A 72,089-nucleotide genomic window follows, 5' to 3' on the forward strand; every position below is an offset into this window, starting at 1 on the left:
AGTTCATCTGCTTCTTGTTGTCATGCCTCAAACTAGTTTGAAAATTTGTGGTCAGTTAAGGACTTTTTTTTTTTATGGTTGGTCTCTAGTGTTCACATCTGTGTCAAGAGGGTCTTTATTTTTGTTTTGGCGAGCTTTCATTCAACTGTGTGTTAAGATGGAGCAGGGAAAATCTGACAGGGTTGTTGTACAGAAGTATCAGTAGAACAGCTCCTGTACAACCTCCCTTGCCCATACATGGATCAAAATTCAGCCGGTCCTTGCTGAACCAGCCGAATTTCAATCCATGTATGGCCGGCTTTAAAGTGTCCGGTCCCCACACAGACACTGGCTATATCTCATTAACATACATTGGAGGAGGGTGTTTTTTGAATTGTTAACCCTTTGTTAGAACAGACAGTGTTTGAATCTAGTTTAGAGCTGATAATGAAGAACACAGTACAGACAGGGACAAACATTACAAACCAGGGAGTACATACAGTTGTGGCCAAAATTATTCAACCCCCACTGAAATTGAGTGTTTTGGCCAGTTTGACATTGCTTTTGATCATTCAGTCATCTTGCTTACATTTACATTAAAGAGGCACTTGTAGGTCAGACAAATATAACATAACAGTTATAATGAAATAACCACAAATGTCTTTTCTGTGCTCACAGCATTATCAGTTTTATTCAACCCCCAAGTGACATTCAATCTTAGTACTTAGTACAGCATCCTTTTACAGTTATAACAGCTTTTAAACGTGAAGCATAGCTTGACACAAGTGTCTTGCAGCGATCTACGGGTATCTTCGCCCATTCTTCATGGGCAAAGGCCTCCAGTTCAGTCACATTCTTAGGCTTGCGCACTGCAACTGCTTTCTTTAAGTCCCACCAGAGGTTCTCAATCGGATTTAAGTCTGGTGACTGCGATGGCCACTCCAAAATGTTCCAGCCTTTCCTCTGCAACCATGCTCTAGTGGACTTGGAGGTATGCTTGGGATCATTGTCCTGTTGAAAGGTCCAACGTCTCCCAAGCCTCAGGTGTGTGACGGACTGCATCACGTTTCCATCCAATATCTCCTGGTACTGAAGAGAATTCATGGTACCTTGCACACGCTGAAGCTTCCCTGTACCTGCAGAAGCAAAACAGCCCCAAAGCATGATTGACCCTCCACCATGCTTCACAGTAGGCAAGGTGTTCTTTTCATCATAGGCCTTGTTCTTCCTCCTCCAAACATAGCGTTGATCCATGGGCCCAAACAGTTCTAATTTTGTTTCATCAGTCCACAGAACACTATCCCACAACTTTTGTGGTTTGTCCACATGGCTTTTGGCATACTGCAGTCGACTCTTCTTATTCTTTGGAGACAGCAAGGGGGTACGCCTGGGAGTTCTGGCACGGAGGCCTTCATTACGCAGTGTGCGTCTTATTGTCTGGGCTGAAACTTCTGTACCCACATCTGACAAATCTTTTCTCAGTTCCTCAGCAGTCACACGGGGACTTCTCTCCACTCTACGCTTCAGGTAGCGCACAGCAGTCGAAGTCAGCATCTTCTTTCTGCCACGACCAGGTAGCGTTTCAACAGTGCCCTTTGCCTTGAATTTGCGAATGATGCTTCCTAAGGTGTCTCTTGGTATGTTTAACATCTTTGCAATCTTCTTATAGCCATTGCCCTTCCTGTGAAGAGAAATCACCTCTTCTCTTGTCTTCCTGGACCATTCTCTTGCCTTCACCATGTTTGTAACCACACCAGTAAATGTCTAGAAGGAGCTGAGTATCACAGTCATTTTAAAGCTGCCTAATTGGTGCTTATTATGCTTGATTGCTGCTCGGTGACATCCACAGGTGTTTTCAATACCTGATGGAAAGCACCTGTATGAACCTCTGTTCTTCAGAGTGGTAGTCTTTAAGGGGTTGAATAATTGTGGCAATGAAGAAACCACATAAGAACCATTTACTACTGTATTACATAAACAATTGATGTCATTTTAGTTGCATTTGGGTAGTTACAACGTCCTTGTAGGATTTGATTCTGAATACAATTCCAAATGTACACTATAGTCCCTAAACCCCTTTACAGCATTGGGGGTTGAATAATTTTGGCCACAACTGTATAAGGATTTTTTTTAGCAAGTACAAAAAAAAAACACTTAAAAATGCAACCATCAATTTTTAAATATATTTTTTATAATGTTAATGGGAGGTCCTTCGGTGGATATATCTGACCTGGAGACATTTTTGCTTTGTGATTTTTGTGTATGAATTCATTGTGAAAATCAGATGCATCCATATTAAAAATTCCATGACATCAGTTTTAGTTCAAGCAAGATTTAACATTTATTTTAGTGGTGTATTTACTGTATATTAGGTATTTACAACATGCTGAGTTGTTCCTGGCTGTCATTGGTGATTGAGTGTAATATACTCCTTCCTGTACGTGACACACACTCCTACAACGCAATGTTGCGTACAATCACCTCTGAGGGCTTTAGTGCAGTGTGTTAACAAATCGTGTTTGATACATCCATAGCAGTTACCAGTAACACATGTAAAACCCAGCAGTGTAAATGTACCCTTAAGATAAAAGGAAGGAAATACATGACAACTATCCAACATCTAGTAACACCAATTCATACAGGAATCCAGTTCCAGCTCATTGGCATAAATGTAGTTTATGTTACAGAAAGCACAAATAGCAGATTGTATTGACTCTTATTCGATGCAGGAAAAAAAATGTATTGATTATGTCAAAATATTTAGCAGCAAAGTGGTTAATTTCATTATATTTGCACACTTCTCTGGAATTTAGCCAATTCACCAACATTTGTATACTGAATTATAGCAGTTTAAGGATTAAAAAAAAACCCACTGTTTACTGTGCGTTTGAAGGACCACAAGACTCTGTCTTAGGTTTCTTCTTCCTCTCACGTCTCCCCTTTCGTTCCTGCTTGTTTTTCCTTTGGGGTTTCCTTGTGCAAGGTCTAGATACTAGTGGAGGTGATGTCACCTTAGCTTTCAGTTCTTCCTTTTTGTAGGTAGGTGTTATTGATGTAGATGTTTTAGCATCATTGTTTCTGATGGGCTCATCATTTAGGACATCATTGAATGCATCCTGCTTAGGTTCTACATCCAAGACGTCAAGTGGCTGGTTCACTGGCACAGGCTTCTCATCCTTGACCGTGTTCTCACCTAGTATGTCTTTGGCTGGAGAGTCAATGTTCTCCTTTTTAGACTGATTCTTTTTACCTTTAAGACCCTTTCCCTTTTTGGTCTTCCTTTCTTTCTTCTTTCTTTGATCTTTCTTCTTCTTGTCGGTGGTGCTGTCATCCACTTTGGACTGGTTGGGTGAGGTGCCTGGACTTATTGTCATCATGATCTTCAGCAGGTCTTCAGTAGCTTTCATGACTTGTCCCAGAGTTGGTGGCTCAAGTGACAGGTCTGATGGTGGTGTAGTAGAATGTATTTCCTTCGTTAGAGCTGGTTTGTCGATAAGATTTCCTCCATAATCATACAGTCCTGAGTCTTTAGGAACAGCCACTGTTATATTGACATACTTCTCACACCTAAAAAAAACAACCATATGTATAGATGATGTACATTATAGTGTCTTAAAACGTTTGTTATAAACAATGTACTTTGATTACATTTTTTTACAGTTATCATTCTTAGCATCATTCAGATTGCTGTGCTATAAACATTGGGGTTGATTTACTAAATGTAAATATACTGTGCACTGCAACTGTAGTTGCTTTAGATCCGAGGGGAAGCTCTGAAATGAGGCGAAACTCTGCTTATTTCTTTCATCCAATTATGTACAAGCAAAAATGCTATTGTTTTCATTTTCCTTGCATGTTCCCCCCAGATCTAGAGCAACTGCATTTTCAGTGCACTTACAGTGCACAGCCCATTTGCTTTGTAATGTGTTGTAATGTCTTTCCCATGATTTGGTGAAAAGAGAAGTATAGGCAGATTAAAAAAAAACAAAAACAATAAACTTTGGTTACAAAGTCATTCAAAAAGTCCTTCAACATATTTTTAAAATGATTCTAAATTCAAAATGTTTTTTTGATTTGGTGCCGATACCGAGTATTTTCATGAGAGCTTTCATGAAAAGCTCCCGATACCGGAAACCGATACTTTGCAGTGCAATTTGCATCAATACAAAATGAATAATAAATTATATGGTGCCGCGCTCTGTTAAATATCTTAATCTATATATTAGACAAAACTCTGTACATGATTCCAAGTATATGGTAGTCTGATATCTACATAAACTTCCACCATAAACGTGCATATATGTAAATTATTCATGTAATCCAAATGAATGCAAAATAAATAAATAATAATGGTGTAAGCATAAAAGTGAAAATTAAATGAATCAACATAAACATAAAAGTGAGAAAGTCCAATCGTGATCTTTATCTATATAAAAAATATATCAATATGTAAATCCAATGTGCACTTGTGCAAAATCAAACTGGGTAAAAGTTCAGCAGATAGCTGGTTTCAGCATACTCTCCTTGTGAACAGCCTGTGGTTGTATAGCTGGAGTTGTGTAGAGAGGAAGCTGCACTGTGAGCCTGTGTGGATACAGGGATCTCTCCCTCCTCAAAGTACTCCTCAATGCAGTTCTCTATATTTCCTCCTTGCTGCTCTTGTTTCCTTCACATGTGTGTTTGTCTGTGCTCACCTGTCACATAAAACATTCACATATGACAGGTGAGCACAGACAACACCACTGTAAATTGTGAACAAGGCACAAGAAATCAGCTTCTCAGGAGACTCCTCATCTCATCCTGTCTTGGGCTTTATGTTCCCACCCTGTCCAATGTCTGCATTCCAGACATGGAAAATTGTCAGATGGATTTTCTCAGTCGTCAACAGCTGACTCGGGGAAAGGGGGGGGGGGGGTTGGAGCAAGCTCCTCATCCAGAGGTGTTTAATCTCTTCAGGGAAGCCTACCCCACCCCCTGCTAACTTGCTGACCTCCTCCACTCTTCCTACCACTCCATCCCCCACAGCTATCTCCTCCTGTGCCACCACCCCCTCCCTCCTAGATTGTAAGCTCCAAAGAGCAGGGCCCTCAATCCCCTCATGTTTTGCATTGTATTGGTATTGTTCTGTCACATGTTCTGTCCCCCTTTGTAATGCACAGCGCTGAGCGAACTATTGGCGCTTTATAAATACTGTATAATAATAATAATAATAATGTACACTGATGACAGTGGGGAACCCTGGATGTGGATCTTCTGGTACTCTGGTTCAGTTTGAAGTTGGTCAGATTCACCTCCAGAACGAGGGATCCCCCAGCATTCCCTGTGCATGCTATGGTGACACCATGGAACTGTTTCCCAATAATTTTTGTGCTTTCCCACCATTACAGCTTTTGCTTGCTTTGTAGAATTCAGATGGAAGGCATCCTAGTGATTCTGATTGCACCAGCCTGGCTCAGGAGAACAATCTATTCTGACATGGTAAACTTGTCAGTGGGCACACAATCAACCTGACCTCCTGTCACAAGGTTTAAAGGCCAATACTTCAGCACAGAGAGTATTGGAATTCGCTGCCCATTCTTATAAGGAACCATTCCTAGTGGCGCATCATGACATAGTGGTGCTATGACCTCAGCTGTTCTTTCTACTTATGGAGTTTTTTTCATTCCATCTCAGCCAAGACATTGTGTTGCCTTTTTTCTGTCGCAAGCCTCAGTCACCAGGGGGTAAGACTCTTCATTCTTTTTTTTTTTATACCAGTAAAGGCTCTTTATTCTTTGTGTATGGTTTATGCTATGTGTTACCTGAAGTCAACTGCTGCAGTTCCTCAGTCTGACTCCCTCTTTGTTCTTCCTGAAGCCCCAAGTAAGGGTCACACAGTTTCCAGTTCTACCATTTCTCCATGGATTTATCAGCTTGCGGTCTGACAGACAAAGTTCCACCATGAGCATTTGTGCTTCATGGGTTAATCATTATCAGGTTTTGGTAGCTCAAGTTTGAAAAGCTGCTGCATGGTCTTCAGTTCATATGTTTACTAGGTGGATGTTTGAACCCTTGAAGACACTATCTTTGGTTGGCGAGTATTGCAGGCAACTGCATGAGGTTCTAACCTGTTCAGGTTTAGTTGTTTGGGGCCTGTTGGCTTGCTCCTGTGTTGTCCTCCCCTAATGTTCTTTGCTTTAGGACATCCCTATTGTAATGGATATGAAGATATCCTGTGTCCTGGGATGTACGATATAAAAAATGGGAGTTTTCAAATAATCACATATAAAATCCAACATGATGGCTGCACACAAGTCGTACAACAATTGAACTGTGTACAATCAGCTTGCCCATAGAGGTTCAAATCTCATCCAGTCCCTGCTAAACTGGCTAAAGATTAAAACCATCTATGGCCAGCTTAAATCTCATCACTGCCTCTACAAGGCACTTCTCAAGATTTGCAAAGTCTCTACAATTAAGATCTTCCATTGTCAGCCAACAACCAATTAACTCCCATGTTGATGCTGAAGCCTCTAAAATTCAGGCAGCCTTTGCCTACAAGAAAGGAGAGATGGAGTCAGAAGCCTGCATACATGAAAGCAGAGATGGAAGCAGAGACTGCACGCAAGAGAGCAGAGATGGAAGCAGAAACTGCACGCAAGAGAGCAGAGATGGAAGTAGAAACTGCACGCAAAAGAGCAGAGATGGAAGAAGAAGTTGCAAGCAAGTGCGCAGAGATGGAAGCTTTGGAGAAATAATGTGAGCATGCAACAGCCATGGCGAGGTTAAAAGTTTTAGTGCAAGTTACTAGCCAAAGTGAAAGACGACACAGCAGAAGACACACAAATGCATCATATGCATGATATTTCTTGCACGGTCTCCCAAAACTTCAGCTCCCAGTCACAGCAGCTGAATCTTTTAACCAAATTCAGTACACTGCACATACTAACTCTCAAGACAATCTGCCTATTCTTTCCCCAGTACACCAGGCTTTTGCACTTCAGCAAACTGCAGACCCTGGTATGCAGATAATAGACATAACGCCAATTTTGCACCTCAGCAAACTGTGGACACTGGTATACAGATAATAGACAACATGCCTTACCATGGCGATAGTCAATTACCTCCGACCAAGTACGATGCTCCACAGCTGCAGGTATGAATACCTTTGCTCCACCATACCTCCCAAAGTCACTCAAATTTAGTGCACCAGCCAATGTAACTTTCTTCAGCATGCAGTTGTGCATCCAAAGATTGAAAACACACTTGTCACAGTTTGTTAAATACATGCTTTGCAAAGAACTCATCACGATGGGTCTCACAAAGCTTGATGACAAACCTGAAAACTAGTGAGGATGGAAATCTATCTTCAAAGCCATAATCAGTCAACTAACTGGCTAGGTCCATCTGAATGTGACTCAAAGCTGTTTACATTGACAGTCCTGCTGCAGGTCTTAACTCTGCTGTGGACAGACCTAAGCATAGTTTCTACAGCACAGAATCCATTGAGGAAGCTTTATTTAAAAGGTTGCAAAGCTTCCCAAAAATATCTGGCAGAGACAATCTAAAGTTTCAAGAGCTCAATGATCTTCTCTTGGAGCCTAAATATGCCAAAGCTGATACCCACCTACCCGGCCTCAGTTACCTAGATACCACTCATTGTATTAATCCAATAGTGGGACAATAATGTTGGCACCCCAGTGCTCAATGCAACAACTAAAGATAATGAGCTGGCAGACACCATGGAGAATAAGGAATTCTATCAGGACAACAGATGTCACTACTATTTTAAGCCAAATAATAGTCAGCTTGCAGAAGCAAGATTTACTTCTTTAGAATGTACCTGAGTAGAAGCCTGAGATGAAAAAGCACTTTGACTACAGTATATGCAGAAGGTGTTGGTGCAGGCTCAGCATGATCTCTCACAAACTCTTAAGGAAGGGGAATGTTGGTACCTCCCATGCTTTGGCATGTATCATCCTCACAAGCCAGACCACATTAGGGTGGTCTTCCACTCAAGTGCTTGATATGAAGGTTTTTCCGTCAGCAAAGTCCTTCTCACCAGGCCTTATCTGAACAACAACCTTATAGGAGTTTTGCTTCACTTCAGACAAGAACTAGTTGCTGTCATAACTGACAACCAGCAAATGTTCCACTTTCACTGAGTAGACAAAAGAAACTTCCTCAGGTTGCAATGGTATCTCAACAATGATATCAGTGATGAAATCATAGACTACTAACTGAAAGTATAAGTTTTCAGTAACAGCTCTCTTCCTGCTGTAGCTAATTATGGGCTGAGAAGGACAACTCAGGAAGGTCAAAGAATTCTGATCTGATGCATGTGAATTGTGAAAAAGAATGTCTACATAGAGGATGGGTGCAGATCTCAGCCTACAAAAGAAGATGCAATTGGTCTTCTCAGAAGAACTTGCCACTACCAACCTCAGGCTTCACAAAAGTTTCTCTAACAGTGAAAGCCTTACCTTCTAATAACTATGCAGTTAGTGTAAAGGGATTCAAGCTAGAAATGGATCTTCTCCTTATGCAATGTAGCCTCAAATTAATTTGAGATGTCGAACAAGACACGTTCACATTTGCAAGTTACTTGTGACAAGCTGTTCATGAAATGAGAAGTTTTGTCTGCTGTGAACAGCATTTATGGTCTATTGGGTTTCATAACACTCTTTACCATTCTAAGTAAGACACGTCGTAGACAGCTTACTTATGAAAACACAGATTGGTATATCCTATTACCCAGAGAGAAACATAATGGTGGGAATCATGTAAAGAGTCCCTGAAAGCACTACCTTGCATCCCTACAGAATGTTACCAGGAAAGAGATTCATGTTTTCTCTGATGCTTCTATTGAAACATTAGCTGGAGTAGCCTACTTCAAAGTTGTTAGTTTACCAGGATCTTCATAGATTATGAAATAAAGCTTTTCTATGATCTACAAAGTATCATATAGATCGAGTCACTGCCTGTCAACATTGCTGTGATTGTGAGTTATAGTTAATTTGCCAGAACTGGATAGGTTATAAGGATCACACTTTCACAGTTTAGACTGGGAAGGCAGAACACCACCCCTGTTTCATTGTAGTTCATGGCTTGTTACAAAAAATGAAGCCTTGCCTAGCTGGCTGGGGTTGTGCCTTGGAGAGTATGTCCTGCCATTTTTTTGCTAGTGTCCAATCAACGGAAGGTGGCAGCATAATCCTGTCCTGTAATATACCCCAAGAAAAAGATTTTACAGGTAAACCAAAAATTTGATTTTTGCAGTGCAGCCATACTGCTGATTTTTGAGCCCCTATGTACTAGAAGTCTACCCAAAAACTCCATTCAATTTGTATTTAGTCAGAAAGGCTCCTGTCCTACATTCAGTAAATTTTTAGTAGATCTAAGATCGTTCAGATTACAAGGTGTATGGTCAGTGTAACACTTTAAATAATGTTGCACATAGTGAGGTTGGTTTACTAAAGGAGTTGAGAATCTTCACTCCAGTTTAGTGAATATTAATTTCAATTATCCTCCCATGTAAAAAGCAAATTGTTTTTCACTTATTTGTCTGCGTGACTGGTATTTAAAGTGAATAGGAATTAGATATTGGACTATACTAGAAATTTGAATTGTATGTTGACACAATTTATTCAGTGAAGATTCTCAGCTATAGTATATTATCCCAACTGTTTTTTGCTTCAGCTCACAATGTCTGGCTTGCTAACGTCTGTTCTAAATTTTGGTGTTACAGGATTGACACTATAGCAGTCAATCAAAATTGTTCTTTCTGTATTAGTAATATCAAAATGCTATCCTAAAAAGTAATTACTGGACACAGGCTGAATATTCAGTGACCCTAGACAATACCAAGCTTTTGAAGATATACCCCTTGGGCATCCCCACTAAAACCCTACCCCACGCTGAAAGTTTTTGCTAGTGTCCTAAGGTGACGGCCTGTAATCTTGCACTGGGTCCTGTGTGGGTGCTCACCTCCGCACTTTGTGTAATGCATGCAGTTAGCCACAGGGTGCTATATAGGTCCAGAGCCATAGTACATCCTTAAAGAACCCAGACCTTGAAGACCCTTCAGAAGGATGTCTGTCATGACGTCCCAATCTTAGACCCTCTATAGGGACCAGCAACACGGACAGACAAGACAGGGTCACCCTGTTTATTACACCTTTACTGTAGCCCTACAATCCTGAATAGTATGTGTTCCTCTTTTACAGTATATATCAAGGACGATCAGGAAACTAGGACTGTGTTAGAAATGTGTCAATTTTTTCAGTGTTTGTTTTTAAATTCAGCCATTCATAGCTTAGCCTTGGGTGGATGACTAAGTGTTACATCACACAAAAGGTTGTACACTTTACCGCCACTTCCTCCTACAGCCTTTTAGGTACTCAAGTGCTTTGTCCTTTCATTTTGCCACATGGACTTCGCTACAGAACGGTCACCACACAGGTTTTCCTTTTCTGACATGCTTACCCCCATTTCTGCACCCTATTCTATAAGTACCCCACAGGAGCAAAAACCCATAGCAATGGCAGAAACCAGGCAAAAAAGGAGACACGGCAAAAGCTCAGGCAAACATTTGCTCTGTTGAAGGGTCCCACTACTCAATTCTCATAGTAACAACACTTCCCTTGCACCAGAACGGAACCTGATTTTAGCACAGGTCTCTGTATCGGACTCCAGCTATCTCAAGCATGCAACAATCACCTTACCTCACTAAGGCAGTCTTTTTTGCAAAGTCACAAGTCCTAGGATGAATAACAGCTTAAATACAGCCATCACTGTCCAATTCTCAAAGACGCCAGGCTCCTTCTCCAACTCCATTGTCTCTACCTCTGTCAGATCCCAAAATGCCTGTCCTGAAATAGGCAGATGTAGAAGGGAATGAAGGGGATGCAGAGGCAATGTTAGAGAAGGCCATAAAATATTTTTCACCACCAGGCTCCTATGCACCTGATGTTATGGTTTCATGCAACATGCTCGCCAATGTTGATATGCTTACTTTTGCAGTGCGCAAAAGCCTTGGCATCATCGCACTTGAATCTCCTCCATCTAGCCATGCCCCTTTGGGTACAAAGAGACCTGCTTAAGATTTTTCCTATTCATAAACAAATAGAATGGGCAAATTATGAAGATTGGGTCATTCCAGAAGAGATAATCACCTGCCTAAAATGATTGCGGAACTCTATCAGGTGGAAAAAGACATGGACTGTTCTGATAGTAGACCTTGTCTTAACCTAACATCTCATTAGACTAATTCCTCCATGTCACAGAAAGGAGGATTCTTCTTCCACAGCAGAAAGTTCCAAAACCCATCCTCAGGAGCTTCTACCTGTTCATAAGGCAGAGCACCTCAGTGATCTACCCAGATTTCAACCTTTAAGTTCAGTCCTTCCTATCCCAACGGGTCCTCCCCAAAGCCCTCTTCCCAGTGAAAGGGTGCCCTCACTCCCAAGAATGGGGGGACATCTTTTTATTTGCCTATCTCCCAGACATCCTAGACCTATGGGTTTGAATGTGATGTCACTTCCGGTTTCAGCTTCCATGCTGAACATACAGCAGTATGAAGCGACGGTGTTTCCTCTACAGGAATAAGCTTTTATCTCTTAGCCTGGAATGTGTGACACTGAATTATGTGAGTGCAATTGTTCTACATCTTTATTTTAATAAATGTTCTTGGCCACTTCTTTGCGATCCCTACATGGTCCTGACATTTAAGGGAGAAATCATCTCAAGCGTTGAATATGGATATATGATATATGGATGTGCAGGTTTCTCTGTTGGCTTGAAAATACTCACTGTAAAGATCTAATAGACCATTCTTTTACTAGAAGGTCATTTGTTTCTGGGCAATTATCCAAACCATTGCGGTGTGAGCACATGAGCACTTTGTTACTGGCTGAAGCCCTGTGGCACTTTGTGGAAGAGGAATTCACAGAAGATAAAAGAAAAAGACTCAAATTATTTTAAGAGCACTTTTATTCTTGGCACAATGTTAAGGTTTCCAAGCACATTGATTGCTATAGAGACGTGTTTGGAAAGATATGCAGTTTTTAGCACATTAATTGACACAAAGATGTGATTTTTTTTTTTATATTGTACTTTCATTTGTTTTCTTATGATGTTATCAGGGGTTAAAATTTCGAGTCCAGACCTACTAGCCGATCACAAAACTTACTTTCCACCAGTTGTCCCCCAACCCCCCCCTGGCCCGCCCCAAACCCCCCCCCCCCAGCCCGCTCCCAACCCTGCCCCCAACCACACCCCCTTAAAGCTTATGAAATTACATTTTTCTTTAGAATAAAGAGTCCACAATATAAAACTGTACACAGTAATGTATATCCCAGCTCCCCTGTACTTCATTATAGTGATATGACATGTATACAGTACAGGGGCGGACTGACCATTTGGAAACTCAGGCACTGCCCGAGGGCCCGGGGTCAGTAGGGGGCCCCATGAGTTGTCAGTCCGCCCCTGATACAGTATGTATATCCCAGCTCCCCTGTACTCCATTATAGTGATATGACATGTATATAGTATGTATATCCCAGCTCCCCTGTACTCCATTATAGTGATATGACATGTATACAGTAATGTATATCCCAGCTCCCCTGTACTCCATTATAGTGATATGACATGTATATAGTATGTATATCCCCCTCCCCTGTACTCCATTATAGTGATATGACATGTATACAGTAATGTATATCCCAGCTCCCCTGTACTCCATTATAGTGATATGACATGTATACAATATGTATATCCCAGCTCCCCTGTACTCCATTATAGTGATATGACATGTATACAGTAATGTATATCCCAGCTCCCCTGTACTCCATTATAGTGATATGACATGTATACAGTAATGTATATCCCAGCTCCCCTGTACTCCATTATAGCGATATATGACATGTATACAGTAATGTATATCCCAGCTCCCCTGTACTCCATTATAGTGATATGACATGTATACAGTAATGTATATCCCAGCTCCCCTGTACCCCATTATAGTGATATGACATGTATACAGTAATGTATATCCCCCTCCCCTGTACTCCATTATAGTGATATGACATGTATACAGTATGTATATCCCAGCTCCCCTGTACTCCATTATAGTGATATGACATGTATACAGTATGTATATCCCAGCTCCCCTGTACTCCATTATAGTGATATGACATGTAGACAGTAATGTATATCCCAGCTTCCCTGTAGTCCATTATAGTGATATGACATGTATACAGTAGTATTTATTGGTAAAAATCACAATACCAAGAGGCTGCTCACAATAATAACAAGGGTCACAGACCCATCAGGCATGTACTGTGTAACCCACAGTCAGGTGTACATACAAGGAGTCCCAAGATGGCGACTGCCATCCATACATTGTGTCAGACTAGAGCGTGGTGATATCATTACGTATGGATGGCAGTCACCATCTTGGGACTCCTTGTATGTACACCTGACTGTGGGTTACACAGTACATGCCTGATGGGCCTGTGACCCTCGTTTTTATTGTGAGTAACCTGTTGGCATTGTGATTTTTACCAATAAATACTAATTTACTACACTATGGAAGTTCTCTTTCTGACTTCTCTTTGAGCCATTGAAGATCCCCTAAAGGTGTTTTTGACCGTTTTTTTTTTATCTCTGTGGGAGCTGTCCCTGTGTCCAGTCAGAGGGAGAGATCTATCCTGCCTGGGATCATCCGGTGATATTAATTGCTTTATGACTCCTTGAGGGTCAAAATTTTAAGGTGAGCGCACACGCCAGAAGGTGATGGATAGATTGGCACCATCTTTATAAGCACGCAATATAAAGTTGAAGAATTGAAATCTGGATTTTTATTTATTATTTTTTATTGTTTTAATTACACTTGGGACTTTTTGCAATTTATTATTGTCACGATGTATAATTTGGTCACTTTGATTGCAATTATCATCATTTCTAAAATCACTTTTTGAATCATGTTACACTTTATACATCTGTAATTAAGTATATTGATTATACATAGTGTCACATTATTATTTATATTTATTCACAATTTCTAATATTATTGCTTGGCATTATTTAATTTAATATATCACAGCACACACAGCGCTACACCATTTTTTATTAATTTGCTTTACATGGTAGTTAATCAGCTTCTAACTTCAGTGTGTTCATTTAAACTTTGGCAAAAAAACCCTGGAAGCTGATTGGTTTCTATGCAGAGCTGCAGCAGATTTTGCACTCACCAGTTTTAGTAAATCTCCCCCAATGTGTTTTTATGGGTAAACCTGTTTCTGAGTAATGTCTCAAAAGTCCTACTATTCTCCATATTTGTTAAATACGTCTAAAGGACTCATCTCCCTGTCAGCTAACTGTAAACGTCCGCAGGACAATTCAGGCTGATTCAGGACATAAAACTCTGTTGACCTTTGTGGTTGGGCCTGTTGGCACGTTGTTTGCCCATTCATCTCATTCTTTAAGTCAACATCCCAGGGTGAATTAATATTCAGCCTGTGTCCTGTACTTTACAATCAAGAGAAAACGAATCTGGGCTAGCTGTACCCATAAAGCCCATATTTTGAAGTACAGTACAAGCCCCGTACCACCTTCCCTTCTATTCCTGTGTTCCTCTGTATTGCTTTCTACAAAACCGAGGACTCGGAGTGGGGTATGGGTACAGGGTGGATGTTCAGGGGGCATGTTCTCAAATGTTTGTCAGTGTCCAGTCACCTAAAGGTACCAGTTTATAATGGGTCTATGAATGTTCAGCCTGTTTCTTGTACTGTACTACAAATGTGGAATTGGAATATGGAATTTACAATCAAAATTCGTTTTATTACAGCTTATCAGTCCTTAGATGCAGGGGTGGACTGACAACTCATGGGGCCCCCGGGCAATAGGGGATCATGGGGCCCCTGTGTCCTTGCCCAAACTCAAAAAAGCCTATGAAAAAGGTACCAGGGGCATCTCATGGGGCCCCCTACTGACCCCGGGCCATTGGGCAGTGCCCGAGTTTCCAAATGGGCAGTCCGCGCCTGCTTAGATGTGTTTATTTTTTTGTTCAGGCTTTTAAAAAAAATGTTTATCTGCTGATCCTGCCAGTATACTCAATTCCTGTCCTAGGGTGGCCCACCCTGCTGTATCATTGGGGGAGCAGCATTGTCAATCCAGGACAGGAAGTGTATTAGGACTGCAGAACACCTCTCTTTCCCATCCCCATAGTGTAAGAGGGGGGTGTTCTGTAGCTCAGAGGTGAACTAAGCATATTTTAGTTTTTAGTGCAGCTTATTCAACTTATTATGGGAAGTTAGAACCTCAGTAGGTATGTTTTGTATCTGTATCAAACAGACACAGAATAGCAAACATATATTTAACAGATAGTTAGGTTTTTAGTTGGGGTTTACATACACTTTAACCACTTGTCTACCAGCACCACTTATATACAGTGGCTGGTAGAGTAGGGTTTTAAACACAGTACCAGCTACTGTGGTGGAGGGGAACATGTTTATGTATGTTCTGCTGGTGATGGGCTTTCAGGTGGAAGTGATTCAGCTACTGTGGCCGGGGAAGAAGCTAATGGAACATGATTTGTACTCTATTAACTTTACTGGAGGGCAGGGGGAGACATCAGGGGAATAATAGACCCCTGCTGTCTCAGTAATGAGAAACTGTCATTACAGTATGCTGTCATATGGGGACTATTTGTCCCCTATGTGATAGCAAAAAAAAAAAAAAAAAAGTTTCAAGTCCCTTGCCCCCACTTACAGAAAAATAAGAACATAAAAGCATCTGGTGGATGCAACCATATATAAAAATGCACTACACATGTTACATGCTCATAATATTTCATCCCCCCACGTGCCTCTTCCCCTGATTTCTCAGTCAGGATCAATAGCACAACTATCAACCCATACCTGCATGCCAGGGTGCTAGGGGTAACCCTGGATTTTGAACTATCCTTTCAGGCCAACATCCATTTCCTGTCCAAATCATGCCACCTCAACCTCCATAACATCTCCAGAATATGTCCCTTTTTAACCAGTGATACCACAAAGCTTCTAATTCACTGCCTGGTTGTATCTTGCCTCGACTACTGCAACTCCCTCCTCATTGGCTTACCTTTACATAGGCTGTCCCCCCTTCAGTTCATCATGAATGCTGCTGCCAGGCTCATCCACCTTACCAACCGTTCAGTGTCTGCTACCCCTCTCTGCCAATCCCACCACCGGCTTCCAATCGCCCAAGGAATAAAATTCTAAATACTAACAACACAAATCCATCCATCCACAAATCTACCCCCAGCTACATCACCAACCTGGTCTCAAAATATCAACCAAACCGCTCTCTTCGATTCTCCCAAGACCATCTGCTCTCTAGTTCCCGTGTCACCTCCTCCCATGCTCACATCCAGGACTTCTCCCGACCTCCTCCCATCCTATGGAACCTCCCTACCCAATCTATCCAGCTATCTCCTAATCTATCCACCCTTAGACAATCCCTGAAAACCCTTCTCTTTAAAGAAGCCTATCCTTCTTCTAACTAGTAAACTTCCTTTTATTTCCTCCATCAGCTCATCACCCCCACAGCTATTACCTTTTGTATCACTCAACCCTGGTTGTACAGAAGTCGATCGGTACACTGCCCTACAAACCCTATCCTCTGACCTGTTGACCCCCAGTACACTCCGCTATTGATTCCTGTTTTTGTACACTGCCCTGCAGACCTCATACCCTGTGCCCCCTTGACGTTTTACTGCACCCCCATATCATACTGGCTAGATCCGGCCCTGATTTAACATAGGTTGCAACTACCAACATTTTATTCTGCAGGGTCTTTGCTTTCAGATTTTATATATATTGTATGAACTAATTTTCAGGCCTAAAATGTGCAAAACCTGAAAAATGGCCCTGGTAGAAAAGGTGTAAAAGACGAACAACTCTTTTATAATGGCTAGTGACTTATGCCATCCCGCCTTTACCAAGGTCTGTTGCCTAGCTCAGGCAGTGTACTGGCAGTGTACTTTACAAGCACAGAATAACACTGATATACCTATATATGTTGGCAAATAAAATGGATGCTTTTACTGTACTTACCATCCATACCAGCTCCTTTTTGCACACTGCTCCTTGTAGGCTAAATCAAAGCACTGCACCTTAATGACATTGAAGAAAGCCTGCCCCACCACCCGTGAAGCTGTATCATTGACTTTTCGAAGGCAGTCTTTAAACCTAGGGGGAAAACATAACAATCAACAGCACATTAATGCAGTGGTAAAGCTGTCATTGCAAGCAGACAATAGCAATTCCTTACACTTTACCTGCAAAGTTTTATTTATTTATTACTGTCATTTATGTAGCATACCAGAAGTTTCAAGACAGATTAAACCCCCAAACAAATTAATATATTGCAGTTACTTACTTGGCAATGGGTGTACCCCTGAGGACATGCATGCGTACGAAACGCGTCGGTCGGAGCCTACATTGCTGACGTCACTCCGCCACTGCCGAACGACGGAGCGGCAGGAATTTTGGTATCTGTCATTTGTATTTTTATCATTCCACGTAGATTTTATTATGTGCTTCTGAAATTAATAAAATTACTATACTATATACGGATTTCTGGCTCTTGTGGTTGAGCTATCTTCCTTAGGACAAGATCCCTTCATCCATCTATGCCCTAATGGAGCTATATGGTTAACCCCCTGGCTGCTTCTCCACCTCCAAATGTGATTCACTATATGCCTGATATCACATACCTTCTGGTGAGTGTACACCCGTCCGAGGTGGTGGATTTCCCTGTGTGATTAATCGCGCACTCACACCCTGCACTCTGCATTATTGCACTTTATTATCACAAGGACACTATTAGAACGCAGCTATTTGGATGGAACTTTGATTATAATATTGCATATATTCGATGTATGCATTTGTGAACATCATTGATTTTATTTATTACACTGTAGTGCACGTAATGTCACATTTATTTATTGATAATTCCCATATCTATGCACAATTTTTTATATATTTTCTATATATGCTGTATTAGCTGCAACTGTGAATAGTATTTAATTTATCTATTGCACTTTAGTGCACGGAATGTTACAGTTACTCACAAACTTTATTTCCTGTTGATTTTCATATTTATGCACAAGTTTTACAATTTTATATGTTGAATTTGACTGTTTCACTTGATATATATATTTTTAGCGCTGCACTTTCTTATATATATACCTGTGGGGATTGTTACCTATACCTTTAGTGCCAGCTGCTTTAACATTTTTATCAGCGCTCGCCTGCATATTTTATATATATTGCAGTTACTAGATGTGGTATTTGCATTAGCTTTTTAGACTTGTTTTCCTTTATTTTAACTTTTAAATTCTTCCAGTAAGTCTGTAATTTTTAAACTTCCTTAAACAGACCAAGTTGTTGAAAGCGGAAGGTGGCATTCTCCAAACACTTTCAGTAGCAAGCAGTAACCAGCCATTTGAACATTTATATTTCAGTACAGTACAGTGCAGGTTTCCTTTAGGGCCCATTTATACTTGCATATATATATACAGTCATGGCCGAAATTGTTGGCACCCTTGATATTTTTCCTGAAAATCATGTATTTCTCACGAAACGTATTGCATTAACACATGTTTTGCTATACACATGTTTATTCCCTTTGTGTGTATTGGGACAAAACAAAAAAAGGGAGGAAAGAAAGCAAATTCGACATAATGTCACACAAACCTCCAAAAATGGGCTGGACAAAAGTATTGGCACCCTTTCACAACTGCGGATAAATAAGAATGTTACAAGCATGTGATGCTCCTGTAAACTCACCTGGGGCAAGTAACAGGTGTGGGCAATATAGAAATCACACCTGAAAGCAGATAAAAAGGAGAGACGTTCACTTAACCTTTGCATTGTGTGTCTGTCTGTGCCACACTAAGCATGGACAACAGAAAGAGGAGACGAGAACTGTCTGAGGACCTGAGAACCAAAATTGTGGCAAAATATCAACAATCTCAAGGTTACAAGTCCATCTCCAGAGAACTAGATTTGCCTTTGTCCACAGTGCGCAACATTATCAAGAAGTTTGCAACCCATGGCACTGTAGCTAATCTCCCTGGTCGTGGACGGATGAGGAAAATTGATGAAAGATTGCAACGCAGAATAGTCCGGATGGTGGATAAGCAGCCCCAAACATGTTCCAAAGACATTCAAGCTGTCCTGCAGGCTCAGGGAGCATCAGTGTCAGCGCGAACTATCCGTCGACATTTAAATGAAATGAAACGCTATGGCAGGAGACCCAGGAGGACCCCACTGCTGACACAGAGACATAAAAAAGCAAGACTACAGTTTGCCAAAATGTACTTGAGTAAGCCAAAAGCCTTCTGGGAAAACGTCTTGTGGACAGATGAGACCAAGATAGAGCTTTTCGGTAAAGCACATCATTCTACTGTTTACCGAAAACGGAATGAGGCCTACAAAGAACAAAACACAGTACCTACGGTAAAATATGGTGGAGGTTCAATGATGTTTTGGGGTTGTTTTGCTGCCTCTGGCACTGGGTGCCTTGACTGTGTGCAAGGCATCATGAAATCTGAGGATTACCAAAGGATTTTGGGTCGCACTGTAGGGCCCAGTGTCAGAAAGCTGGGTTTGCGTCCAAGATCCTGGGTCTTCCAGCAGGACAATGACCCCAAACATACGTCAAAAAGCACTCAGAAATGGATGGCAAAGAAGCGCTGGAGAGTTCTGAAGTGGCCAGCAATGAGCCCAGATCTAAATCCCATTGAACACCTGTGGAGAGATCTTAAAATTGCTGTTGGGAAAAGGTGTCCTTCCAATAAGAGAGACCTGGAGCTGTTTGCAAAGGAAGAGTGGTCCAAAATTCCGGGTGAGAGGTGTCAGAAGCTTATTGATGGTTATAGGAAGCGACTGATTTCAGTTATGTTTTCCAAAGGGTGTGCAACCAAATATTAAGTTAAGGGTGCCAATACTTTTGTCCAGCCCATTTTTGGGGTTTTGTGTGACATTATGTCATATTTGCTTTTCTGCCTCTGTTTTATATTTGTTCCAATACATACAAAGGGAATAAACATGTGTATAGCAAAACATGTGTTAATGCAATACCTTTTTTGTGTGAAATACTTGATTTTCAGGAAAAATATCAAGGGTGCCAACAATTTCGGCCATGACTGTATATACAGTTGCATGCATGTTAATGCTTGTGACAACACGTGGTGTAAGTATTGTTTGATGTATTATTACTACTACATTTTCTTGCCATATACTGTACACATATTTTAGGCGCACTCTGAAAACCCATCTCTTCAGTGCAGCCTACCCCGACCCCAGCTAATACTGGAATCCTCTACTCTTCCTACCACTCCATCCCCCACAGCTAATTATCTCTTGTACCACTATCCCCTCCCTCCTAGATTGTAAGCTCCAAGGAGCAGGGCCCTCTAATCCCTCTTGTATTGAACTGTATTGTTACTGTACTGTCTTCCTCTATAATGTAAAGCGCTGAGCAAACTGTTGGCACTATATAAATCCTGTATAATAAATAATAATAATAATTCACCTGGCCCTCGTCAGAAATAAATTCCTTGCTCTTTTTGGTCAGTGGAAATGCACACTGGATGTATGTTCCCTTTATGGGTGCATTCACACTTGCGAATGCACCCTGCTGGCAATCACATGCGAGAACTTCAGCAGGGGTTCTCGTATTTAGTTGGAGGTAGGCAGCCCCATTGAAAGCAATGGGAGGCTGCTGGATCTCAAAGCTAATCGCGCCCACTTTCCTGTAATCATTCATGCTGCAATCACGTTCGGGTGATCAGCCCTGGACGCAGGCAAGCATGTGAGTGGGCACAATTAGCTGTGAGAGCTGGCAGTCTCCCATCGCTTTTAATGGGGCTGCCTACTTGCAGCTAATCACTGGTACCCCTGCTGGTAAGGTGCATTCCCAAGTGTAAATGCATCCTAAGCAGAGAGGGCATGAGCAATCAACTGTCCTGGCTGACTTGATTAGATGTGTTCATTTCAATAGTAGAGACCTTCTTTCGAGAAACAATGACTAAATGATTAGGTTCCATTCAGGGGCGGACTGACCATTTGGAAACTCAGGCACTGCCCGAGGGCCCGGGGTCAGTAGGGGGCCCCATGAGATGCCCCTGGTACCTTTTTCATAGTCTATTTGAGTTTGGGCAAGGACACAGGAACCTCATGATCCCCTATTGCCCGGGGCCCCATGAGTTGTCAGTCCGCCCTGGTTACATTACAAACAAAAAACATTTAGTTGCTACTGGAGTTCTTTAACAAGTACTTTGGGACTGTTTTATTGCAATGTCTTGGTTTTGTTAGTTAATATTATAACCACTTTAAAGTGTTACTAAACCCACAACAGTAAAATCAGTCTGTATATGCAGTAAAGCATGCTTGTTATACTCACTGCGGAACCTAAGGGGTTAATTGTGCAAAAACAGTGTTTGATTCTGACTTCTCTGATCCTCCCCTTCTTCCAGTGCCCCCTTCTTATCTCCTGATAAGACATATCACTCTGCACATACTCAGTTGGGTGTGTATTGCTAGAGAGGTTTTTTTTATCTTGGGAGAGTGACAGAGGTCACAGGTCCTGCATCCTCCTAGAGCAAAATGTAAACTTCAAGCTTTAACATGTGCTCAGCTGGACACTGATAGAAGTCACAAGACTGCTTAGGCTACTTAGGCTGCTTTCACATGTTTTTTGCGTAAAAAACAAATGCCTGAAAAACTCAAGAAAACTGCTTCCCTGTGTATGTAAATGTATATCTATGCATGTTTTCACACTGAGGTGTTGCGCTTGCTGTGTAAAAACTCCTGCTTGCAACATCTTTGAGGCATGCTTGGGGAGTTAAAAAAAAACGCCTCAAAAACGCCCATTACATTTATTCAAGGTCAATTTCATGCTACTTTTCCTTCCTGCCTCATTGATTGATGTTATCTGTATAACTATTCTCTGCATGGCTGTTTTGTATCATTTCAACGTGCAAGTGATCTCTGTAACATTTTATTTTTGATAAAACCCAACAAATATTTCTTTAAAAAAAAAAAAAAACGCCCATTGAAATGAATGGTAACCACTGCAAAATCGCTTAAAACTGCTCCAAAAATGCACCACACATGTGGGAAGGTCTGGCTGTTTCAGCTGTCAGCGGGGTTCCATCTCCTCCGGCCGATGTCGGCATCCGGCTTCCGTGTTCCGGTCCCTGTGACGTCGGGACGTACGGGTGCTGGAACCGGCGGCAAATTTGAAAATTTTAAAAAATGTCATTTTTTTCAGTATGACTATTACATAGTAAAACATTGCTGTTTCAATCCATTTCACATACATTTTGTCCCTACTGCTTTGTCCTGTCCCCTGCCTGCATTTTTACTGTTCTTTCTGCCTGGAAACTGAGAAATGTCTATGGCGTCCAAAAAGCGTCCCTTTACATCAAAATCGGTTTTAGACCAGCTAGAGAACAGCGATAGTAAATCAGAACCACTTGCAGAATTGAGTGATAATGATTCGTGGGGAAATTCATCATCAGACACTGAAAACGATTCTGTGACTTTGCTCAGCGATGTGCGAACTTGGTGCTATATTTCAAATTTCAGTGTTTTTGGTTTGATTATATTATTTAATTAAATTTATTATTATTATATTATTATTTTTTATGATTATATATTAAATTATAATTTATGATTTTGTGTTTCAAATTTTATCATACCCGGGATGTTTACTAGACTCTTGTTCGGGCAGATTTCAGTGAGTTATTCCTAAAAATTACAGCCTACAATAAAACAACTACATATTTCCATGCAAAAATATGGTACCGCTTTCAGCAGAAAAAATCAGAAATAATCATACCGCCAGGGAGGTTAAAGAGGGTGTGGTTAAATAGAGTCTGGGGTGACTTACATAGTGCAGAATGGGGTAATGTTAAACAGGGAATGTGCAGTGCAGAACGAGGGAGGATGGATATGACTGTGCGTGTGCAGGATGGAGATGACTTTGGTTGTGTGCACAGGCTGGAGATGACAGTGTGCTTGTGTGTGTAGGATGGAGGTGACAGGATGGAGATGACTGTGTGTGTGTGGGTGTGTCTGTGTGTTTAGGATTGAAGTGCCAAGATGAAGATGACTGTGTGTGTGTGCGCATGCAGGATGGAGATAACAGGATGGATGTGACTGTGTGTGTGTGAGCGTGGGATGGAGGTGACAGGATGGAGATGTCTGTGTGCAGGACGGAGATTATATTATTATTATACAGGATTTCTATAGCGCCAACAGTTAGCACAGCGCTTTACAAAATGAAGGTAGACATTAGTTACAATACAATTTGGTACAAGAGGAAACAGAGGGCCCTGCTCGTCAGAGCTTACAATCTAAGAGATGACTGTGCGTGAAGGATGGAGATTACTGTGTGCGTGTGCAGGATGGAGATGACTGTGTGTGCAGGATGGAGATGGCAGGATGGAGGTGAGTGTGTGTGTAGGATGAGGATGACAGGATAGAGGTGACTGTGTGTGTGCAGAATGGAGATAACTGTGTGTGTGTGTGCAAGATGGAGATGGCAGGATGGAGGTGAGTGTGTGTGTAGGATGAGGATGACAAGATAGAGGTGACTATGTGTGTGTGTTGGAAGGAGGTGACTGTGTGTTTGCAGGATGGAGGTGACTGTGTGAGTTTGTGTGCAGGATGGAGATGAATGTGTGTGTGCTTATGCAGGATGGAGGTGACTGTGTTTGTGTGTCGGATGGAGATATTTGTCTGTGTGTGTGTGTAGGATGGAGGTAACAGGACGGAGATGACTGTGTGTAGGATGGATGTGACTGTGTGTGCAGGATGGAGATGACAGGATGGAGATGTGTGTGTTTGTGTGCAGGATGGAGGTGACTGTGTGTGTGTGTCGGATGGAGATATCTGTCTGTGTGTGTGTAGGATGGAGGTGACAGGACAGAGATGACTGTGTGTAGGATGGATGTGACTGCGTGTGCAGGATGGAGATGACAGGATGGAGATGTGTGTGTGTGTGTGTAGGATGGAGGTGACAGGGCGGAGATGACTGTGTGTAGGATGGATGTGACTGTGTGTGCAGGATGGAGATGACAGGATGGAGATGTGTGTGTTTGTGTGCAGGATGGAGGTGACTGTGTGTGTGTGTCAGATGGAGATATCTGTCTGTGTGTGTGTAGGATGGAGGTGACAGGACAGAGATGACTGTGTGTAGGATGGATGTGACTGTGTGTGCAGGATGGAGATGACAGGATGGAGATGTGTGTGTGTGTGTGTAGGATGGAGGTGACAGGGCGGAGATGACTGTGTGTAGGATGGATGTGACTGTGTGTGCAGGATGGAGATGACAGGATGGAGATGTGTGTGTTTGTGTGCAGGATGGAGGTGACTGTGTGTGTGTGTCAGATGGAGATATCTGTCTGTGTGTGTGTAGGATGGAGGTGACAGGACAGAGATGACTGTGTGTAGGATGGATGTGACTGTGTGTGCAGGATGGAGATGACAGGATGGAGATGTCTGTGTGTGTGTGTGTAGGATGGAGATGACTGACAGGCTGGTAGCTGCTGCTCACTTCCCCCCTCACAAAAAAAAAAGAGGGGAAGGGGCTGCTAGGGGAGGAGGTAGGATCGGGGAAGGGATCCGATCGGTGTCCCCAGCAGTGTGTGTCTCATCATCTGAAGTTTGTTGTATGTGCAACCAGTCCCACAGATGTCCGTGACAAATGGTGATTTTTCGGACAAGAAAATTTCCTGACATCTGATAAGAATTTGTGAGTGTTTCGGGTGATTTGGGACTGTTGGCAACTATGCTGTAACATGTAATCACTGTGACTAATCACAGCTAGCAACACAATTGTAAAAATTAATGGTAGGAATGGAAGTCATTCATTGTTTACATTTGTCATGTGATCTGGTGTTTTTCGTCACAGCGATCACATGGTACTGGCAGCAGCCGGGTACAGTGATCCGTCATCAGCTGATTCCAGTGGACACAGCCAGTGACAGACCACGCCGCATCGTGGCTGCGTTCCAAGAGGATGTCATATGATGTCCACCTGGAATTACGAAAGTCCCACACAACCGTCATTTTACAATAGACTGGGTGGGAAGTGGTTAAGGCTAGATCTTTTCTCACACTTTTTGTTTACATGTAAAAATCAATATTTTTTGCTAGAAAATGACATAGAATCCCCAAGCATTATATTTTTTTTAAACCAGAGGTCCTAGAGAATAAAATTCTGGGTTTTGCAATTTTTTATGTCACGGTATTTGTGGCAGTTTTTCCAATGCATTTGTTTGGGGAAAAATAATTTTTTTTTAGAATTTTATTGCACAAAAACACATTATAATACCCATTTGTTTGTTCAAATATAAAAGATGATATTACGCTGAGTAAATAGATACCAAACATATGATTCTAAAATTACGCATGCCTTTGCAACAGCAACAAACTCTGCAAATGTTATTATCCATAGTTGACGCTTTAAAAGCCTTTACAGGTTACCACTTTAAATTTACACAGGAGGTCTGGTGCTAGAATTACTGCTCTCGATCTGACATTCATGGTGATACCTCACATATGTGGTGCGATTGCGGTTTACGCATGCGTGCGGGACCCACACATGCGTTTGCCTTTGCATGCAAGCATGGGAGGAGGGGGCACTTTACAATTTTTTACACTGTCTTTTTAATTTTCTTTTATCACTTTTAATGTTATAGAGAATATAAATATCCCCTGTGATAGCATAGGCAGTGACAGGTACTCTTTACTGAATAATGTGGGGTTTATTAAACCCCAGATCTCTCCTCTGCCCTTAACAGCGTCTGATCACACCAAGATCTGATGCTTTCCCAATTTAAAAATGGAGCTGTTTATATATGATAAAATCAAAAGTGATGAATGCTCAATGCTTCCAGTTTCTGAGAACATAGAAATGATTGGAGCCATTCCAGTCTCCGATCAGCTTTTTGGTCAGCCGACAGAAGTGCCGGCTGAACACTTGGGTCGTGTGGTGGGACGGACCACTAACAGTCCAGAGATGTACTGATGGAGCATTTAACAACTGAGCAACGTCTTATATCATTTGGTAAATGTACGAGGCATGGATTATAGTTTTTGCATGAGGACCAAGCATTTTGCTTTGGCAGCAAAGTAACCTGGAGATTGTTTTTAGATGATGGCAGAAACATACTATACAGTCTATTATGTCATTGTACTGTGTTCTTGGAAAGAGTGTCCAGAAAAGAAGCAAAATAGAAGTAGCTTTGCAGTTGATTATAAAAGATTATATAATAAAAACCTCCAATTGCTATATACTACACTGCTCAAAAAAATTAAAGGAACACTTTTTAATCAGAGTCACTGAAACTCCTGGGATATTGATCTGGTCAGTTAAGTAGCAGAGGAGGTTGTTAATCAGTTTCAGCTGCTTTGGTGTTAATGGAACAACAGGTGCACTAGATGGGCAACAATGAGATGACCCCAAAACAGGAATGGTTTTACAGGTGGAGGCCACTGACAATTTTTTCCCTACTCATCTTTTCTGTTTTTCACTAGTTTTGCATTTAGCTAGGGTCAGTGTCACTACTGGTAGTATGAGGCAATACCTGGACCCTACAGAGGTTGATAGGCAGTCCAACTCCTCTAGAATGGCACATCAATACTTTCCATTGCCAGAGGGTTTGCTTTGTCTCCCAGCACAGTCTCAAGAGCATGGAGGAGATTTCAGGAGCCAGGCAGTTACTTTAAGAGAGCTGGACAGGGACGTAGAAGGTCCTTAACCCATCAGCAGGACAGGTTTCTGACCCTTTGTGCAAGGAGGAACAGGATGAGCACTGCCAGAGCCCTACAAAATGACCTACAGCAGGCCACTGGTGTGAATGTCTCTGACCAAACAATCAGAAACAGACTTCATGAGGGTGGCCTGAGGGCCCAATGTCCTCTAGTGGGCCCTGTGCTCACTGCCCAGCACCATAGAGCATTTGCCATTGAACAGCAGTATTGGTAGGTCCACCACTGGCGCCCTGTGCTTTTCACAGAAGAGAGCGGGTTCACCTTGAGCACATGTGACAGACGTGAAAGGGTTTGGAGAAGACGAGGAGAACGTTATGCTGCCTGCAACATCATTCGGCATGACCATTTTGGTGGTGGATCAGTGATGGTCTGGGGAGGCATATCCATGGAGGGATGCACAGACCTCTACAGGCTAGACAATGGCATCCTGACTGCCATTAGGATTTGGGATGAAATCCTTGGACCATTTGTCAGACCGTACGCTGGTGCAATGGGCCTTGGGTTCCTCCTGGTGCATGACAATGCCCAGTCTCATGTTGAGAGAGTATGAAGGCAGTTCCTGAAGGATGAAGGAATTGATATCAGTGAATGGCCCCCACGCTCGCCTGACCTAAATCCAATAGAACACCTCTGGTATGTCATATTTCGGTCCATCAGACACCGCCAGGTTGCACTTCAGACTGTCCAGGAGCTCAGTGATGCCCTGGTCCAGATCTGGGAGGAAATCCCCCCGGACGCCATCCATCATCTCATTAGGAGCATGTCACGGCATTGTCAGGCATGTATACAAGCATGTGGGGACCATACATACTACTGAGGACCATTCTGAGTTTCTGCAATGAAATTTCTGCAAAATGGACTAGCCTGCTGCATAATTTTTTCGCTTTTCTGGGTGTCTTTGAATTCAGTCCTCTGTAGGTTGATACTTTTAATTTTCATCAAACGATGGGTCATCCCTATGTTCCTAACACATTACCCAGTACATGTCAGTATAGATATCCAGCATGAGATTTTTCCCCATTGAGATCTGATGTGTTTTCAAAATGCTCCTTTAATTTTTTTGAGCAGTGTAAAATCCATACCAAACCCGAAGGGCTTGGTATGGATGGGAGGGGGGACCGCACACCGTTTCTTTATTTATTATGGTGCCGGTTTTTAAATGTAATTACCGCTTTTTTTTTTCTTCACTATAGCTCAGAAATTCAGTTGTCACTTTCCCCCCAACTAAAAGAAAGAAAGTTTTCTTTTAGTTTATTTTCCTGAGTTAAGAGAAGCAATGTTTCCTTTTAGTTTCTTAAAAGAAACAAAGTTTCAATTAACTCCAGGGAAAGTTACAGCTAATTCTGTGAGCTATAGTGAAGAAAAAAAAATCCGGCAATGGCATTTAAAAATCAGCACTCATATACACTTCATATTGCAAAGAAAATTCTTAAAAATTCATAAACTGAGGCATTATTTTCAATGGATTTTCATTCGTAAACCGAAAATTACATTAACCGAGGCGTTTGTAAACCAAGGAATTACTGTGTGTGTATATATATATATATATATATATATATATATATAAATATAATACACACAAATACATGCATACACACACACACTATATTGTCATAGGGTTCAATATTGAGTTGGCTCACCCTTTGCAGCTATGACACCTTCAACTCTTCTGGGAAGACTGTCCACAAGGTTTAGGTGTGTGTCTATGGGAATGTTTGACCATTCTTCCAGAAGCACATTTGTGAGGTCAGGCACTGATGTCAGATGAGAAGGCCTGGCTCGCAGTCTCCGCTCTAATTCATCCCTAAGGTGTTCTATCGGGTTGAGGTCAGGACTCTGTGCAGGCCAGTCAAGTTCCTCCAGACATGTTTGTTATTTTAGAAAAAAAAAATGAAGATTTGGTGTCACTTTAAACTGGGATTAAGGGGGGAGGGTAAATTAGATTATAATAGGTCAGACAGGTCAGACAGGTGTCAGTCCCTACTGGTGGGTGGAATGGGGAAAGATGGGGGAAGAACTATGGCAGATAAGCAGGTTCCCATGTTACAAGCAACCATTGGAAATGGTACTATTTGTACATTCCTCACATGACTGGGCCATTAATATTCCTGGCTATGTTCTCTTTCATAGAGGCAGGGTAAAAAGGAAAGATGGCGGTGTCTCACTTCTGTGTGAGAAGGGATCTCAAAATGAATGTGAAAGAGGACCTAGTTGATGGAGAGTGTGATGAGGCTGAAGTATTATGGGCGGAACTGCACATGGGGTTGCGTACCACAAAGGTAATCATCGGCATTTGTTATAGGCCTCCCAGTGTTAATGAGGAGGTGGAGACTCAGCTCCTTGCACAGATCAAAAGGGATGCAAGGGCCGGCATAGTGATGATAATGAGGGATTTTAACTACCTTGATATTGACTTTCTGCACTGCAAGAATAGTTCAAGGGCAAAAACGTATAAACCTACTACAAGGCTTTTTATTATGAAATAACTGTATAATTCTATTGGGTATCAAAAGAGTAAAAGTTGTTAAAACATTGCTCAAATTAGAAACACACAGTGCTTAAAGTGACATCAAACCTTCGTTTTCCTTTTTTAAATAACAAACATGTCTATGCTTGACAGTACTTGACAGTACTTGATTTTGCACAGAGCAGACCTGATCTTCTTCTTTTTGAGTCCCTGCCAGCGATCCTGGTTCCTCCCCCTTAAGCAGTGCCCCCAGGAAAGCCACTCGTCCTGGGGGCACCGCTACTTGCTCATCCCCGAGCCGCTACTCTATGTGTCCAGAAGTCACATGCCCCCAACTCTCTCCTCATTGGCTCACTGGTTGTGATTGGGCTCTCGCTGCTGTCTCAGCCAATGAGGAGGAAGAGTCCCCAGAAAGCAGAGACTGTCGAGAACATTGCTAGATCGGAGGGGGCACTGCACACAAAAGGTTTTTTACCTTTATGCAAATAATACATGAAGGTAAAAAACCTTGAGCCTTTAGAACCACTTTAATTCCCCATAATACAGACAGCGCCATGAATGTGCATTAAAAACAGTATCACTTAATAAACGTCCGGATGTCTAATAATTTTTTTTTTTGTAACACATATATAAATTATTAGATGTCCGGACGTTTATTAGGTGATATTATTTTCAATTCAAAACCACTGTATGCGAACACGCTGCAAGATATTTTCCCATGGGCAAGAAGTTTAAAAGGCTAATAATAAAACCTATGTGGCTCACGGCCAAAGTTAAAAAAGCTGTAAATGATAAGAAAAAAGCTTTTAAAAATATAAAAATGAAGAAGTACTATCATCTGTTAAATGTTACAAATGTCACAAGGAATACAATAGAACTCCCATACTTAAAAAACCCTCCCTAGATCCCACCGACCTGAACAACCTTAGACCCATCTCTCTGCTGCCATTTACATCCAAACTCCTAGAGCACTTAGTCTATAATCGCCTGAGTTCCCACCTCACCGACAACAACCTCCTCGATCCCCTCCAGTCTGGCTTCCGCCCCCTACACTCCACCGAAACTGCCCTACTCAAACTCACCAACGACCTGCTAACCGCCAAAGCGAATTGCCACTATTCAGTGCTCCTACTCCTCGACCTCTCAGGCTTTCGATACGGCTGACCACCCCCTCCTCCTCAATAAACTACACTCTCTTGGCCTCAGAGACTCTGATCTCTCCTGGCTCTCATCCTACCTGTCACAACGCTCCTTCAGTGTTACCTATAACGCTGCCACCGCCTCTTCACTCCCCCTCTCTGTTGGGGTCCCTCAAGGTTCTGTCCTCGGGCCCCTTTTCTTCTCCATCTACACCTCCTCCCTTGGCCAATTGATACACTCTCACATCTTCAACTACCATCTCTATGCTGACGACATGCAAATCTATCTCTCTACCCCTCACCTCACCCCTTCAGTCTCCGCCTGTATCACTAGCCTACTGAGTGACATATCGGATTGGATGTCACTCCACTTCCTCAAACTAAATCTTTCCAAAACTGAGCTCTTAGTCTTCCCCCAGCCCGCGCCCCCCCCTGACTTTTCCATCAAGACCAACAACACCACCATCAGTCCCACCCCTCAAGCTAGAGTACTAGGTGTCATCCTAGACTCCAATCTGTCCTTCCGGTCCCAGGTCCAATCGCTGACAAACTCATGTAGACTCCACCTCCACAACATCTCCAAAATACGTCCGTTCCTAACCCCGGAAACCACTAAGCAACTCATTCACTCCCTTATTATATCACGATTTGACTACTGCAACTCCCTAGTCATCGGCTTACCTCACCGCAGGCTATCCCCGCTTCAATCTATCTTGAATGCGGCGGCCAGACTCATCCACCTTACTAACCGCTCCGTATCTGCCACCCCCCTCTGCCAATCCCTCCACTGGCTTCCGATCGCCCAACAGATAAAATTCAAAATGCTAACATTGACGTATAAAGCTGTTCATAATACTGCCCCAAACTACATCACCGATCTGGTATCCAAATACCACCCAAAACATACTCTCCGTTCCTCACAAGACCTCCTACTCTCTAGTTCCCTGGTCTTCTCCTCCCATGCCCACCTCCAGGACTTCTCCAGGGCTTCCCCCATCCTCTGGAACTCCCTACCCCAATCCATCAGACTATCACCTACTCTCCTCACCTTTAGGCGCACTCTGAAAACCTATCTCTTCAGGGAAGCTTACCCCGCCCTCAGCTAATTACTGAACTCCTCCACTCTTCCTACCACTCCATCCCCCACAGCTATTTCCTCCTGTACCACTATCCCCTCCCTCCTAGTATGTAAGCTCCAAGGAGCAGGGCCCTCGAACCCCTCATGTATTGAATCGTATTGTTACTGTACTGTCTTGTGTACTGTTTCCTGTTATAATGTACAGCGCTGAGCAAACTGTTGGCGCTATATAAATCTTGTATAATAATAAAAAATAATAATATGTAAAAAGTAAATCAAGGCCCCAAACATTCAAAACAAGCGACAGATTGTAAAAGAGAGTAAGACAAACCAAAGGTATTTAGACAGAATAAAGGTGATTAGGGCACTTGGACCAGATGCTATACACTCATGGGTCCTAAAAGAATTGAGCTCTGTCATTTCACAGCCATTGTTTCAAATTATTAGGGACTCTTTAATGTAAGGTAAGTCCATGTAACTATAGACATTTTAGTTTAACTTCTATAGTTGAGAAGATACTGGAGAATTTATTAAAAGACCACATAGATGAGTTTTTGTTAGAAAAAACATTTTTAAAACAACAGAAAGCATGGATTTGTGAAAGATAGAACAAATCTGATTTCTTTTTATGAGGAGGTCGGCAAAACTTTAGGTAAAGGAGTGGCTGTGGACACTTGTACACTTGGATTTTGCAAAAGCGTTTGACACAGTTCCCCACACATGTCTACAGGCTTGGAAAAATCAGTTTGTAAATGAATAGAAAACTGGCTTACACAGTGTATTCAAAAAGTATTGGTTAATCATTTATACTCTGAATGGTCTAAGGCAGGGCTCAAAATTTCAATTCCTGAGCTACTAGCCAGGCCATAAGAGTTACTCGCCAGCAGTTGCCCCACCCGAACCTTATCCCGCCCTGCCCCAAATTCCACCCCTAAACACGCCCTCGTAAATTATCTCTTGAAATGACACAGCCTCACTGATAATGGTACAGGGCACACACCAGCGTACAGGGCACAGCAGGGTACACAGCAGGATACAGGGCACATAGCAGGGTACAGGGCACACACAAGGGTACAGGGCACAGCAGGGTACACCGCAGGATACAGGGCACATAGCAGGGTACAGGGCACAAGGCACAACAGGGAACACACCAGGGTACAGCAGGGCACAGAACAGGGTACACAGCAGGGCACACAGCAGGGTACAGGACACAGCAAGGCACTCATCAGGGCACGGGGCACACAATGGGGTACAATGCACAGGGGTGTGGAGGATGAGTGTAGTAGAATTCCCAGAAGAAGCAGTCACTCTGCTGCCAGCCTCATCATGCCCTTCACCCTGCCTGTTTTCAATGCCCGCTCATTCGGGCTAGCTGCACCCTGCTCTCCAGGGGAGGAGGAGGAGCCATTGCTGCCACCAATGTGGTACAGTAAGGAACTGTATTTAATGACAGCAGCTGAAATGTGAGAGAGGTCATCAGTGACGGAGCCAGAACAGCGTGTTTTCCTTGGCAGGGAAGTGGGGAGGGGGAGGGGCTTAGGCTCATCTCTCCTGGTTGTGGCTTCACATTCTCCTATCAGGAGAGAGGGGTTGTCCTGGCAACGGGCTGCCCAGTCATAGCTCACCATGATCAATGCTCAACCCCCCCCCCCTTGTCCCACCCACCTGCAGAGAGAGATAGATTCAAACACTAACCACAGCACCCTCTCTGGAATGAAAGAAGCAGCCAGCCATCCCCAGAGTCAAGCCCAGTGACTCGCCCCCACATTATTTACACTCGCCAAATGTGAGCAGGCGAGTGGAAATTTTGAGGCCTGGTCAAATAGTTTCAATTTCCAACATTTCACAACGAATCTGTATGGCTGGTATTTGACTCTGAGACAAGGGGAATACCTGGTATCAATAAACATTCAAAATTCCTACCCACAAATTCCAATTTATCCACTTCATCAACGCTTTCGGTGTTTTGCAGTGGCAGACAGTCATTTGCAGTTTGTCTTACTGGTCCTTGGCCTAGCCTCTGCTTTAGAGTATTCATAAAGGTCCTAGCACATTTCCTTGCCCTTCTCTTTTGAACTCAGGGCTTCCAGGTTACAGTTCATCTGGACAATAAACTCAAAAAGGACTCACCTTCCTTCCAGCTGTCTGCAAATGTACCCAGAACAATTCAGATGCTCCAGGCTTTTTGTTGGGTGATCAATTTCCAAAAATATGCTGTCCAGCTATTCTTCATTTGGGACACATCCCAAGCAAAGGATTTCTTTGTAGAAAAGAAAATTTTTTCTCTCAGAACCCACGCTCAAGATTTGAGATTAAAGAGACATCCCACAAAAACATTCCCCACGAGAGTGCTAGGCTTCATGGTAGCCTCCTTCGAGGCTGTACCATTCGTCCAATTTCATTTGAGACCTATAAAACCCAACATCATGTCGACCTGGAACAAGCATGCTCCTTCTTTCAACTCGCTCATGCTCTTGTCCAGCCAAGCAGGGAACATGGTGGACCTTCAGTCCTGCCTTAGCATTAGTGAAGTCTTTCTTTCCTTATCACTGGAAAATGATCAAAACAGACTCAAGTCTCTCAAGGCTCAATGCTGGGAAGGTGTTATCCAGTCCCTCATGGTTCTGGGAATATGGTCACTCATGGAATCCAAGCTCCCTATCAACATCCTGGAGCTCAGAGCAATACAATGGCTCTGCAATACTTGTGAGGACACCCAATAAGGGGGCTGGTCAAGGAAATTGACCTAAAAATGTGCTGTAATGATATTCAGTAGATCATACCTCCAACGTTTGGGAGTCAAACAGGACCCTTTCAGCAAGGGAAGTTGAAACCTTGCTGAAGGGGCCCATCAACTGTACCTTAATCCTAAATTTCTCAGGCCAAGATTTTTTTTGATTCAGTGTATGATATAGGGTAGCCTCCCTGGCGGTATTCCCGAGTGTAGCTCGGGGTAAAGTTTCAGTACCACAAGCGATAACCTCAAGCTACACTTGGGCTTACCATGCAGCGCTGCTCTGCGATCCCTCGATCACTTACCTTGTCCTGCGCTCCTGTGATGTCCCTCCTGCAGTGTCCCCAGCAATGTAATCCGGCGGATGCCGGCATCTGTCATCTGGGTTTTGTCCCCTGCGAGCGTCAGGACGTACGGGGGACGGAACGGCGGGAAATTTGAAAATGACAAAAAGTGACATTCACTAAAATCGCTAAAATCACATAGTAAAACATTATTGTATCAAACCATTTCACATACATTTTGTCCCGAGTGCTTTGTCCTGTGCCCTGCCTGCATTTTTACTGTTCTTTCTGCCTGGAAACTGAGAAACGTCCATGGCGTCCAAAAAGCATCCCTTTAGGTCAAAAGCGGTTTTAGACCAGCTAGAGAACAGTGATAGTAAATTAGAACCACTTGCAGAATTGATAATGATTCGTGGGGAAATTCGTCATCAGTCACTGAAAACGATTTTTCTTTGGTTTGAATATATTATTGAATTAAATTTATTATTATTATATTATTATTTTTTATGATTATTTATTAAATTATAATTTATGATTTTGTGTTTCAAATTTTATCCTACCCGGGATGTTTACTAGACTCTTGTTCGGACAGATTTCAGTGAGTTATTCCTAAAAATTACAGGCCTAAAATAAAAAAAATACATATTTCCATGCAAAAAAATTTACCGTTTTGAGCACAGAAATATGGACATAATCAGACCTCTAGGAAGGTTAATAAGTTATATACATCAGGTTGCGTGCTTTATATTTGGTAAAAGTCGCTTACCTTGAATGCACTACCCACTGCCCTGATGCACTCCAAAAAAAAAAAAAAAGGTCATCAGGACCAGGATCTGAACCCATAATCTCTACTGTGGCCAGTGGTGGCTGTTCTTGCTAAGCTACTTGGAATGTTGGACAGCTTTCTTTCTGATCCTAATGATAATCTTGCCTTGTACCTTGTTTCTGTGGATATCCTTGCACCTCCCATGAACTTCCTATTTAATCCATCCTTGCACCTCCCATGAACTTCCTATTTAATCCATGCCTTTGCATTGTTTGCCAGATAATTGTGCTCTCTCCAGCTTTTACAGGTCAATCAGAATGAGTTGAACTGTAAAATGGGGGGGGAAGTGTGAGGAGATTAGCTGCATCATGGAAGGGGGGTTGCAGAGGTTAGTTGCGGACTGGGAGCAGAGGGGATAGAGACTTTGAAAGAGACTCAGGAATGTTACAAATAGCTGCTTACAGACATCGCAGGTCACTTGCTACCATGGGTGACAAGGTTTAGTTATTAATCAAAAATTTGAAGGTACACCATCCATCTGAAAATCTGTGTCAAAAGTTTGTGGTACCTTTCCAGAATTCAACTCAGTTTAACCCCTTCACGCCTAAGGGTAAAACAAATCTAAATGCCTAAGCACAATTCTGCAACGTTGACATGTGTTAGTAAAACCGTACATATCATCACAATTACTTTGTACATCCAGGTGAATTATATCTTGTTTTTTTCAGGACAAATTGGGCTTTCATTTGGTGGTAAATGGTAATGGATAGCTCCTAATTTTTTTTTATTATCAAAGGAAAACTGGCCCAAAATAGTGAAAATAAAAATCGTTTTTTTTTTTAGCTGTGTGTTTCTTGTTACACCCATAACCTACCACCAAAGAACAACCCAAAATAAATTCTACAGCTCTTGATGATCGCAACAATACCATATATGTGTATGTTATTTGTTGTTTGTACCCGTAGTACAGCCCAGAAACAATAGTGCGCATTTTGTTTTTGTCTTTTTTTTTTACCTAAAACACACTGAAACTAACATTAACGCTAGCTGACACTGATACCAATTTTTTTTAAATCCTGACCTTTGACCCTGACTTTTGACCTTGACCTTTTGACCCTGACATTGACCCAAACACTAACCCTGGTACTGAACTAGATCAAACCTTGATCTAGGTATTTTTCTTTATTTTTTATTTTATTTTTTAATATTTTTTTTCTTTTTTTTTTTTTTTTTACAAACATTTTTTTTTATCTCTCTATGTCAGGATTTAGAGAGATACAATGTATCTCTCTTCTCCATTCATAGAGAGAGAAAAAAACAAGGGTGCCGGGCTGCACAGTGACTGATCACTGTGATAGCCAATCAGAGGCTATCACAGCAATCACGTGATCCGGAATTGGGAGTCCGATCGTTACAACGGGACCCAGGGCTCTCAGTGACACCGCGGTGTCTGTGCTGGGAGCTCACCAAGTGGGGCGCTCCCAGCACAAAGACAAGTACGCAAATATGCGGCCCCACAGAAAAAAGCCCAGTTCCCGTGAGGCCGCATATTTGTGTGCCGTCGGCGTCAAGGGGTTAACCCAGTCACTTTTTGCTTCCTGACAATATGAAGATACATCCCATGTTTCAAGTTTCCTTGCTCAAACAATTCCTTGAAATTCCCTTCTCTGTGAGAGTTGTCTCACCCCCTCCACCTGTTGAGGTGCAAGGTTAAGAAGAATTTGTGGTCGAGAAAATGTTTGATTCCATGATCTTTAGGAACAAATTATCTGGTTCAATAGAAAGGATATGGCCAGAAGAAAATTCTTGGGAACTAGAGAATGTTCACGCCCCTAGATTAAGGGGTGAGCCTGCATCATCCACCACGATGACCTACTTGTGTATTATCCAGCTTGTCGATGGGAGCATCTCTACTTCTATAGCTACTGGTCTCCAAGCCTGACCCACAACCCTGACACTGGTAATTCTAGATAACACTCCTTTCTAATTCACACAGTGCAGTGCTAGGTGCCTTAACTGTCAGCTATGCAATGATTGGGTCATTTCAAACCAAAAGTAAATGCAGACTTTCAGAAAGACAGTTTATGATTTACATAGGTCTATAAGGGACCGGACCTGTGGATCAGGGTATTGGGAGGGTGGGGGTGTTGGAGCAGAAGGCACCTTATAGTAACAAATTACAAATTACCAAGCTGTAGCATTTCATAAATATTTTCCTGGGTTTTGTTTTGGTAGGATTCATTTTACCAACGTGTATAATATGTGTTAGTAAATGCGTGGGAATGCATGCTGTCATTGTAAATCTGACCTTTTTTTCCTATATACAATGATGAATATATGGCTGGGATATGACAAGGGCATATCTCTTACATAAAAATGCTAGTTGAGAGGAGACGCTTAATGTAAAAGCTGCATGTTAAGTGGGATGATTTCAGTGAAAATCACACAGCCAGTGTGAACAAATGCTAGATCAAGTACATGTGTGGTGCTGACAAATATAAATCCAGTGATTGCAGGATTTATTGATCTTTGCTATCATGATCTTGTTCTTCTACTAATATAGGCATAAACAACTCAAACTGATTTTTATAAAGCTAAGATACCATTGTTGCTAACCCAAGAAAATATTCTATAGATGCCAACTAAGCATGCACAAGAATCCATAGGAAGACATGAAAATGCAGTATCATTTGCGCTCTGGGAAACTGTTCACTGGAGTTAATTATTAACATGACCTGGATATTCAGGCCAGTGCAAAAAGAGGCAAAGTGCCGTAATCAACAGTATAAGATTCCCAATTACTGCTGTCAGATCACACTCAATTGTTGGCTTTGTTCTGCTTTAGACTTGTTAGACTATTCATGGAACTGCTTAAGAGGTTTTAGGTGAAAGAAAACATATTGCCAAGGACAAAGTATTATTGTTTGGGTACAGTGTAGCCCATTCTATACACTGATGAGACAATATCAGTAAATTTTTCCATAATCAATAAATAACAGTGTATATTCCAAACACAAACAGGGAAAATATGCAGTCAGTGTATTTGCAATAGACTGGACTTTTGGCTGGATGGGTTCTGTCCTCAATCAAGAACACGTCTTTCCCCCCCTGACAGCAATGAAAGTGTACTCGTGATGTGTTCGGGTCAGTTATACTGTGAATGCATTACTGTTCATAATTGTATTGTTAATAATGTAGAGGTGTGTCATATACAGTGGGGATCGAAAGTTTGGGCACCCCAGCTAAAAATTTGTATTAATGTGCATAAAGAAGCCAAGGAAAGATGGAAAAATCTCCAAAAGGCATCAAATTACAGATTAGACATTCTTATAATATGTCAACAAAAGTTAGATTTTATTTCCATCATTTACACTTTCAAAATAACAGAAAACAAAAAAATGGCGTCTGCAAAAGTTTGGGCACCCTGCAGAATTTATAGCATGCACTGCCCCCTTTGCCAAGCTGAGACCTGTCAGTGTCATGGATTGTTCTCAATCATCATCTGGGAAGACCAGGTGATGTCAATCTCAAAGGTTTTAAATGCCCAGACTCATCTGACCTTGCCCCAACAATCAGCACCATGGGTTCTTCTAAGCAGTTGTCTAGAAAACTGAAACTGAAAATAGTTGACGCTCACAAAGCTGGAGAAGGCTATAAGAAGATAGCAAAGCGTTTTCAGATGTCAGTATCCTCTGTTCGGAATGTAATTAAGAAATGGCAGTCATCAGGAACAGTGGAAGTTAAAGCAAGATCTGGAAGACCAAGAAAAATATCAGACAGAACAGCTCGCAGGATTGTGAGAAAAACAATTCAAAACCCACGTTTGACTGCACGATCCCTCCAGAAAGATCTGGCAGACACTGGAGTTGTGGTACACTATTCCACTATAAAGAGATACTTGTACAAATATGGTCTTCATGGAAGAGTCATCAGAAGAAAACCTCTTCTACGTCCTCACCACAAAAATCATCGTTTGAACTTTGCAAATGAACATATAGACAAGCCTGATGCATTTTGGAAACAAGTTCTGTGGACCGATGAGGTTAAAATTGAACTTTTTGGCTGGAATGAGCAAAGGTACGTTTGGAGAAGAAGGGGCACAGAATTTAATGAAAAGAACCTCTGTCCAACTGTTAAGCATGGGGTTGGATCAATCATGCTTTGGGGTTGTGTTGCAGCCAGTGGCACAGGGAACATCTCACGAGTAGAAGGAAAAATGGATTCAATAAAATCTCAGCAAATTTTGGATAGTAACTTGATGCCATCTGTGAAAAAGCTGAAGTTAAAGAGAGGATGGCTTCTACAAATGGATAATGATCCTAAACACACCTCGAAATCCACGAAGGATTACATCAAGAGGCGTAAACTGAAGGTTTTGCCATGGCCTTCACTATCTCCTGACCTCAACATAATTGAAAATCGATGGACAGACCTTAAAAGAGCAGTGCGTGACAGACAGCCCAGAAATCTCAAAGAACTGGAAGACTTTTGTAAGGAAGAATGGGCAAAGATACCTCAAACAAGAATTGAAAGACTCTTGGCTGGCTACAAAAAGCGTTTACAAGCTGTGATACTTGCCAAAGGGGGCAGTACAAGATATTAACTCTGCAGGGTGCCCAAACTTTTGCAGACGCCATTTTTTTGTTTTCTGTTATTTTGAAAGTGTAAATGATGGAAATAAAATCTAACTTTTGTTGACATATTATAAGAATGTCCAATCTGTAATTTGATGCCTTTTGGAGATTTTTCCATCTTTCCTTGGCTTCTTTATGCACATTAATACAAATTTTTAGCTGGGGTGCCCAAACTTTCGATCCCCACTGTATTCTATTTGTGTCCAGGGAAGCTGTGTTCTTGTACAGCACTGTAATTCTGGTCACAAAAGACCATCCATGCATTTTTATTCCACTTGAAGCATTTTGTAGCACCACAAAGCTCATAGGACGTCTACCAATTTAGCATGAACTACTTGATGTTACATTATTCATCATTTTTACAATTCTATATAGCTGCAAACTTCTTCATAAAAATACCAGTTCCTGCCAGCAACCCCAACAATGACAAATAAGAAACTTACTTGTTGTCACACTGGCAGTGACTGATGGTGTGCCAACGGAGGTTCCAGTGGCCATAGTTGGAGGTTAAGGGATGGATGACGTGCTCACAGTGGTCATGTGTCCTACAGCACGAGTCTGTTTCTCTGTGTTCACCTGAACAAAAAAAAAAAAGATATACAAGAATGAATACAAAGCTTCCTCTGACTGGCTGAGACTAAGTGGTGGAAAGGATGATATCATGATTTCTGAAAGTTCATACAGCGCACACAGCCGCTGCATTCGTTCATTAAGTAAGTAGTTTATTTGGACCACCTTGGCCCAACAGAGCCATTTAAACTTCATTAAAGCATGGAGATAAGCTTTAAAGGAGTTCCTTATTGCCATTGCCTCTAAAGGATGAAATTAGAAAACTCATTTGATGAATAGAAGGAAGTGGAGAGAAAGTCCTCTCTGTCAAATAGATTGTCCAAGGTGTACCTGTTCAAAGAGAACGAGGTGTGTGTCCTGGATTCAGCATCTTTGGTAGACACAATGGTCATCAGACTGGCCAGATGTACCACCTTTCCAAAGAGCCACCTTCCACAGAAGAATGGATATGCAAATGAAAAAGATCTATACGACCTTAAGTAGTGTTTGTTGGGCACGATCTGGAGCTTGCTTCAGTGGCCGGTAATTTGTATCATGGCAGAAAAAGGTGGAAACTGACCTTTTGGTCAGTAACAAAGTCTCAATGGTTCCTCGGTCACTAGGTGAAATCAAGATAGACAGTGTCGCAGTTGATGAGGTCCATATAGATATGCTGTTCCTCTAGAACCATGTTGATTAGACAAGCCCTATGACCAGAGCCCATTCTCGATCCAGCAATGTGCACAAGAGCAGCAGCTCTCTCAACTCTCTTTTTTTCATTGGACAGAAAGTCAGCAGCTGAGCCTTTGCTTCCTGCTTCTGTCAATCACAGACATTGAGGAGAGGGTGGGGGGGGGGCAAGCTTTGTTCTGTATGTCAATGGACACACAGAGCTGGTCCCAGAGCAAGCAGCTTGTAATGGGCGTACTTGGCAGAGAGGAGGAGCAAAGAGCGCCTGCATGGGACTACAGAAGAGGAGGATCGGGGCTGTTATGTGGAAAACCATTGCACAGAGCAGGTAAGTATAACAATATTATTATTTTCAAAAAATTGCATTTCGAATCAATTCAATCCACGGACTGCAGGCATCTCTTCTAAGTCAAATTTGTGCAAAACTCATTCCTGTTCAGGTACAAACTGGAGTCAGCGCTATCTAAAGCACACTTTCTCAACCAGGGTGCCCAGGCACCCTGGGATGCCTTGAGGTTTCTTCAGGGGTGCCTTGGCAAAATTTCTAAAAATTGGCCAAAACTTGTATACAAGCCAGCAGGTGGAACAAGCCCGCCTTTTAGTTACACAATGCCACAGGTTTTCATTGTGCACCATTACGACCTTCTAGCCACCGCCATCCTGACAACTAATGACATCAGTTGATAAGGAGGATGTTGGTTGCCTGCACAGCATCCCAGCATCCTAGTTTGACCCTCCACTGCCCCTCTTCATAGGTGCTGGGGTCACATTAGCTCAGTGAGGGAGAAGAGAAACACTGGAAAACTACTCAGTACCAGTGTGCAAAAGTGTATTTGCTTTGGAACAATAAATCACCTCTAATGTTGGGTGTCCTACATGTGTGGATGTTGCTATTAGAATAGTTTTTCACATTTTAGAATGGGGTGCCTTTGGACTGTCCATAATTTGAAAGGGTGTCTTGACTGAAAAGAGGTTGAGAAACATTGATCTAAAGTCACGGGAACCAGTTGGGATTAATCCCTTACGACAGAAGACTTCCTCGCCAAAGCTCCACAGCCAGGCTAAAGGCAAGATAATGAAAGATTTGGAGACCTTGGTCTTCAAGGCCTGGAATGGCTATAGAAGAATGGAAGAATGTAGTTCTAAATTAACCTAAGGATATGTCTGTTGATTGAAACATTTCAGGATTACCCTCCCTTATTTTGCTGTGTTATATCCTATGTGTATGCTTGGGTCAGGGGAACAGAAAATTGTATATCTGAACCCATGCATATACCCAGTAAAGTGGCTGGTCTCATGTGATAGATACACAGAGATAAAAAAAAAACCCTCCATTCAAAGTCCAGAATTTATTCAGCTTGTCTGAGGGTTCAGAAAAAAAAATGATGAGGAGAGCTCTAAGGTTGAGAGAAGACACCCCCCCCCCCTTTCACATAGCACACAGGCACCATGTTTCTCTTGGTGTCAGGAAAACTTGTCAGCAGTGATTCATGCTGATAGAAGAGAAATGATGCAACAGACAGTATGACACTTAGGGGTTGAGTGACTAAATCTGGTGCAGCTGTGCATGGTCGCTAGAGTAACCTGGATCCTCCTCTTCTTGGGTCCCCCACAGACTCTCCTGGCCCCTCCCTTCTTTCAGGTGCCCCTACAGCAAGCAGCTTGCTATGGGGGCACCTGCTGCTCCGTGTGTCCATTCACACATGGAGCCATGCCTCGGCCCCACTCCCTCTCTCTTTTCATTGGCTCACTGGCTATGACTGACAACAGTGGGAGCCAATGGCTCCCACTTCTGTCTCAGCCAATGAGAAGAGGGAGTCCCGAGATAGCCGAATCCCCAGTGCACATCGCTGGATTGAGAGGGTGCTTAGGTGAGTATTAATGGGGCTGAGAGGACTGCTGTACACAGAAGGTTTTTTATCTTCATGCACAGAATGCATGAAGGTAAAAAACCTTGAGCCTTTAGAACCACTTTAGACCCCAAATCAAACATTTATGATACTGCAGTTTACCAATTCTTAGATGTGGTGGTTGCATTAGTTTTTTTTTAGGCTTTCTTTCCTTTATTTGCATGGACACAGACAATCAAACAGCTTTTTCTTCAGAATAACACAAGGTAGGGATCTGCAACAAAGTTTGACAAAATCCTTGCAATGTATATTGAGGGGAATGTTTTTTCTGAACAAAAGTGGAGTACCCCCCCCCCAATACGTACTTGAGGCCTGTATTGAACCAGTGCTATACTCATCTGCATTTCTTCTCCCATGTCCTTCTCTTGTCACAGGAGGAACCAGCAGCAGCAGGAGCTATTGGCACCTCCTGAGTTGCTCTATGTGTGTCTATGGATACACACAGCCCGGCTCGGGAGCTAGCCTGCATGTGTGCCCCCATAGTAAGTGGCTTGCTATGGGGGCACACACAGAAGAGGAGCAGACAGTGCTAATGGGGGGCCCCATAGGGGGAGATTTGGGGCCACTCTGTGTAATACCATTTTTGTTATTTTATTTACAAAACATTTACTTTAAAACTGCTTTAAGTCTGCTGGAAACAATTTTTGGTCGATTTTTGGTAGTTGCTGGAGAGTTAAAGCTGTATTAAACCCAGAAGCAATCAATTATTATACTGCAGCTTAGGAACTTATATGTGATGGCTGCTTTTGGTTTTTTTTTCTTTTTCTTTCTTTTCACCTGGTGATCTGGCCAGTAAGTCCATGATTTTTCAGCAGAACAAGCTGTCCTGCAGATGTAGCAGTTACCAAGTAATACTGACAGGAGTACTTACAATGATCAGCTTTTATTTTTGTAAAGCCTTTATCCCAAAAGGAAATAGTTGTTGCTGTAACTGCTCAAAGAGTGTTAGCTGGTGTTCAGCTATATTTACATAGTGTATCTAAATCTGCTAGTACATCTAAAACTCCCTCACCCCCAGATTGACAATGCTGCTGTATAAAGGTACGCCCTGTGCACCCTCATCCAAAGTGGAAACAATTTAATACAGAAGGTATGTTACTGACCAGATCACCAGTTAATAACTGAGGGAAAAACCATAAAAAAGAAAAGTAAAGCAGCCACCACATCTAAGGATTAGTACCTGCAATATGTTAGATTTTTGGTTTTGGGTTAAAAACCACTTTAAGCATCCTTGCTGCTTCTTTCACTGTATCTCTCAAGGACTCTGTTAGTGAAATCTACATGTAAATACATGCTAGTAGGTTTCAAGGACAGTCACACATTTGAAAACAATGTCATTATGAGATCATGCTGACATACTGCACAGTGGGTATAGAAAAGAATCACCCCCTTTAAAGATAATCACATTTTGTTGCTTTACAGCCTGAAATGAAAACAGACACAGTTTTTGTCTAATCCAGCTGTATTTACTCAGTGCAACTTATAGCATCCAAGTGAAAGATATAACATTAACATGTCAGAAAACAATTCAAAAATTCAAAAACAGAATCACTGAGATGGAAAAAAGAATCACTCCCTCCTAAAAATGGCTTGTAAATGCAATCAGGTGTAGCTAATCACAAAGCCATCTGACTTTCAACTGTGATCAGATGTGGTCATTTTGATTAGCTTAGCATGAAAAGAGCTTTCCTGGAGCATTTCAGTCCCTGATAGAGCAACAGAAGCAAATAATCAACTATGGGTGGATATGTCTGATGGAAATCCAATACAGCTCACCATCCAAACAACACCATTCCTACAGTAAAGCATGAAGGTGGTAGTATATTTGCAGCAGGGACTGAAGCACTTGACAGGATAGAAGGGAAAATGGATGGGGTAAAATACCGTCAAATTCTTGAGGAAAATCTGCTGCCTTATGCCAGTGCTCAATGAGAAGAAGGTTTACCTTCGAACATGACAATGACCCAAAGCACACAGCAAAAAAGAGCACACAGTGGTTGAAGGAGAAAAGGTGAATGTCCTTGCATGGCCTAGTCAGTGTTCAGACTTAAACCCCATTGAAAATCTGTGGAATGGCTGGAAGACTGCAATCTACAAACAGTCACCATCAAATTTAACTGAACTTGAGCAGTTCTGCAAAGCACAGTGGGCAAATATTGCAAAGTCTAGATGTGCAAAGTTATCAGAGACCTATCCCAACAGTCTGAAGGCTGGAATTGAAGCAAAAGGTGGTTCAACAAAATACTGACACAAGGGGGTAATCCTTTTTCAAACTCAGTGACTCTGTTTTTGAATTCTTTAAAACATTTTCTGACATGTTGGTGTTATACCAGGGGTAAGCAACCTTCAAGAGGTGGAGATCTACCAGAAACACATGGGAAAAGTCAAAGATCACCGGCCACAGTGTCGCCTCCTCACGCCCGATTTAAATCTCCAATTGCTGTACTACCGTGTCACAATCACGTGCATTGCAAGGCAATCATGGGTTTAAATCAGGTGGTGAGGAGGCAACATATCACCACCATACCACCTGTCAAACACACTCAGATCCTTTTCAGAGGAGCAGCACTACCTGCTGCACTTGTGAATGAGCTTTTTGTTGCATTTGGCAGCAGCACCATTAGGGCTCATTCACACGTAAAGTTGGGGGTGGTTAAACTCTGTGATTGAGTTGCGGTTTTACTGCCCCCAATCCCTACCTCCCTTTAGCTGCTGAGGCAGCAGCCAAAGGTATACACATGCCGCAGAAGGAATGAATCCTCCTGTTACTTTTGGTGGGTGATACAGCCTGCCATTCAAGTAAATGGGACCACTTTGCAAGCACCCCGCAACTGCATGCTTCTGCAGGGGGGGGGGGCAAGGGGTTAAAGCAGATGGTGAGAAAGCAACGCAACACGGCCTGCTTTAACCCCTTGTTTCCTGTATTGTACAAGGTTGCAGGGCACTTGAAGAGTGGCCTCATTCATTTGAATGGGTCATGCTTGGCAGGTGCTAAACCCACCAACCATGACAGGGAGTATAACTCCTGCTGCGGCTATGACAGGTGTACACCATTGTCTACTGCAGCTAAAGGGGGTGGGGATGGTAACAACACATCTTATCTATGGGGTTTTACCACCTCCCCAAACTGCAAATGTAAATGAACCCATACTGTTCTGAGCGACTGAGCCCCCTATAAAGGCTGCTTTCACACTGATCTGCTGCGGTTTACCTGCACCTTGGGTGCAGCACAGTGCATCTGGGATTTTCCTGGGTTACCTTTGCCATAGACTTCTATTATAACCTGCAGGTGTGGTGCACTTTCTGAAAGTGCACCAAAACTCTTGCATTCAGGAGTTTTGGTGCGCTTTCAGAAAGTGCACCAAATCCACAGGATATAATAGAAGTCTATGGCAAAGCGTAGCGAACCTGCAGGAAAGTCGCAGGTACACTGCACTGCATCAAAGGTGTTGGTAAATCGCAGGGCATCAGTGTGAAAGAAGCCTTATACTACTATGCCCAGTGTATTGCTTCACACTGACCTGAGGATCTCTCCTTTCCTGCTGCTGGCACCACTCTGGAGACCACTAGCTGGGATAAGAGGTGGAGTACAGTTGGTATCACTCCACATGGGACAGGAGCCGGCACTACAGAGGAGACATTGGCTTATGGGGCTCTTGGTCCCTACTACAACTCCAACTTAAGTAGTCCCTCTGCATTGTACTCTTGGTGCTCTGGGATGGCGGGTCAGCAAGCCCAGACTGTGACAGACAGTTACCTGGCTGAAACCTGCTGGTAGATCACGATCTACTGGTTGCTGACCCCCTTGTTATATCTTTCAGTTGGATGTTATAAATTGCAAATACAGCTGGATAAAACAAAAACTGTGTCTGTCTTCATTCCAGGCTGCAAAGCAATGAAATGTGATTATTTGAAAGGAGGGTAATTCGTTTCTATACCCTTTGTACACACAAACACAATTGTAGGCATAACTTTGTTTAAAACTGATACAATTTATCAGTCCAGTATGAAAACCTTAAAAGATGATTACGGGCAAAATATTGTTTCTCAAGGTAAAATATAATAAAAGAAACACATTTTTAACTATTATATTTTTGTATAGAGGGGGCTCTTTGTGTCAAGAACCCAGGGCAATGGTCTCTTTTGATCCCTTAAAAATCTGGCAATGATTACAAAAATTTTTTTTATAGGGCTTTTCTTTTCTTTTTTTTTTTAAAGCAAATGATGAGTTTTGGTACTTTCAACTTTATTCTCTGAATTTAACTGAGAAAGCTTCCCACTACCTGAAAATTGCAGAGCATTTTCAAAAAGTATGACTGAAGGCAAAACGTTTTTTTTTTTCAGTTTTGGATAGAGTGGAGAGGGACTGGAAAACCTGCCGGGTTTTGATTGCTGTCTGTGCCCCTGTTAGAGAGATTCACTTTTTTTTTTATTCTTTTTACTGTTATTACCGAAATTTAAATAAAAAGAAAATCTCAGATTTTAGTTTGTTGCCAGAACAGGAATAGAAGAGAAATCTTCTGGTGACCCTGGTGAAAACCAAGGATTCCTTCACTTTTAGAGGGATTTTCTTTCACTTTTCTTTAGCTAGGACAGGAAGTGAAGGGAAGTCTCCACAATGGGACACAGATGGTAAAAAATAAACCATGATTGTGACAAATAAAAATGTTTCTGTTAAAAATAAACATTACAGGGGTTATAACCCTTCCTTACAATGAAAAAAAGTTTTGCTTTTCATGTCATCAACTGACAGCGGTCCTGTTTGGTTTCTTGGTGTCTTACAAAATATCACCAGGTTTTGACAAGTCAGTTTTCGTATTATTGTACTGTAAATAAGTATCACTTCATAAAAATTAGGACACAGGGCAAAGCTAGACAAGGATTTTTTTTTACAAGCTGGGCTTCAGGTATGAAAACTGAGAACAGTAGAACATATCAATTCCTTCCGAAGCATCCCATCCTATTCTCCTGTTACAAAACCTGGTTGCTTGGGGTAACACACAAATATTTCTGTCTGATCCTAAATTACACCCACTGGAACATTCAAAAGCATTTATCTGAGTTTGCCAATAAACCAGTAAAAAGAAATTCTTGTGATGTCACTATCATGGTATGCTGAGAGTGTGCTTTCCAGCAGTACAAAACTTTATGACGCAGCACTTTCCTGTTTCCAAAGAAATCCATTCAGACATTCTGGGATGAAAAAAAAAAACTAAAAAAGGATGTCTGGTTCAATAAATCTGAAATAAACGGCTTTGGTATCATTAAAGGATTTAGGTAAACAATTTGCACTGTTTGATATTGATGCAGGTGACTGCATGTTGTAATCAGTTAATTATTCTGCTTTGCTGAAATGACACAAGGACACTCTTTGATTGCTAAGGACAACACCCCCTACTTTCTTTTGCATTCAAGTGGTAGTAAACTTGATTATTAAAAATAAAAAATTCTCTGGAAAGGTAATGTCATAATGTGTAGTGTGCATTGCATATTAGCACATTCTGTGAAACTTACCTTAATACAAAGCCCTCCAGTGGCGTGCTGACAGGGGTTCCATCTTCACCCAGTCCTTCTTCCGGGTTCATGGGCTCCGGTGACTTGAATGGGTGAATTATGATATCACTCCCATGCATGCGTGGAGGAGTCACTGTTTACGGCACACAGCACATGGATATGCCATTCCTTTAGAGTGCATGCGACAGTGCTACTACACAATTAAATATCTCCTAAACGGTGCATATTTAGGAGATATTTACAGTGCCTATGTTATTAAAACGCCCAGTATGCATAAGGCCGTATTGTCAAAGCTTAATTCAACAAGCTGAAATTAGAAGCTGATTGATTACTATACACAACTGTACCAGATTTTGCACTCTCCAGTTTTAGTAAATCAACCTCAATGTAAGAATGATCAAGACCTTTTTCCACCATATGTACCAGGTCATATTTTTGTCTCATCCAGCCTTTCTGAATCCTCTCAACACGGGGGAACCCTTAAAATAACTTTCCTTGCTCTGGTATCCCCTGCTAATAATTACTATATCTACACTTCACAATACATCAAGGTGATCAGTGGGACTAATATTCTTTACATATTGAACTGCATGACATGTGAACTAAACCAGCTTTCTATGGAGCTTGGTCACATATGTGGGGGCCGGCTGCAGTGCAATATTAAAAAAAGTCAGGTACGATTTTCAGTCTGGTTCAGGTCTGATTTCCAGTGTTATACACTTTAAGAATTCACACCTGAATTGCACCTCAACCGCTGAACAAAATCACACCAGACTCCTTTTACAAATCACACTGAAACCGGCCCCACACATATGTGAACCTGGTCTTATGGTCATTGGGGGTTTACAAATAGCTAAAAAGATCATTGATGCTTCTCATCTGAGAGGCAGAAGCTGCTTATTGCTGAAGGAACCACCAGCAACCTCTGGAGGAGCCCTGGTGGAGAAGGCTTGTCTAAATGCTAGCTAGAATTTGGGATAAGCTTTGCTCTTACCTAGATCGCTTTCTTTTTCTGCGTTATTCCCGGCTCCACACCACAGGGTTCCTGGATAGGTAAAGCCCCTCTTCACTCTTGCATGTTGGTCATTTGATCCTGTTCTTCTTCTAGGATGATTTGATTGTAGGAAGTATAAGCATGCCATCTTGGCTTCAGCAAAGCCCCCATAGCTACTATACAACACGTCATCTTGCCTGGTGCACTGGGTTAGGAAAGAACTGACTGTCCCTTCATCCTCTTCCACAGAACATGATACCAGTTGCCTGCTCCTGGTATCCCAGGTGGAGATCACCAACTCCTTGCCATCTGTTACCTGGTAGTGGGTATGATGTCCATGGACAGAGTGCAGGGCACAGTCCTGTACAGGAAGGCTGTTCTCAAGCCCCAGCCCTCTACAGGTGATGCAGCTTAGTAGAAGAGTCAGGATCTCCTTCATGTCTGACTCAGTTCAGCACCACAGGCAGGAGACAGCAGCTGGAGCCTGCAGCATTTATCAGGGGCTTTATGAGGTGGTCTGATCTTCACACAAATGAAAAGGAGGAGGAGGAGGTGCCAGACTGGCAACAGCAAACTTCTCCATTACTTCTACTCATAGCACTCCTCAGACTGATCCTCTGCACAGCATTAGCCAGTCACAAGAGCCAGTCACAAGAACTCCCTTCCCGAGGACTCCCCCTGCAATTCTTTATTAATAATAGGAATACTATCTCCTTTCATCTATTCAACGTGTTGCCTTTTGTATGGAGAGATCTTGTGCTATGCAGTAAGTGAATGGAGAGCCAGACACTCCTACTACTCACTACTCATAAGGATGTAAACTTTTTATTCTGATGACTGTTTCATAGCAGCCAGAATTACTGTGGACCGACTGACCTAAAAGTGTGTCCAAACCCAATAACAAAAATGTTACATATCCTGTGGTGGCTGCATTTGTTGGAAATCTATCCCTGTCCTAGAGTGACAACACACTCTATACCATATCTATGGAGGAGCAGCGTTGTCACTTTAGGACTCGTTCACACTTGACTTTATTTCTAACTCTTGCCAAACGACCCCTATAGCGTTTGACAGGCATTAAACAGGCGTTTGGGAAGCATTTTTAACGCTCCTCAAATGCTCCCCAAATGCCCCATGGTTGGTTTTGAGGCAGTTGATTGGCGTTTGCCAAGCGGTAAAACTGCACCACAAATGCCTATAATGAATTGAAATGGTATTAACGCTCCGCAAGCACGTCACAACTGCACCGCAAACGCCTGCCAGGCACCATAGACTTGATTGGGAGGCTTCAACTCCTCCTGACTGGACACGAGGCCTCAGTTTTGCCGCGACACAACTCTAACGCTTCAGTGTGAACAGCACTGTGTGCTGCCATGTGCAGAATTTTCATAAGCATTTGAGAAGCGTTAAAAACGCTTCCTAAACGCCTGTCTGATGCCCTGCTGACAAAGCTAGTGTGAACGTAGCCTTAGAGTACTCACTAGTGTTGCCAACCTCCCACAGCATTTTTTACTGGAAACATGGAAAATGTACTGATGGAGCACCATTTTTTACTGACAACATCAAACATTACATTTAAAACAAAGACAATCAATATTTAAACAGTATAAACACTGATAATACCAGTAACAAGTAATTTGAGTTTAAATTTACAATGACAAAAGTCAACAGAGCATGGCAAATTATCAGCCCCTGATATTTACAGACAGTTGTAAAAATCACTGTTCGTAAATTTACTGACAGTTGGCAACCCTGGCACTCACTTCTGATTTGGACACCTCCCGCTCCTCTTATCTTCATGAGCCTCCCTTCACACCTGGTAAATGCTTATCAAAAGCACTTTCTACAGGCATTTTATTTTTGGCACACATATTTTTTTAAAGTGGTTTACAAGCATTTTTGTATGTGTATTTTTTTTTTAGCCCCTAGGTAGTAACATAGAGAACCACTTGAAGTCTATGAGATCAAAAACACACTTAGCCACACTGGACACTGGACGTTTTGATAACGTTTGTAATGTTAGATGTGTAAAGTCACGTTAAAAATGTGAGTTTTTCAGCTTTTTTTTGTGTTTTTTCATTAGCGTTACCTTTAGCTGCATTTTGCTGTGATTAGCGGAGTTTTTCGTGTTTGCATTTTTTAGCTTTTTTTACCCCCCAAAAAATGTCCAAAACGCTAGTTTTTCCGCATTTTGCTGCGTTAGAGCATTTTTACAGCTAAAAAACTCCTCTAGAAACCTACTAGGCCTGGGGTTTTTTCCAGCCAAAAAACATTGATTACAGTCTATGTGTGCATGGACACATAGGATAGCATGCTGGGGGGTTTACTGGCTGTAGAAAAAAAATCAAACGCCAAAAACAGCCACTGTAAAAATGTCAAGTGTGCATGAGGACTTACTTTCTGTGTCCATTTGAAAATTCTAGATGCTTGGCTGTCATGCCAGCCAAGCCAAGCCAGAACCTTCAATAGATTTTGAATAGCAAACCCAGAACAAGTATCCAGATCTGGAATGTAAGGGTACAGTCATTAGTCCTTACTTGCCCTGGTTAAGTAAAGTGTTGAATTTCTTATGATAGCCAGGCAACTAACATTTGCAGAATATAAAGTCAGTAATGGCAGCCTCTATATTTCTCCATGACTTCCAAGATTGTATTGCTTTTTCTTTAAAGGATAAAGTTCACCTTTGTAAAAAAAATAAAATAAATGCACATCTTTTTGCAGGTAAAAAAATGTATATTTGTTAATTTTTTTTTAGTAGGAGCCTGCAAAGCAGTGCACCCGAAATCAGCAGATCGTGGAAGCAATCTCAGGCTCCTGCAGACTTGTCAGTGTATCTGTCTGCTCGTACCTCTTACGGGCAGGCAGTTACTGAATGACAGGAAGCATCAATGAACTACCTGTAGCACTCAACAGCGCCCTGGTAGTTCTTTGAGAACTACAAGCCACCAGCTGCAAAGGCTGCCGGTACTTGTAGTTCTCCTATTCACAGAACACTGTGAATGAATGATATAGCAGGGTGGGTGGAGCCCCGTATGGCCATGTTTTTTTTCTTAATAAACAGCGTGTGCAGGGAGAGAATCCCCGACCCACTGTCATAATGGGGGATAGGGGGGATGCGGAGCTGCTGGAACAGTAACATGTTACACCCTGAATATGGGTGTAACATATAACATGTTACAAAAGGTGAACTTATCCTTTCATCCACTCTTTGTTACATTTGCCCCAGTTATACCGTAGATCAGGGGTGTCCAAACTTTTTTCAAAGAGGGCCAGATTGGATGAAGTGAACATGGTGGAGGGCCGAACATTTTTCCGAACATTCTTTGAACCATTACAATTAAATGCAAATAAATTATTTTATACCAAGTTAATTGCAACGACATACTTTTCATTTCATAACATTAAGATCAACTGACAGCTGAGTTTTCACAATGTATTGAAAATAAATAAAAAAAAAACTTACCTGCACTAATGTGAAGGGTGAAAAAGGTAGCTGGAGCTGAAGTCTCTGCTCGGCAGCCGGGAGGGGAAGAGAAACACACTTCACGCTGGAAGCCCGGCCCTGACGTTACTGCCCTCTGTCGCTCCCAGCGCGGCGCAGTCACGCATGCGCACTGCTCTCAAGCAGAAGACTGTCTGCCACAGAAGGGAGGGCCGTGCGACAGCCGCATTTACACAGACCAGGGAGAACGTGCCGCAGTCAGGCATGCGCACTGCCCTCTGCTCTCAAGCAGAAGACTGTCTGCCATAGAAGGGAGGGCCGTGGGAGGGCCACATTACACAGAGCAGGGAGGGCTGTTGGAGGGCCGTATTAAACCGACCCCCGGGCCGTAAATGGCCCGCGGGCCGGACTTTGGACATGCCTGCCGTAGATACTTGAACAACTGTCTCTAAGTTCTTTATTTCTATGCTATTTTATCTACCAGTTTGCATTGCCCTGAATTGGACAGTATCCAATGTCTTCATTGTAGCAATGAGTTGTCATTCCAATTTGCTTATAACAATGTTTTGTCACAAGCACATTTTATAGCGATGTTTTGAGATATTTGTACACATATATAAGGAAGGCAGTAGGGCAACAAGCCAGTTATGGTTCTGTAAAGCTGGCCATGCTGGCCTGTACAATCTAAATGGCAAATCTCCTTTAGATCTACAGTCAACTATGTACTGCAAGGCTCTGCTTGATTGGAAATGGATTATTTAGATTTGTCCTTTTATTAGTTTTGGTAATTCCAAACCAGATTGTATGTACATTGTACAGCCTGATTCTATAGTGTATGGCCAGCTGAGGAGTATTTAGTGGCACTGGCATTGGGACCTTCTGTTAAAAATGAAAACAGTATAGATAGGCCCAATAAAGAAAGAACCCGGAAAGGCATTAACCCCTCTCCTCCCATGCAGGGCAGCACCTAATTAGTTAATTTATCTGCTTGCAGACAGACCGCTGATTATTCTCTTTGTATGAAGAAAAGACATTGAACCTCCCACAGCTGTTGCGACTCACCTCTGATCTATGAACAAGATGGGTCAAGCCTTGTGCCAAAAGTCTGCCATGTTTCTCTAATAAACGTGGGAGAAATTTGCAGGTTACAAACAGCACATGCTTGAGAAAAGACCAGCAAATCTCTCACAAGATATATAGATCTACACATTCATGCCCACCTTTGTATCAACTGTGTCTAGTTGCTTTTAATGCAGCATAGGATCATGAGATAATGTCCACAATTTGTATCTGCCTAAAAAGAAACCAGACCATTGCATTAATGCTAGGTTCACACCTATGAAGGTTGCGTTTGAGCCATTTCTGCATTGCGTTTTTGCACCTGCGGTTTTTATGCAGTTTCCAAAAGTTTTTTTATGCGTTTCCCTTTTTTTTTTCTTGCTAGGCAGATTTAAAATGCAAAACGCATAAAAATGCGGCAAAACCGCAATACATGCTTTTCTGCAGAGTTTCCATTGAAGTCTATAGAGCCAAAAATACAACTTTTTGCGTTAAAGTCCCTGATCCTTTTCAAAAAATGCACCAGGTGACGACACGCAGATGTGAACATGTCCCATAGGAAATCTTGTTAAATGGACTGCACTGCGTTTCTGCAAACCTAGGGTAAGTTAAACTTCACTCTCAATCAACATGGACTATTTTTAATCCTTATGCTGCTAGCATTAGTAATAGGAAAGTAAATCATTTACTTGTTTTAAGCTTTTTTTTTTTTTTTTACATTTCTTCCCGGTTTCAATGCCTAGGCAAATGCTGTCATGCATCCCAGCAGTCTTCAGGAGGGCTCTCAGTTCAGCCTGTGCCTGAGCTAATGGCAGATGGATTCCAGGAAGTAAATGATACATGAATCGTCTGCTCTTACTCATGATGTCCATTGCCAGGAATGCCAGAGGGTGTAGTCAGATCTGAATGGAAAGTCTGTGTGAAAGGGACCCTAAGGCACACCAATGCAGCGTGCTTTTGATCTGTTTTTGAAATGCTTTTTGCATTTCGCTTTGCATTTTTACACATGCGTTTTTGCGCGTTTTGTGTTTTTTTTCCAGCTTATTTTTGTTGAAGGAGAAATGTTTTTGTTGCTGGGCAGAATAAAAGCACAAAAGGCAGCAACGCACTACATGCGTTTCAGCAGCGTCTCCATTGAACTCTATTGTAGCAAAAACACTGCTGCTTAAAAAAAGCATTGGTGTGCAACATGCCTAAGAGGTTCGATGGGTTTAAGTGATTATACCAGGACCGTGGCTGCAGCTATGACCCTGGTATCTTTTTTATTATACCGTGCAGCTGAATAAAGTAGAAGCAATCAGAGTGGCTAATTCACCGCTGCATCACTATTACATGAGGCGAAAGGGGCCCTCCTTCCGCCATCTTCCCAGACTCTCCTGTCCCAGCGGGGACCCCAGGATTGAAGCCGGCTGACCAGAGAGATGATGGGATGGGAACATCCCCGATCATGTCTATGGTCTAAGAAACCGGAAGTGACAAGTATTTTATCATTTCCGGTTTTGGACTACTGTAAATAGACTGTTACCAGCCTGTAAAAGTATCAGATCAAACTGATGGAGGAGACCTGGGGTCTGATATTATATTGTGTTTTTGCATCAAAAAACATTTTTCCCCAGAAAATTGCATTAAAAAAATGCAATGCAAATACCATGTGACATAAAGCATTACAACACCCACCATTTTATTCTCTAGGGCCTTTGCCTAAAAATATATAATGTTTGGGGGTTCTAAGTAATTTTCTAGTGAAAAAAAAAAAAATGCTGATTTTTACATGTAGGAGAGGAATGTCAAAATTGGCCTGGGCTCAAATGGTTAATAAATGTTGCAGCAGAAGCCACAGATGTGGCTCATTTCATTAGCTGCAATTTATTTTTACTGTGCAAATATGCAAAAATAGTTCTTTGGCTTTAAGATTTAAATGATGTATTAATGAGCAGAGCAGCTAATGAGCAGAATTATGGGCAGCTAAGTGGTTAGCGCTTCCACCTGGCAGTACTAGGGTCGTCGCTTCAGATCCCAACCATGGCACCACCTGCTTGGAGATTGCATGTTCTCCCTGTGCCTGCGTGGGTTTCCTCTGGGTACTCCAGTTTCCTCCAACACTCCAAAGACATGCTGGTAGGTTAATTGAATCCTGTCTAAATTGGCTCTAGTATATATTATTATTATTATTATACAGGATTTATATAGCGCCAACAGTTTGCTCAGCGCTTTACAACATAATGTATGTGTATGTATGAACGTGAGTTAGGAACCTTAGATTGTTGAATGAAGTGAATGTACAATATATATGTAAAGCGCTGCGTAAATTGATGGCGCTATATAAGTACCTGAAATAATTATTTCTTGTATGTTATATCTACCCAGAGTTCAGATTTAGTCAGTATGACAGACAGTTATTTAACATTTTTAATAAAGGGGGGTCGGCAATGGCGACTGGCGACCTGATTTTTTCAAGACAGACGTATTTTAATTTTTTTAAATTGTTATGTCTGCCTGAAGCCAAGGAAACCGTTAAATATCAGGGGATTTTGTTGTTTTTGTAAAATAAATGAAAGCATAGACTTAACATTTGGTTCACTTTCTCTTTGGAAGTATCTATATAGACAAAATGTTCTAACTGGGCTGCACACTGAGTTCTAGTGTGAAACAGATTGCTTCCTAGTCTGGTGTACAATATTAATCCTTCTGTGTTATTCTTTTCCCATAGCTATGTGAACTTTAGTTACCTCCCAAAGCTGGTCTCCCCTAGCAGGGTGTGACAGGGGCGTACGCGGCCAGTGTTGCTGTGCTAGGCTGGTGGTGTGATGTAAATGGACCCATAGGAATGAGCTTCTTTTTAAATTCGTCCCCATACTACAGCGTCATTTGTCATCCTGCCTTTCATGTTGCTGTCCTTTATTATTACTGCTCCCTCCGCCCCCAGGGAGAAGGGCCCATTGTGCACTGTGGCACAGCCTGTGACCTATTTCTAGTCTGTGATCTGCAGGGAATTTAAAAGAAAGACCTCCTTTATTACAGCACGTTAATCAAAGTTGTATTAAGAAACCCAGTGGAGTTTTCATAGGGGATTACGGGGAAAGCTGGGTATGTAGATACATTCCACAGCTGTGCAAACCGTGCCTCTAGGATTGGTCCCATATAATCAGCTGTTTCTTTCCCAGCCTATCTCGCATTAGACAGGATTGTTAAAAATGTATTACCCAAATCCGAGATTGCTCAAAGTCAGCCTTTCACAAACTATTTACCACAGAGGATCCCTTAAAATATTTTGCAGATCTTGGGGAACCCCTGCTAAAATTCATTAATTGGGCTCAGTGGGAATAATGCCCACTACATTGTTGGCTAGTGAGAAGGATGCCCTGCTTACAGTGGTGGTCCAAACACTGGATAGAATGGCTCCTCTATCCTGTCCCTCAACCTTCTCAAGAACCACAGTCTCTCTGACACACTAGGTTCAGGGTACAAACATACAATATCCCAGGAAATCACCCAATTAGTATCCAATTTGTACCCAATAGTAGTGCTATATCAAAGAAAACAGGCAGCAAACCAGGTAATAAAGGCAAACGTAATATACACTATATTGCAAAAAGTATTGGGATGCCTGCCTTTACACGCACATGAACTTTAATGGCATCCCAGTCATAGTCTGTAGGGTTCAATATTGCATTGGACCACCCTATAACAGCTTCAACTCTTCTGGGAAGGCTATCCACAAGGTTTAGGAGTGTGTCTATGGGAATGTTTGACAATTTTTCCAGAAGCACATTTGTGAGGTCAGGCACTGATGTCAAACGAGAAGGCCTGGCCCGCAGTCTCCGCTCTAATGCATCCCAAAGGTGTTCTATCTGGTTGAGGTCAGGATTCTGTGCAGGCCCGTCAAGTTCCTCCACTCCAAACTCCCTCATCCATGTCTTTATGAACCTTGCTTTGTGCACTGGTGCGCAGTCATGTTGGAACAGGAAGGGGCCATCCCCAAACTGTTCCCTCAAAGTTGGCAACATGAAATTGTCCAAAATCTCTTGGTATGCTGACACCTTAAGAGTTCCCTTCACTGGAACTAAGGGGCCAAGCCCAACCCCTGAAAGACAACCCCTCACCATTATCCCCCTTCCACCAAGCTTTTCAGTTGGCAAAATGCAGCCAGGCAAGTACCATTGTCCTGGCAGCCGCCAAACCTAGACACATCCATTGGACCACTGCACCCAATGCTTTGCATTGCACTTGGTGATGTAAGGCTTGGATGCAGCTGCTCAGCCATGGAAACCCATTCCATGAAGCTCTCTATGCACTGTTATGCTCATCTGAAGTCCACAAGAAGTTTGGCGGTCTTTAGCTATTGACTCTGCAGAGAGTTGGGTGACGTCTGCACACTGTGCGCTTCAGCATGCGCTGAGCCTGCACTGTCATTTTACGTGGCCTACCACTTTGTGGCTGAGTTGCTGTTGTTCCCAGTTGCTTCCACTTTGTTATAATACCACTAACAGTTGACCATGGAATATTTAGTAGCAAAGAAATTTCATAAATGGACTTATTGCACAGGTGGCAACCTATCATGGTACCCGGTACCGCGCTTGAATTCACTGAGCTCCTGAGAACGACCCACTTTTTCACAAATGCTTGTAGAAGCAGTTTGCATGCCTAGGTGCTTGATTTTATACATCTGTGGCCATGGAGGTGACTGGAACACCTGAATCCAATGATTTGGAGGGGTGTCCCAATACTTTTGGCAATATAGTGTATATTACCACCCAATATGAATTGAGTACACTTGGTGTTCTGGAGTGGCTCAGTCCCTGCTAGTAATATCAGCAATGGGTGAATAGCTCTCTCAGCAGTCCCTTGGATGCCCCCTCGGTCTCTCTCCGAAAGCCACCAGTGTTCAATGGTTGGAAACAGAGGGTGAGTGGATGCATCAGTCTGTCTGAGGGAGTAGTGCAGGCGCTGTTATGTTGGCAGTGCTGCATTGCCCCTGGGTATCCTTACTCCCAGTCTCAGGCTTGGAAGTGGCCTGCTGAACCTCATGTCGTCTGTAGTCAGGTGCTGGCTATGTCATTATGCTATTCAGGGACATTTACAGATGAGACTTTGATTCCTTTTCCCCCCTAGTGCCCAGTACCAGGACCGCTACATAGCTTCCTGTTAGCAGAGTGGATTTGGTTTTTCTGACAGAAGATCTTGGGACCTGTAGTCCTTTAGCCAATACATCCTGTATTCCTGAGTGCTGATTGAACTACAACTACCGGAGAGCAGGAGAATGAGAAGGATGCTTGGAGAGCAGATATAGTCTACACCAAGGGACTGGCTCGCTCTTTGTCACAGGATTCAAAGCTGAACACAGGGGACAGCCCTTCTCCTAGGGGAGACAGATTGCTGGCCTACTATTGCGGGACTCTGCACATCAGTTCAGCACAACAGTGACGCCGATTGCAGGGATCGTATCAGCTTCTCTGCATTAGGACTGTCATTGTCCATTCTTCACACAAACATCTCTGCTTGCTGCTCTGACAGGCCATCAGGCAGTAACTCAGCACATCCCTACAAACAGCCAAGAGCCTGGGCAAGAACTCTTCTTCCTAGGAGGCCTTGCTATCCATGGGCTTGGTGAACCTCTTTTTTGGCATCACTCTAGAGACACTGCATGTAGACACCTTTACACCTCATTTACCAGGAGACCTTTGCTTTGAGCATTGCTACGGCTTATCTGTTTAACTTCATTGAATTACCAGTATTCACTAATGCTTGTGGGCCCCACCATTGCTAGTAGGAGACAGTGGCTACCACCATATCAGGATCTTTAACCTCTTGGCACCGGGCGAACGCAAATGTGCGGTCTTCCAGCGTCTGGGACTAGATGCCGAGCGGCCACACATTTGCGTTATATTAAAAAAACATATATGCTGAGAGCTTGCGTCCTGCGCACTCCCAGCACACACGTTCGGTACTCACGGAAAGGTCCCGATATCCTCTTTCGATCCGAACCTTTCCCGATCATGTGACTGCCGTGACAGGGAATCATGGCAGTCACATGACACTAAAACCCTGCCCCGCCTCCTGGCTTCTGGAACCCTTAAAGGGCTGGGAGGTGCCGGTGCCAAGGGGTTAAACAACGCAGGACTCAAGTTACAATCAATAGTTAAAGGGACCTCTTCTCTTCTAAGGCCGTTGTTATTCAACTTCTAACTATTTACACCAGAGTATACAAGCAAAATCTTGAATTCAGGTTTTGCCCCAAATTGTTTTTTAAGGCTCTTAACAAAGTAAGTTAGTGTTTGATTCCCACTCTGTCAGATGCTATGATCGCAGGTCTTAATAGGCAGCAGGTAGCTATAATGCCCCCCATTCAGATCAATATCTCAGTGGTGAAGTATTCCCCCAATGGTCCAACAGACCATCATACTTTATTAGCACTGGCTTGGGGATGAAATTGCCCCTCAGCTCAGTCCTTCCCTGCAAAAGTAAGCCATTTTGGCTCAGTACTAAACCTGCTGAAAGAAAAGTGTTTCAAATTGGTGAAATGTCATGTTGCCTATACTAATCAGGGGACATCTAATTGTTATTTTTGCAGTGCAGGTTTGAAAATGTGCACACAAAGAAATCTAGATGGGTGCTATGGGCAGTGTATCTCTCCAGTTATGACACAGACTGCAACAAAAAAGCTGATACTGATTATCTAAACTAAGAAAAAATAGCCAGAAATCCCTTTTTTAATTTTTTTAAAACCTTTCTATGTGCTTCTGTCCAGGACTACAGCTTCTGGTTGCTCAAGTGGCCTACAATAAATGGGATTGAGAATACAGGAGATTTTTGTTTTTGGGTTTAGATACACTTTAGCATCCAAGGTCCCTAACACATTTATACAATCTGGGGTCAGTTTTACACATTAGCATGCAGCACATGGAGTTTGGCGCTGGTATGGTTTGGCACTGGGGTCTTGCTGCTGAAAGCAACTTCCAACTTCAAAGCCCTCCCTTACACTAGCCCTTTCTGTAACACTAACATTAACCCTCCTTAATATAAATGTAATCCTCTCCAAGCTTACCTTTGTTGTACTGTAATCCTCTATACCATAGGCCAACCTCACTCTCTTTCTATAGCTGCTGTGATCTTTTCCTCTAACCTGATGTCTTCTCTCTCTGGCCTTTGGCACATCATTGATGGTGTAAGTCCTGTGCATGTGCATCTTACAAATGATCTTCTGGTATCTCATGACATGATTAGCTTTCTTTTGTCAGCCTTATGAGGGTTCATGCACATTGGCTTACAAATCGCTGCTTATACAGGAGTTTTGTGTTTTGCAGGAGCAGCTCACTCCTATCATTTGCACATTAGGACGTTTAAAGGCATTATTTAAGCTTGGTGTTTAGAGGCAGAAAAAAATCCTTATGGTTTGTGTTTTTGATTGGAGTTTTCTGGCAGAAAAAATGCTAAACGCAGCTAAACGTGTGTGCAAAAATGCTTTATATGAGCATTTTTTTTTTCTTCCAAGGGAACTGGCATTTTTTAAGCCCAGTGTGCATGAAGCCTAATAAACAACATGTGCTTCCAGAGTATGTTCCAGTCAGTCCAATCATCCACTTAGTTATCACCTATGAAACATTGTCCATGTTATAATACCATATGGTACCAATAAACATTTGGTGATTTTAACATACTATATTTATCTTCTAAGCCTGATTGCTATTGGGTAAAGATTTCTACCAATCTGTTACCACTTTAACTGGAAATATTGTAGTCTAAAAATAACTGTAATATTTTGGAACAAAGCCTAGTAAAAAAGGCATATTGGACATAAACTTATACACAGGAGATAGTTACATAGTTAGTCTGGCTGAAAAAATACAAAAGTCCATCCAGTTCAACCATTAAAAAATAAGAAATTATAATCCTACACCCACAGTTGATCCAGAGGAAGGCAAAAAAACCCCCAGCAAAGCATGATCCAATTTGCTCTTGCAGGGAAAAAAATTCCTTCCTGATCCCCGAGAGGCAATCGGATATTCCCTGGATCAACTTTACCTATAAATGTTATATTCAGTTATATTCTGTGTATCCAAGAAAGAATCCAGGACTTTTTTTAAAGCAATCCACTGAGCTGGCCAGAATCAACTCTTGAGGGAGTCTATTCCACATTTTCACAGCTCTCACTGTGAAGAAACCGTTCCATGTCTGGAGATTAAATTTCTTTTCCTCCAGATGTAAAGAGTGCCCCCTTGTCCTCTGTGATGACCTCAGGATGAATAGCTTTACACCGAGTTCACTATATGAACCACTGATGTATTTATACATGTTGATCATATCCCCCTTTTAATCTCCTCTTCTTAAGAGAGAATACATTTAGTTCCTCTAATCTTTCCTCATAGCTGAGCTCCTCCATGCCTCTTATCAGTTTGGTTGCCCTTCTCTGTACTTTCTCCAGTTCCCAAATGTTCTTTTTGTGAATTGGTGCCCAAAATTGAACTGCATATTCCAGATGAGGTATTACTAATGATTTGTACAGGGGTAAAATGATATCTCCTTCTCTGGAGTCTATACCTCTTTTAATACAAGAGAGGATTTTGCTCGCTTTAGAAACCGCAGCTTGGCATTGCATGCCATTATTAAGCTTCTGATCTACCAGAACTCCCAGATCCTTCTCCACCATTGATTCCCCCAGACGTAGTGCTTTTGTCCATGGCCTATAGCTCAATATATTTATTATGATCTGGTACACAGAGTGCTGTCCACTTTCCCCAAACTCCTAAATACATAGCAAGATTGAAATGCCCATGTCTTTAAATGTTACCACACCAACTACATTATCAACATCTTATAAATTAATTTACAGTTTATTGATACAAAAATAGCTAAAATATCATTGCAGCAGAATACTCCTAACATTAAGTGGAAATAATATGAGATTAAAACAATCATTTATATAATGCAATCAATATGTAAAAGTATTGTGAACTGTATCAAATCAGCTATGTATATTTTAAACAAATCCTCTATTCATACAATGAGATTTTACCTATTTTTGCATCAATAAACTGTCAATTAATCTTTAGCTCACAATTTTGATTGTGTACTTGCTGATGTACCTTTTAACCACTTGCCCTCCAGAGTATTTAACCCCCTTCCTGACCAGGCCATTTTTTGCGTTACGGCGCTGCATTACTTTAACTGACAATTGAGTGATCATGCAACGCTGCACCCAAATGAAATTTACATCCTTTTTTCCCCACAAATAGAGCTTTCTTTCGATTGATCACCTGTGAGGTTTTTATTTTTTGCGCTATGAAAAAAAAAGACCAACAATTTTGAGAAAAAACAATATTTTTTACTTTTTGCTATTAAACATGTCCAGTAGAAAAAATAAAAAAAATCTAATTTCATCATAAATTTAGGCCAAACTGTATTCTGCGACATGTCTTTGCTAAAAGAATAAAACCCAATATGTGTAAATGAATTGGTTTACATGAAAGTTCTAGTGTTTACAAATGGGGGTATATATACCGGGATTTTATTTTATATTTTTACTAGTAATGGTGGCGATCGGCGACTTATAGCAGGACTGTGGTGGACATTCTGACACTGGGGGGAACTGACTTGGTGTTACTGACATCCCCAGTGACACCAATACAATGATCAGTGCTAAAAATAAAAACCACTGACCTTATACTAATGGCATTGGGCAGGAAGGGGTTAACATTTGGGGAGGTCAAAGGGTTAACCGTGTGCTGTTTTACATTGTGTCTTGTGTTTGTGCTTCACTGCAAGCACACTGCTTTGCATGGCTCTGTTATGCACAGCCATGCAAAGCAATGTTCAGGCGCTGACAGGGGAGAGAACTGTTTTGTTTACAAACAGTTCTCCCCCCTGTCGGAGATGCTCAGCAATCACCGGGCGCTGGCGAGTAATCACTGATTGGGACCCGTTGATTGACAGCCAAGGCCGCGAATGGCCACGCAGGTATATATACACGGAATTTGCACACCGTGCCGCCCTGTAGCAGTACTTCTGCTATAGGGTGGATGGGAAGTGGTTAAAGTCCCATGGGCAATTCAATTTTGCTGTGTATCATAGCCTAGTCCACATAGATAATAATTATCAAGTAAATAAGTTAATGTGCAGTAGCCTATAACAACCAAGTACTAAAATAGGTTACTGGTAAAGAAATTGATTGCCATGAGTCCAAGCACATAACCATAGTCATATAGTTGCTAAATAGTGTCATTGGCAAAGCTTGGTAACAGGAAGGATCATTAGATAGTATGTGTGTGTTTATTTATATATATATATATATATATATATATATATATATATATATATAATTTTATTTTTATGTCCGATACATTCTTTATATAGTCTTTATTCTTTTTCTGGGCATTTACATTAGCCAGTGTGTAGCTCAAGCATTGAAAGACCTGGAGGCTACATGGAGCTCACAGCCAGTTACACAATGGACTGTGTCATCCCCAAGCTTTTACTCACAGCCTTCCTTTGAGTGAGTTCTGTGTCCTGGTGAGAAAACTCTGACCCACTGTGTGCCCCGTGTTGTACAGGCATGGGAAGACAAGGCAGCCTTGACCTTGGCAGATGATGAAAGACACCAGGAAGTCCGGGGCATGGCCTCTTTGCACTCAGGACAAAGGTAATTAAAGAGAACGTTTGTATTCTGCGTATGCATTATATGATTGATAAACAATATAATGTAATTGTTATATACAACTGAATTTAACAAATTTACATAAAATAGAACTTTGACCAAAACATTTATTTAATTTTGGAAAGAATGAACACGGATTCCAAGCTAGCTTTATACCGGTTAGGAAGATTTCCCCTGCTTTGCGTGGTCAAAAGTACAGAAAGTGCCATAAATATTTATAGTAGGAACACAAACAACAATGTACCGTGGGGAATGTAAGAGCCTTTATCAGTTTTTGTTTAACTGTGATTTGTGTCCATAGGTGTTTCGGGAAGAACCGCCGTGGCCAACAGGAGACATGCCATCCGACATGCCTAGCAATGTCCGAGAGTATTGGGGCCTGAAGCTCTTGAGAAGCATGTATCAACCTTCCTTTTTTTTACAAAATATTGCTGTTGGACAATGTTCTGCCCCCTGACAGGGTCAGTTTAAGATATACTGGTTCTCTTTCCTTCTGTCAATAGAAAAATAGCATTTCAAGGTCCTAAATGTTTTCCTTTTTCATAGAGTCTGGTTCAACTGGCCTCAGTGCCACTTCCACTTCTGCTCAGAGCCAACAGCAAGAACCCATGCTAAAACAGATGAAAACGTCATATAATGTATGTTTACTTTAGGAACTTTCTTCACATATCCTTTATTAAAGTGATACTAAAGCTAAAAACATTTTTACCCTAATGCATTCCTTGCAAGTAAAAAATGTTTTTTTATTTCTCTGCCTCCACCCCCTTTTCCCTGTGTGAAGGGGAGGAGAGGGGAGAACAGATCCAGTGCTGTACATGGCTGCATCTCTTCTCCCCTCTCTTCCTCTTCACACAGCGCTTAAACAGCAGGAGGAGCCTTTGGCTCCTGCTGCTGTCAATCAAATGTAATGAGGAGGAAGTGGGGGGGGGGGGGGGGGGGGCTAAGTCTTGCTGTGCAAGTCTAAGGAGCGTGGCTCCATAGACACACAGTTTGGGAGCGTGCACACACTGTATACCTCCATAACAAGTGGCTTGCTATGTGGACACACAAAGAGGAGGAGGAGCCAAGATCATTGGTGGGGGACCCAAGAAGTGGAGTATCAGGGTTGCTCTGTGCAATACCATTGCACAGAGCAGGTGAGTATAACATGCTTGGTATTTTACTTTTAAAAAATTTACTTTAGTAACACTTTAAAGTGGTTCTAAAGTCTCAAGGTTTTTTACCTTCATGCATTCTATGCATGAAGGTAAAAAACCTTGTGTGTAGCAGCCCTCCCAAACACTTACCTGAGCCCCATCTTGATCCAGCAATGTCCACAAGAGCCTAGTTCTCCGGGCACTCTCACTCCTGATTGGCTGAGGCAGCAGTGGGAGCATCAATCACAGCCAATCAGGAGAGGGAGGGGGTGAGGCCAAGCTGCAGCTCTGTGTGTGAATGGACACGCAGAGTCACAGCTCAGGAGCGCCTGCTCAGGTGCCGCCATAGCAAGCTGTTCACTATGGGGGCACCTGAGACTAGGAGCACTGGCAGAGGACCCGAGAAGAGGAGGATCCAGGCTGCTCTGTGCAAAACTACTGCAGAAAGCAGGTACTTATAAATAATCTTTAAATTTCATTAATTGGCCTAACTTATGAAACCTCTACTTTGTGTACAATACCATGGTCTGACTGTCCTATGTGCACGCAGCTTAGGGTTTTTAAGCTATGCTGCAGTACCTACCAATATAAACAATAAGTAAAAGATCTCCATATGTATTACTGTATATGCAGCCAGGCTGTATTATAGTAATTATATAAGCAGAGTTCACTTGGTCTTTAAAGTGGAGTTCCAGTTGATTTAAAAAAAAAAAATAAATAAAAGTCAGCAGCTACAAAAACTGTAGCTGCTGACTTTTAAAATACAGCCACTTACCTGTCCCTCGGTCCAGCGGTGTCCTCACCACGGCTGGTTTCACCGGCCGTCTTCTCTCCCCGACATCTTCAGTGTGGACACCCTGCTGTGACAGCTTGCGGCTTCACAGCCGGGTGCCCACTGCACATGTGCGAGTAGCTCTGCGCTTTGTGAATGGTCCCGTCATCTTCTGGGATCTGTCACATGACTCAGAAGACTACGGGTAGAGGGGGAGGACGACTTCTGCTTCTGATCGCCGTGGGAGCAGGAACCTGTCAAATTCAGGTACCCCTCGCTCCCCAAAGGTGGCAATCCTTAATGGGAAGCATTAAAGCGAAACTTCCCCTTTTGGGTGGAGCTTCGCTTTAAGTACTCCCTGGTTTGAGGAAAGTTGTTGGTCTGCAGCTACACAGACACTGTGGATTCCTGCCTTTCTATGGTAACAAGGGTAATTGAGAGGACATTACATCCATGTGAAAGAGTTGCAGAGTAAAGATTATTAACAATCGCTCCTATAGCATTAGTATGGGTGTTAGCCAGGCGATAATGAGCTCTAGTATGGGCTTTAGACTAGCATTTTATAAGTGTTAAAATTGCTCCCCAAATGCCCTATGTGCAGTTTTGAAGCGTTTTATAAGTGTTAAAACCTCACCACAAATGCCTAAAATAAACTGTAATGTTATTAACATGCCGCAAATGTCCTGCAAATGCCTGCCAGCGCATTTGGGGAGCGTCACCATAGACTAGAATGAAAGGCGTTGAAAGGCTTCAAACTCCTCCGGACTCGACATGAGGCTTCAATTTTGAAGAGACGCGGGGCTAGCACTTCATGTTTCGATAATGTAAATAGCACTTTGTGTTATCCATAGTATCATTTCCATACGTGTTTGAGAAGTGGTAAAAAGCCCCTTAAACACCTGCTTTTCATGCCAGTGTGAACTAGGCCTAATAGTAAACTGGAAGCTAGTTAAAGTCAAAATGTCTGATAACAAAAACCTATAGTATCCTTTCCAAAAGCCTAACTCAGGTAACTAAAATTCTCCCATGCAGTGGGGCTGTGCCTACTGTAAGGGACCGCCTGGCGGTACCACTAGCACTCCACCTAGTAGGCGTCCCCAGCACACGGAGTCTAAGTCCCAGGGTGCTTGTTCACCAGGGCCCCTGATGGTGGGGATGGACTTGGAGCCCCCTGAGACCAGGTCGTGGCTACTGGGTGCGTCCGTCAGTGGTAGTGGTATGCGCCAAGGGCTCCCACGGGGAAGAGTCTGATATGAGGAGGTCAGCAGACCCCACTGCACGGGATGGATGGATGGATGAGCAAGGTCAGACGGGCCGGGTCGGTAACAGAGAGGACGGCAAGGTACAAGGCAGCGGGCATAGAATAGTCGGGTCACACGCCAGGTCAGCAACAGCAGGTCAAATCCAATAGGGGGCATTCAGGAGAGAGGTCAGGCAAAGCAAGGGTCTGGGCAGGAGAAATACAGCAAGGTCAGGTACAATCCGGGTCAGCAACTTACAATACACAGGTTCACGGATACAGGATACAGGTAAGACCAGAAGGCACTGAATGACAGCTCAGGGTCGTTTAAATATCCCGCCCTGCGCTGCCATTGGTGCCCAGCGGGCGGCCGCGGCTTCTACTGCGCATGCGCGAACTCGAACGCCGCGGCCGGCCCGGACCCAGTGCTCGAGTCCCTGCACAGGGCGGCATACTGCGCCTGCGCCGGGACCATCGCGGCGGGGATCGAGGGGATTCCTGACATTGCCCCCCCCTACGGGCAACCTCCGGATGCCCACCCGATCTCTCCACCACGGGTGATCGCGAAAGAACCTCCGGACAAGTCTAGGTGCATGGACATTCCGGGCTGGTTCCCAGGAATTGTCCTCAGGGCCATAGCCCTTCCATTTGATTAGGAATTGGGCCTGGCCCCCCCTCCTTCGGCACTTCAGGATTGATTCCACCTCAAATTCCTCCTCACCCTCGACCGTAATGGCTTCCGGGGGTCTAGATTCTCGGTCAGGGAAGGCATCTGGGATTACTGGCTTCAGCAGAGACACATGGAAGACTGGGTGGATTTTGAGTGTGTCAGGAAGGACGAGTTCGTAGGCCGCTTCGTTGACCATCCGTTTAATGCAGAAGGGGCCTATAAACTTGGGTCCCAATTTCTTCGACGGACAAAGCATCTTTAAATTGGACGTCGCTAGCCAAACCTTCTCCCCAGGCCGCAACACAAGATCTCCCCTCCGTTTCCTGTTGAATGCCTTCCTGTAGTCTTCCTGGGCCCGACTGATGGCCTCTTGAAGCTTCTTATTGTTTGTGGAGAAAAACGTTACTACGTCTTGCGATGCTGGTACTGGGCATTCCGGGACCAAATCCGGGAGGAAGACAGGGTGAAACCCATAGTTGGCAAAGAACGGGGACTGGCCCGTCGCTGAGTGACGGGCATTGTTGTATGCGAATTCCGCTAGGGGGAGAAGTGGCATCCAGTCATCTTGAGTAAATGAAGTGTAGCATCTCAAGTATTGCTCCAGGGTCTGATTGGTCCTTTTGGTTTGACCGTTAGTTTGAGGGTGGAATGCAGAGGAAAGGGACAATTTGATGTCCAGGGCTTTGCACAGTGCCCTCCAAAATCTCGACGTGAACTGGACCCCTCGGTCTGAGACAATGTCTTCGGGGACCCCATGCAGCCTTACTACCTCACGAATGAAAACTCGCGCAGTCTCGGCTGCCGAGGGGGTTTTCCTCAACGGGATGAAGTGGGCCATCTTGGACAAGCGGTCTACGACCACCAGGATTGCTGTGTGGTCTAGTGATGACGGAAGCTCGACTATAAAGTCTAACGATATCTTTTGCCAAGGCCGTTCAGGAATCGGTAAGGGTCGCAGCAGACCCCAAACTTTGTTTCTGGAAGGCTTATTCTTTTGGCAGGTGATACAGGACCTTACATAGCCCTTACAATCTTTAGCCATGTCCGGCCACCAGAAGGAGCGTCGGAGAAGTTCCAGGGTCTTTTCTGGGCCAAAGTGCCCCGCCATCGGGTGGTCATGGCAATGGCCCAAGACCAGGGTTCGGGCTTCCTCCGGCACCACAATCCGATCTTCCCTCCATAGGAGTCCCCCCTTGTTCTGGAGGAGCCCTCCGGCTGAGGTAGAGACGGTTGTGGATGCCTCCATTATCTTGGAACGAAGGTCCGACTGAAGGGCCAAGAAGTTTCCCGAGGACAAGATGGTGTCGGGTACTGGGGTCTCCTTGGCGTCCTCGTACATACGTGATAACGCATCTGGCTTAGTGTTCTTTGATCCAGGCCGGTACGTAATGTGGAAGTTGAATCTAGAAAAGAATAGTGCCCATCTTGCCTGTCGCGGGCGTAAACGCTTGGCGGTTCTCAGATATTCTAGGTTTTTGTGATCAGTAAAAATTAAGATGGGGTGCATAGCACCTTCCAGCAGGTACCTCCATTCCTCTAATGCCGTTTTGATCGCCAGTAGCTCTCGATCACCGATATCATAATTCTTCTCTGCTGGGGTAAGCTTCCGTGAGAAGAAAGCTACAGGATGGAGCAATTCCTTGGTGCCCTTCCGCTGGGAGAGAATGGAACCTACCGCATTCTCCGATGCATCCACTTCCAGGATGTAGGGCAGGGCGGCGTCTGGGTGACCCAAAATGGGTGCCGAGGTGAACAACTTCTTCAAGGCTTCAAAAGCTTTCTGAGCTTCAGGTGTCCATCTGAACCGGGTTCCCAGCTTGGTTAGCTGAGTAATGGGGGAGACCAGACCCGAGAAGTTCTTGATGAACTTTCGGTAAAAATTTGCAAAACCAATAAACCGTTGGACGCCTTTCCTGTCCGTGGGTTCAGGCCAATCCAGTATTGCAGCGACTTTCTGGGGATCCATCGCGACCCCCGCGGTGGAGATGATCAGGCCCAAGAAAGTAATGCTGGATTGTTCGAAACAACATTTCTCTGCCTTGGCGTACAACCCATGCTGCCGCAATCGCCCCAATACCCTCGCTACATGTATTCTGTGTTCCCCCAAGGAAGGGGAGAAAATCAAAATGTCGTCTAGATAGACGATAACAAAGACATCCAGGAAGTCCCTAAAAATGTCATTCACAAAGTGTTGAAACGTGGCCGGAGCATTACACAACCCGAACGGCATGACCAAATATTCAAAATGGCCGAAGCGGGTGCGGAAGGCCGTCTTCCACTCGTCCCCCTCCCTTATGCGAACCAAGTTGTATGCTCCCCTCAAATCCAGCTTTGTAAAAACCACTGCTGTTTTTAAACTTTGGAACAATTCTGGTACTAACGGCAGTGGGTAACGGTTCTTTATCGTGACCCTGTTCAACTCCCTGTAATCGATACACGGCCTCAAGGTTTTGTCCTTTTTTTCAACAAAGAAAATTCCCGCCCCCGCCGGTGAAGTGGAGGGGCGGATGAAACCCTTCTGGAGGCTGTCCTCGATATATTCCTTCAGGGCTCCCAATTCGAGCTCTGAAAGGGGGAAGATTCGCCCAAAAGGAATTTCTGAACCGGGTAACAGGTCAACGGGACAGTCATAAGGGCGGTGGGGGGGTAGAGTATCAGCTCCCCGCTTGCTGAACACATCTAGAAACTCATGGTAGGCTGCCGGGATTACCTGTTTTAATTCAACTTCCCCCTCAGAGCACAGGAGGATTTGGGGGACCCCCGGGCCCGAAGTGCGGCAGTATACCCGACAGTATGGAGAAGGGAACGAAATTACTCCGGTCTCCCAGTCAATTTGGGGGTTATGGGCCCGTAACCATGGGAGCCCCAAAATGACTGGGAAGAGGGGTGAAGCTATAGCATCCAGGCGGAGCAGTTCCTGGTGCTGGCCGGCAATGACAGTGGCGATGGAGGGGGTTTCCTGGTTCACCACCCCTGATTTTATCCGGGAACCGTCAGCCAAATAAATATTGAACCCCTTCTGTTTCAATTTGAGAGGAATACCCTGCTGGTAAGCAAACTTAATGTCCAGGAAGCAGCTGCATGCCCCCGAATCAACTATGGCCGACACTTCCACGGTCCTTTCCGGAAGCTGAAAGGAAAGGGGCACCACTAAGTATTGGGATGGACTAACATTGCCAATGGACAAGGAAGAAGAGGTGCACTTACTCAGTTTCTGCAGGCAGGATCGTACCATATGACCAGCTTCGCCACAGTAGAGGCACAGGTTCTGGGATCGTCTGCGCTGATGTTCCTCTGGAGATAGTTTAGGCCGCGCCAGGCCGAGTTGCATAGGTTCAGGGATATCTCCAGGTGGCCGGTTCTGGATGTTTGGCCTAGGTGCTTGACTGGGCCCTTGAAATGGCCCCCAGGGATTTCCATGACCCTGGCCGGACCTCTCAAACCTGCGTTCCCGCAGTCTACGGTCAATCTTAATAGTCAGTGCAATTAAGTCCTCTAAAGTCTCAGGCACCTCCACCCGGGCGAGCTCATCTTTCAGGCCTTCTGATAGGCCTATACGGAACTG

At 42.9% G+C, this 72,089-nt stretch overlaps 1 protein-coding gene across 1 annotated transcript; it reads right to left on the reverse strand.

Annotated features, from left to right (window-relative positions):
- Positions 1-2,295: 2,295 nt before the first annotated feature.
- On the reverse strand, positions 2,296-50,134 carry PROCA1 (protein interacting with cyclin A1). The gene is made up of 4 exons (XM_089693627.1): positions 49,555-50,134; positions 40,341-40,473; positions 17,058-17,192; positions 2,296-3,546 (listed from the first exon to the last, which is right to left on the reverse strand). The coding sequence occupies exons 1-4, from the start codon at positions 49,991-49,993 to the stop codon at positions 2,856-2,858; spliced, it is 1,398 nt and encodes a 465-aa protein (XP_089549753.1). The 5' UTR covers positions 49,994-50,134; the 3' UTR covers positions 2,296-2,855.
- Positions 50,135-72,089: the final 21,955 nt, after the last annotated feature.

Source organism: Staurois parvus, unplaced genomic scaffold (assembly GCF_062004578.1).
Source record: "Staurois parvus isolate SC_StPar_1 unplaced genomic scaffold, SC_StPar_1.0 ptg000635l, whole genome shotgun sequence".
NCBI classification, from domain to species: Eukaryota; Metazoa; Chordata; class Amphibia; order Anura; family Ranidae; genus Staurois; species Staurois parvus.

Coding starts and splice junctions, on each gene's coding strand:
- PROCA1 (XM_089693627.1), bottom strand. CDS start 49,993: ATGAAGGAGATCCTGACTCTTCTACTAAGCTGCATCACCTGTAGAGGG. Junction 40,474..49,554: donor AGAAAAAGAAAGCGATCTAG/GTAAGAGCAAAG, acceptor TTTTTTGTTCAG/GTGAACACAGAGAAACAGAC. Junction 17,193..40,340: donor CACTGCCAGTGTGACAACAA/GTAAGTTTCTTA, acceptor TTTTCCCCCTAG/GTTTAAAGACTGCCTTCGAA.